Below are 55,545 nucleotides of genomic sequence, written 5' to 3'. Positions count from 1 at the left end.
ATTTAAAGAAAAAAGAGCAATCGAAGAATTAGAGAAAGATCTACAAAAGGAAATTAACTCTGTAAACCAGAGATTTAATATTTCTATCGAAAAAGTTAAAGAACCTTATAGACAGCCTAACATTCTTGCAGAATATATAGCTTTCCAATTAAAAAATAGAGTTTCATTCCGAAAGGCAATGAAAAAAGCCATTGAATTAACTAAAAAAGCAGATATAAGGGAGTAAAAGTAAAAATTGCGGGTCGTCTCGGAGGAAAAGAAATTGCACGTGCCGAATCCATTAAAAGGGGCAGACTTCCCCTCCAAACAATCCGCGCTAAAATTGATTATTGCTGCTATCCAATTCGAACTATCTATGGAGTATTAGGTGTAAAAATTTGGATATTCGTAGACGAAGAATAACTAATCTTGTCTTCGAATTCTGTCCATTGATAGAATAAAAATGACAAGAGACTTTTTTCCTGAAATCCTGCAAAAGAAGAAATTCTACCTCTTTCTATAAGATTTAATGAAAATTGATAAATCATTTAATATAATTGCTATGCTTAGTGTGTGACTCGTTATTTTTTTTCTTTTTTAAAGAAAAAAACTTAGTAATTATAGAAAATTAACTAATACTAATAACCAACCTATTGCTTCGTATTGTCGAGATCCTAACTAAGAAACAGTCACTATATGAATAAATACCTCTATCATAAATGAGTAGATGTGTCATATAGTTGTAGCAACTGCACTTTTTTATCTAAAAAAAAAATGGGATTCTAGGTTGTGAAGCAAAACTAAAGGGATGTGGATAAAGGGAGGATGATAGAAAGAAGGAAGAGGAAATAAATAAGATATAGAATTCCACTGTGTATGGTCTATGAATTACATCATAAAAGGCAATGTGAAAAAGCATCAATATAATAAAAACTAATAGAGAATGAAAAATTGTAACTTGAAAGAAGAACTACAAATTTTAAGCAATAATAAAGAGCCGCCCGGGTTAATAAAACTGAGAAAAATAACTCGGAAAGAAATTTTTTGGAAGCTCCGTTGCGGGATTCAGACCTAACCATTCAAGGAGAAGCAGTGGGAACGACAGAACCTATGATTCCATAGGATTTTATTGAAAAGAATCCTAACACTTCATTGGGTGGGATGGCGGAACAAACCAAAAAAATTGTCTTATTTGGTAAGTTTATAAATTAACAAATAAGACAGGAAAGAGTAAATATTCGCCCGCGAAATTCTTATTGAATTAGAATACTTTACCGCGATTCAATAAGAGTAAAAATAAGGATATTTTTAGAAGGACTACATTATTATCTATAAATATAGAATTTAGATAAATATCCACACACATCTGGATATATTCTAGATCTTCTTTTTTGACTATATATTATATTTTTCTGTTTTAACAAATTCAATATAAAAATAAAAAAAAAACCTAACTTTTTCTATATCTATTAATGTGTATCTATCCGTACCGTAATATTTTTAAATATTATGGAATTAGAGAAATTTATTTACATGCTTTCTCATTCCATTCGCGAGGAGCTGGATGAGAAGAAACTCTCATGTCCAGTTTTGGAGTAGAGATGGAACTAAGAAAGAGAACCATCGACTATAACCCCAAAAGAACCAGATTTCGCAAACAACATAGAGGAAGAATGAAAGGAAAATCCTTCCGAGGCAATCGTATTTGTTTTGGTAGATATGCTCTTCAAGCACTTGAACCCGCTTGGATCACGGCGAGACAGATAGAAGCAGGACGAAGAGCAATAACACGATATGCACGTCGTGGTGGAAAAATATGGGTACGTATATTTCCCGACAAACCGGTTACACTAAGACCCACGGAAACACGTATGGGCTCGGGAAAGGGGTCCCCCGAATATTGGGTAGCCGTTGTTAAACCAGGTCGTATACTTTATGAAATGGGGGGAGTATCTGAAACTGTAGCTAGAGCAGCTATCTCCATAGCGGCCAGTAAAAATGCCCATACGAAGTCAATTTATTCGATTAGAGATATAGAACCCTAAAAGGGGTATGGAAGAAAAAAAATGCCCGGTTTTTCTTTCTGGAAAGACAATATTTCTTTCATCCTTTTGCATTGAAATAACAAATTGAAATCAAAATAATATGATTCAACCTCAGACCCTTTTAAATGTAGCAGACAATAGTGGAGCTCGAAAATTGATGTGTATTCGAGTCATAGGAGCTGCTGGTAATCAGCGATATGCTCGTATTGGTGATGTTATTGTTGCTGTAATCAAAGACGCATTGCCCCAAATGCCTCTAGAAAGATCCGAAGTAATTCGAGCTGTAATTGTACGTACATGTAAAGAATTCAAATGCGAAGACGGTATAATAATCCGCTATGATGACAATGCTGCGGTTATAATTGATCAAAAAGGCAACCCAAAAGGAACTCGAGTTTTTGGCGCGATTGCCGAGGAATTGAGAGAATTGAATTTTACCAAAATAGTTTCATTAGCTCCTGAAGTATTATAAATACTAGTAGGCGAAATTTAGATCAAAGAATTAATATTAGTAGATTGTGTTTTACGTATATGTTTTAAATCCAAAATGAAAAGAAAAAAAAAAGAAAACATGTTGATTATAGAAAAATTAGGAGGAACCTAGAATTAGAGTCTTATGGGCAAGGACACTATTGCTGATTTACTAACTTCTATAAGAAACGCGGACATGAATAAAAAAGGAACAGTTCGAGTAGTATCTACAAATATTACCGAAAACATTGTTAAAATACTTCTACGAGAGGGTTTTCTTGAAAGTGTTCGGAAACATCAGGAACGTAACAGATATTTCTTGGTTTCAACTTTGCGACATCAAAAGAGAAAGACTCGAAAAGGAATATATAGAACAAGAACTTTTTTAAAGCGTATTAGCCGACCCGGCTTACGAATTTATACCAACTATCAAGGAATTCCTAAAGTTTTGGGTGGAATGGGAATTGCTATTCTTTCTACTTCTCGAGGGATAATGACAGATCGAGAAGCTCGACTAAACAGAATTGGGGGAGAAGTCTTATGTTATATATGGTAATCGCCCCGCCTATAGTGCTCGAATTCTACCTCGCCCTTCCTATTTTGAAAATAAAAATGGAAAAATAGGAGAAAAAAATATGACAGAAAAAAAAAATAGGAGAGAAAAAAAAAACCCGAGAGAAGCAAAAGTTACTTTTGAAGGTTTAGTTACGGAAGCCCTACCCAATGGAATGTTCCGCGTTCGGCTAGAGAATGACACCATCATCCTAGGCTATATTTCAGGAAAGATCCGGTCTAGTTCTATACGAATACTGATGGGGGATAGGGTCAAAATTGAAGTAAGTCGTTATGATTCAAGCAAGGGACGTATAATTTATAGACTTCCCCATAGGATTCGAAGCGTATCGAAGACTCGAAGGATAGCGAAGATTTGAAGGATAGCGAAGATTTGAAGAATACCAAAGATTCAAAGGATTAGGTTTTTCTTTTTTTTTTCTAGGGTAATAAATTCTAAGTTCTAAAATTCAAGCGAAGAGACTTATTTTTTTCCAAAATATTAGATTCATAGTTTAAAAAAGGATACGGAAATATGAAAATAAGAGCTTCCGTTCGTAAAATTTGTACAAAATGTCGACTGATTCGTAGGCGTGGACGAATTAGAGTGATTTGCTCTAATCCGAAGCATAAACAAAGACAGGGGTAATCTTTCGAAAAAGAACTTTACTGTCTAAAAAGTAAAAAAAAAGTACCCGCGGAAATGTTCCAATTCCAAATAAAATAATTTCAAATAATTAAAGTAAAGGGTGTATTTTACCCTGAAACGGATATCTTTGTATCTTTTTTTTTATTTCTAACTCATATTTATGAGATAATAAAATATGGCAAAAGCTATACCAAAAATTGGTTTCACGTAAGAAAGTGCGTATTGGTTTACGTAGGAATGCACGTTTTAGTTTACGGAAGAGTGCACGTAGAATAACAAAAGGGGTTATTCATGTTCAAGCTAGTTTCAACAATACCATTATAACTGTTACAGACCCACAAGGTCGGGTGGTTTTCTGGTCCTCGGCCGGTACTTGTGGATTCAAAAGCTCAAGAAAAGCATCACCCTATGCTGGTCAAAGAACAGCAGTAGATGCTATTCGTACAGTAGGTTTGCAACGAGCAGAAGTTATGGTAAAGGGCGCTGGTAGTGGAAGAGATGCCGCATTACGAGCCATTGCTAAAAGTGGTGTGCGATTAAGTTGTATACGCGATGTAACACCTATGCCGCATAATGGATGTCGACCCACCTAAAAAAAGACGTCTGTAAAAGAATTAACCCGCTTTCAACTTTCAAGAGAAATAAACGATTCAATGATAAAATAATAATACTAGTCTATTATGGTTCGAGAGGAGGTAGCAGGATCCACTCAAACACTACAGTGGAAGTGTGTTGAATCAAGAGTAGATAGTAAGCGTCTTTATTATGGTCGTTTCATTCTGTCCCCGCTTAGAAAAGGTCAAGCGGACACCGTTGGTATTGCCTTGCGAAGAGCTTTACTTGGCGAAATAGAAGGAACATGTATCACACGTGCAAAATTTGGGAGCGTGCCACACGAATATTCTACAATAGCAGGTATTGAAGAATCCGTACAAGAAATTTTACTAAATTTGAAAGAAATTGTATTGAGAAGTAATCTCTATGGAGTTAGAGACGCATCAATTTGCGTCAAAGGTCCTAGATACATAACTGCTCAAGATATCATCTTACCGCCTTCCGTAGAAACCGTTGATACGGCACAACCTATAGCTAACTTGACAGAGCCCATTGATTTCTGTATTGATTTACAGATCAAGAGAGATCGTGGATATCAGACAGAACTCAGAAAGAACTATCAAGATGGAAGTTATCCTATAGATGCTGTATCCATGCCTGTTCGAAATGTGAATTATAGTATTTTTTCTTGTGGGAATGGAAATGAAAAACACGAGATACTTTTTCTAGAAATATGGACTAATGGAAGTTTAACCCCTAAGGAAGCGCTTTATGAGGCTTCTCGTAATTTGATTGATTTATTTCTTCCTTTTCTACACGCCGAGGAAGAGGGCACTAGTTTCGAAGAAAATAAAAACAGGTTTACTCCACCCCTTTTTACTTTTCAAAAAAGATTAACTAATCTAAAGAAAAACAAAAAAGGAATTCCATTGAATTGTATTTTTATTGATCAATTAGAATTAACTTCTAGAACATATAATTGTCTAAAAAGGGCCAATATACATACACTATTGGACCTTTTGAGTAAGACTGAAGAAGATCTTATGAGAATTGACAGTTTTCGTATGGAAGATAGAAAACATATATGGGACACTCTAGAGAAGCATCTCCCAATTGATTTACTTAAGAATAAACTCTCGTTTTAAATCCATTGCAATTTTTTTTCTTCTTCTTTTTCGAGTTAGAATAGAATAAAAAGAAAAAAGAAAACAATTTTGCATCTTTGGTACAATCTATATTTTCGCGAAATGGATCATAATAAAATAATAAAATGGATTTTAGGTATCTAGGGAAGATTCTACTTGGAAGTAACTATTTCCTAGATACCTATGGTACTTCATGGTTGAATGAATCAAAAAAAATCTAAAAAAGACCTAAAGTTAACGATTTATCAATGGGTAGTGTTGCTCCAATACCTAACCAAAGAGCTACTACAGTACCGATTAAAAAAACGGTCGTAGCTACTGGGCGGCGAAATGGATTTTGGAATTTATTGACATTCTCTAGAAAAGGTACTGTCAATAAGCCTGTTGCACAGAAACCATTAAGAGAACGCCCAATAACTTATTGGGTACCGTACGGAGTATTTGAAACACGGGAAAGAAGTACCACTCGGGTAATATTTCCAAAGGAGTTGCAAACGGGTCTGCGCGTTCACCAATCATTGATGGCTCGAGAACCGCTAAACCTACATTACATGCAATAGTACCTAGAATTACTACTGGAAAAATATATAAAAGATCGTTGGGCCATGCGGGTTCCCCGTAATAATTATGTCCCATCCCTTTAGCTAATTTAGCTCTTAATACAGGATCATTTAAGTCTGGTTTCTTTGTTATTGGGATAGGTGAACTCTTTAGGATCCATCCCCCAAAGGAACCGGACATGAGAATTTATCATCATCCGCTCGAGCAAGAGTGAAAGAAATAAGACCGCGGAAGATCCTTAATAGAATTAAGGTATATAATGACTCAATGACTCTAGACAAAAAAAGCTTTATCAGATTCTCTTTTCCAAAGTTGCACCTACCACTACTCATTGAAAATAATCCTATTCTTATGGGTAAATGCTCAATATCCAAGTGGGCTTACAAATTTGATCATGATCAATTGCTTTGTGGATTGTCTCATGTCTCTTGATTAGTTGGTATTTATCCCCTCAATATCGCAAGTTTCTTACCTCCAAACAAAATATTTACTTGTTACTAATAAAAAATCAAAAAGTTTAGCCTACATTCTTCCTTAGATCCCTTCTTTTACTCCGATAGTATTGCGGATCACAATCGATGCAAAGAAAATGAATGCATTTCCATACTATAATAAAAAGGTAAGTGTAATAAATAGAGAATTGGATCATGTCACATGACTGATTCCATTTCCACTCTATGGGATCTTACGGAGCCTGTTCATGGATGACATGGTTGCGGTATGATCATAGAAGATATTCTCCTCAAGTGAACCAGCCTATCCTTCCTAGGTAGGGGACTTACATGTTGATTGGATGCGGAGACACCTTTGGTTGTGAATTCTAATGTGGCAGATCCAATTCTTTATCTGCATGGCCAAATCAATAATTCAAGTCACACACTCCCATAATCCGCCTTTTTTCTTTCGTAAAATTAACTTCAACTATTTGTATCGTATAAAAATACTTCGGAGTTGAAGAGAAGTATCCAAATGACATGTGTTATTTTACAATAACCCATGCTTGTAGCAATGAAATACCACAACCTACCCGATATGATATATGAGAATTAGAATTCTCTATGATATGCCTTCCCTATAAAGGACCCGAAATACCTTGCTTACGTATCATTGGAAAGTGCATTAACATAAATACGGCAGTAAGCAGAGGCAGTACAAAGGTATGTAAACTATAAAAACGAGTCAAAGTGGATTGGCCCACACTAGCACTTCCGCGTAATAACTCCACTAAAGGCGATCCTATTACCGGAATGGCGTCAGGTACACCTGTCACAATTTTGACTGCCCAATAGCCAATTTGATCCCAAGGCAAAGAATAACCAGTTACACCAAATGATGCAGTCAAAACAGCCAAAACCACACCTGTCACCCAAGTTAATTCACGGGGTTTTTTAAATCCCCCTGTGAGATACACACGAAATACATGCAGGATCATCATTAAAACCATCATACTTGCTGACCATCGATGAACTGATCGGATTAACCAACCAAAGTTGGCCTCGGTCATTATGTATTGAACCGAGGAAAAAGCCTCTGTAACGGTTGGTCGGTAGTAAAAAGTCATAGCAAAACCGGTAGCGACTTGTACTAGAAAACAAGTAAGTGTAATTCCCCCTAAACAATAAAATATGTTGACATGGGGAGGAACATATTTACTAGTTATATCATCCGCAATTGCCTGAATCTCAAGACGTTCCTCAAACCAATCATATACTTTATTGAGATAGGTAACTAACCCACGCCCCCCTCTAAGAGCCGTATATGAAAATTTCATCTCGTACGGCTCAAGCAGAAACACACAAATTTTCAACGAATATTAGAAAAAAGGTTCAAAACTTCATCAGCCACTGAATCGGGTCGATTTGCCTTGAAGATAGCAAATAAAAAAAATCCGGAATATCTTCTTTGTGATGATAATGCCAAAAAATCTCAAGTTGGCGCGTCTTTCTTTCTTCCTTTCCCTTATGTTGGTCATTAGAGGCTTCTTGACTTTTCTCTTCCCTATTTTGGATTTTTTTTTATGCGTAATATAGAAATTATCTTGTTGTGATCCTATGAATCAGTTCAATTAAAACCTTAGATTCATACTAGAGCCACGATGATTTAGTCTCAAGCTAAACAAAAGGCAAGGGTTCTTCGAATAAGAACCGCTTGATAATCATTTATTGAAATTGAATCAGTGTAATGACTCGACAAAATCGATAGAAAAAAAGTTGTCTTTTGGGCAAACAAAATTGTAAGGAAGAAAATTTCTTTTTTATTTTTATTTAAGAACTACTTGAATTTTTCAGTCTGGTTGCGAGGTCTTAATAGTGAGTATGAATCATAGTTCCATTTTTTTTGATCCACTCTATCTATTTCGTGTTCCAGATACTAGAATAAATAATATCTGACGAATTAGAATCATCTTGATAGAGATAACAGGCCCTTTCTATGTATTATCAATAGGATCAATTCTAACAAGTCACACACTCATATTCCAGAGATACCGAAACAAAAAAATTCCGCGGTCGAACTACCATAATATCTAGAAATGTAGAGCTTAAACTAGAAAGGCTTTTTTGGATGGAAAAACTCTGACTTCCTAGTTTTAGTTAGTAGAAACCTAATTGGTTAAAATTCCATCCAGTAAAATGGAAGAATTATAAATTTCTAAAATGATAGATAGGAATATAGCGAATAAAGCCATTGCGACCCCCATAAAAGGAGTAGTCCCCCAACCCGGGGCGACTTTCCCATATTCCGAATTCAAGGGTTTCAGTAAACTACCTGCACCAGTTCGTTTTGGCCTAGGTTTAGAACTATCTTCAACGGTTTGTGTAGCCATAAATTATATTTAATCATTGGTGTTGACTTTGTATACTATTCCGTTGTAGTTGTAAATACACGATCTTTTCGTAGATCCATTGTAATCTTGAAATTCTATAAAAATGGAAACAGCAACTTTAGTCGCCATCTCCATATCTGGTTTACTTGTAAGCTTTACTGGGTATGCCTTATATACCGCGTTTGGGCAACCCTCTCAACAATTAAGAGATCCATTCGAAGAACACGGAGACTAATTTAAGTAAGAAGTCCCCCTATCTGGGAGACTTCTTACTTAAATGAAATTATTTTATTCTTTTAGTTGGAGTTGGTGGAACCTTAGGTGGTTCTCGGAAGAAGATAGCGAAAAAAATTATCCCTAAAGTCGAAACTAAAAGGAACGTATAAACCAATGCTTCCATAGATTCGATCGTGGTTTATTTACAATTATAACTTCCACACCTATTCATTTGTCATTTGGGAGAATTTCCCATATAAAGAAAGAAAAAGAGTCAAAGAAAGGATGGGAGATGTCAAATCAAAAAAGAGAGGTGAAAGATACCATAACAATGTGTATCAGACTGCCTGTTTCTTTGTAGTTGGATCTCCCACTTTTTGGAATGTTCCAAATTCCACTTGAGCATCCAAATCTGGATCAATACCAGCAAAAACATCTCGGAACAATGTTCTAGCGCCATGCCAAATGTGTCCGAAAAAGAAGAGCAAAGCAAAGGTAGCATGACCAAAAGTGAACCAACCCCTTGGACTGCTGCGAAAAACACCATCGGATTTCAAAGTAGCCCGGTCTAATTCAAAAATTTCCCCTAATTGAGAACGCCTCGCATATTTTTTTACAGTAGCAGGATCAGAATAATTTACTCCATTAAGTTCGCCACCATAGAACTCCACCGTTACGCCTACTTGTTCAACACTATATTTGGATTCTGCTCTTCTAAAAGGAACGTCCGCTCTAACAATTCCCTCCTCATCTACCAAAACAACCGGAAATGTTTCAAAAAAAGTAGGCATACGGCGTACAAAAAGCTCACGTCCTTCTTTATCTCTAAAGACGGGATGTCCTAACCATCCAACAGCTATTCCATCCCCATTGTCCATTGAGCCCGCTCTGAATAATCCCCCTTTTGCCGGATTATTACCAATATAATCATAAAAGGCTAATTTTTCGGGAATTTTAGACCAAGCTTCTGATAAACTAAGATTTTCGGCTAAACCATTGCTAACTCTTCGATATATTTCTTGCTGAAAGTATCCCTGATCCCACTGATAACGAGTAGGCCCAAATAATTCGATTGGGGTCGTTGCTGACCCATACCACATAGTTCCAGCAACTACGAAAGCTGCAAAAAAAACAGCAGCGATACTACTGGAAAGTACAGTTTCAATATTGCCCATACGTAATCCTTTATATAGACGTTGAGGCGGACGGACACTAAGATGGAATAAGCCCGCTAATATACCCAATGTACCCGCAGCAATATGATGAGAAGCTATTCCCCCCGGAACAAAAGGATCAAAACCTTCTGCACCCCACGCTGGATTTACAGCTTGTACTTTTCCAGTTAGTCCATAAGGATCGGATACCCATATCCCAGGACCATACAAACCCGTTACATGAAATGCCCCAAAGCCAAAGCAAGCCACCCCTGCAAGAAATAAATGAATTCCAAAGATCTTGGGCAAATCCAAAGAGGGTTTTCCCGTCCGCTCATCAGAGAATATTTCTAGGTCCCAATATACCCAATGCCAGATCGCTGCCAAGAAACACAAGCCAGAAAACACAATATGCGTAGCTGCCACACCTTCATAACTCCAAATACCCGGATTTGTTACAGTTCCTCCTGAAATACTCCAACCACCCCACGAATCCGTTATTCCTAAACGAGTCATGAAGGGAATTACGAACATACCTTGTCTCCACATTGGATCCAGAACAGGATCAGAGGGATCAAAAACTGCTAATTCGTATAAAGCCATTGAGCCAGCCCAACCAGAAACTAGAGCTGTGTGCATTATATGCACCGCAAGCAATCGACCCGGATCATTCAATACGACAGTATGAACACGATACCAAGGCAAACCCATGGAAATACCCCTTTAGCAAAGAAAAATAGACACGATGTCGCTTTATTTTATCGCATTGAAAAAGATTATCCATTGTACCTAACCCTTCTAGGGGATTCTGTGTCAGAAAGCGCGAATATTTATTTCATTCCATTAAAAATAAGAAGCCAATTCTGTTCATAAGAAGAAAGAGAAGCAGATCTATTCTATACTCGATAAGTGCCAATATGCAATGGGTAACTTGGCCAATTTGGAAAAAAACGAAGAATAGATCGCTACCCCTCTTTGTTTAGCATTCGAATCACCCATTCCTTTTTCTTTATTCAATCTGTCTTACCTTTCTTATATGTATAACCTTTCCATCTATGTATTAATAGAATCTATAGTATTCATATAGAATAGAATAAGAATAAAATAGAATAGAATAAGAATAAAAATTAAGACAATAAACTGCAGATTCTTTCTTTCTGTTCCATTCTTACGTTTCCATATTAAAGTGTTTCTTACTTAAATTTAATAATATTAATCTAATATGCCCATTGGTGTTCCAAAAGTACCTTACCGGATTCCTGGAGATGAAGAAGCGACTTGGGTTGACTTATACAATGTTATGTATCGAGAAAGGACACTTTTTTTAGGTCAAGAGATTCGTTGCGAGATCACGAATCATATTACAGGTCTCATGGTATATCTGAGTATAGAAGATGGAATTAGTGATATTTTTTTGTTTATAAACTCCCCAGGCGGTTGGCTAATCTCAGGAATGGCTATTTTTGATACGATGCAAACGGTGACACCAGATATATATACAATATGCCTCGGAATAGCCGCGTCCATGGCGTCCTTCATTCTGCTTGGAGGAGAACCCGCCAAGCGTATAGCATTCCCTCACGCGAGGATTATGCTTCACCAACCTGCTAGTGCTTATTATCGGGCAAGGACACCAGAATTTTTACTAGAAGTAGAAGAGTTACACAAAGTTCGCGAAATGATCACAAGGGTTTATGCACTAAGAACAGGCAAGCCTTTTTGGGTTGTATCCGAAGACATGGAAAGGGATGTTTTTATGTCAGCAGACGAAGCCAAAGCTTATGGACTTGTCGATATTGTAGGGGATGAAATGATTGACAAGCACTGCGATACTGATCCAGTGTGGTTTCCGGAAATGTTTAAGGATTGGTAGTGTCCGGATTTCTTGTAAAGTTATTTCACAGCTAAATTCGTGTTTTCCTCGATTTAATAGAAAATAGAAAGACTTCATGATGAGCAATCATCAGGTTAAGATGGATCTAAACCAATCCATTTTTTTCTATATACATACAACATGCCAACGGTTAAACAACTTATTAGAAACGCAAGACAGCCAATACGAAATGCTAGAAAAACGGCTGCGCTTAAAGGATGCCCTCAGCGTCGAGGAACATGTGCTAGGGTGTATGTGCGACTCGTTCAGATCATGACTTCAAACAAATATAAAAAAAATTTGAAGTATCCCTGATTAGTACCAATGAATAGGATATAGCTTCTCTATCCTAGATTTCTATGGTATATGGAATTTCTGGTTTCCTTTGGTGCAAATCGAATTATCTAAATTTGGAAATAAGAAGCAATTCTCCCATTGGTAGCAAATGGTTATCCATTAAGCGGAGGAAATAGTAATAAAAAGAAAAAGGCTTATGCTCTTTTATCTTATAAAGAACGGACTAACAGGGTCAGCTACTTAGCCAACTTTCATAATTAAATACCGTCACTGTATGGATAACTCTTATTGTGAAAAGAGCTATTTACTCTATAATGGATAGGTAGAGCCAAAGAATGTGAACTATACAAGTTCGTAATACTTTTTGATGAAAGAAAGGGCTCCGGTGTATAGAGAGGGCCTCACCGTTTAAAAGGGAACCATAGAAACGATGGAACCCACTATTTTTTTTAGTATTATTTAGAATGAATTTGTTATTTCGTATAGAAATAACTGAACGGAGTGGAATAAAAAATCGTGGTTGGGAAGGTTACTATAGCAAAAGCCATTGGAATTAATATTTTATATATCGGAATAATTAGTTTTGTTATTAATGAGAAAAAGGGTGGCTAAAAGAAGAGAAATCATTAGTTATTCATTAAGGTTAATTTGATTCAATGACCAGAGTTCCGCGAGGATATATAGCCCGGAGACGACGAACAAAAATGCGTTCATTTGCCTCAAACTTTAGAGGGGCTCATTTAAGACTTAATCGAATGATTACCCAACAAGTAAAAAGAGCTTTTGTTTCCTCTCATCGAGATAGAGGTAGGCAAAAGAGGGATTTTCGTCGTTTGTGGATCACTCGGATAAACGCAGCAACGCGGGTATATAAAGTATTCGATAGTTATAGTAAATTAATACACAACCTGTACAAGAAGAAATTGATTCTTAATCGTAAAATGCTTGCACAAGTAGCTGTATCAAATCCAAATAATCTTTACACGATTTCCAATAAAATAAAGATCATCAATTAAAGGTATAAATAAAGTAATATACTGGAATAATAAAAGATGAATTCCCGGAGAGGGAACTCCGGGAAGATACAATAAATTAAGATTAAGTGGTAGGAATCGACGAGCTGGATTACTTTCTTTATAATATATATAGGTCTGGCCCTTGCGAATTCGAATAAAACATCAACAATCGGAACTTAAGTTCCGGTTGTTGTTTCTTAAATTTTGGTTGTAGTTTCTTAAGTTTCGATTGGAATTGTACTTTTGCGTTAATTGAGGAATATGTCTATTTTTTCTGGGTCTAGAACCTGTAATTATTGAAATTGACTGGGCTTGAAATTGTTTTTCGTTCTCATAGTTACGAAACGGTAAAAAAGATAAAATACGAGCCTGTTTTATAGCAAGAGTAATTAATCGTTGTTGTTTCAAGGTTAATCTATTTATTCGTCTCGATAATATTTTTCCTTGTTCACTAATAAATCTATTAATTAAACTCATGTTTCTATAATCAATTCGATCTCCCGGGCCAATCCGGGGACGCCTACGAAAAGGTTGTTTAGATTTACGAAAAGGTTGTTTGAATTTACGAAAAGTTTGCTTGGATTTACGAAAGGGTTGCTTGGATTTATTAAAAGTTTGCTTGGATTTACTAAAGGGTTGCTTAGATTTAAGAAAAGGTTGTTTAGATGTATACATGATTTATTCCTTATTTAATTTAAAATTGGAAAATGCACTTCTTTATTTTATTAATTTAGGATCCAGAAGAAGTAGTTTTTCTTTGATCCATATCTTATTTGATTCATATTTATAGTATATGAATACCCTCTATACATATGAAATAATATCGACCGGAAATCAGATGAGTTGATTTGTATTTTGTATTCTATACTATGTTTTATTTATATATAAAATATGAAGTTCTTACTCTTTCTGTTGTTTGGAAAGATCGAATACACGATGTTCCTATTTCTTTATTTCGTGATGAGTCGTATGCTTGCGACAATAACGACAAAATTTTTTGAATTCTAATTGTCCGGGTGTATTGTGGCGATTCTTTTGAGTACTATATCTAGAAATCCCCGTCGATTCCTCATTGGCACCTTTTCGAACACAACTGATGCATTCCAAAATAACTCTGATTCTAACATCTTTTCCCTTGGCCATGAACCTCCTTTTCCTTTTGGATTGACTTAATTTAATTCTTCTACTTATTCTTTTATTCTTCTATTTTGAATCCGAAGAAGAAGAATAAAATTCATTAGAATAATTTTTTTTTATTCTTAAATTAAGTAATAAAAAATAGAGAAATAATTAAAGAATACAATCCTTGTCGAATTAGCAAAGATTTTGGTTCGAAATCCTTTCATTTAATTAGTCAGCCCCGCCTTTTTCTATGCTCTGATTTCTGAGGCCTGATTTAGCTTGGGTACCCCTTTAAATTGAATTTCTATTTTTAAAAATAGGGTTTACCAAATTTTTAATGACTCTGAGGTTCAACCCAATCCATCTTTTCTTTCTTTTTCCTTCCGATACTAAAAAAAGATTGAAAAGGATAAGATAAAATTTTGTCATATCACGAAGAAATCTATCCCTCCCATAGCAATAACTAGAATTAAAAAAAAGGGAATGACAAAGCATCCGGGAATAAACGATTAATTTCTATCAATAAACCTGCTAAAGCACCAAACCATAGAGTACTTAGCACGGGTGCTACAGAGAGATATGTTTTTATATCCCGCATTGAAAATCCTCCTTCCTTGTTGGAATACATATATGATCATAAACTTATGCTATATATAAACTGAACCATAATCGACGAAATTTTCCGAAATTGTCCTATCCCTAAAAAATAAAAAGATGACCCCTTCTTCCTATATATTATCAAGGAAAAGTAATCTTTCTTTTATAGGCGAAATTCTATTGGATTTTAGCTGTATATAATTCCTTAATTATATGAGACCAAAAAGAAGAAATGACACGAGGGTTCTATATATAGATAGAGAAAGAATAAGAAAATTATGATGTGGAAAAGAAGACAGGAATTGTGTACAATGGCATTGCACAACAATTTAATTTGGAAAAGGGATGTAGCGCAGCTTGGTAGCGCGTTTGTTTTGGGTACAAAATGTCACAGGTTCAAATCCTGTCATCCCTACCTATTACTTCTTTCTTCTTTATAGGCAGTAGCAACGAGATCAATTAAAGTAAAGTGGGTATAACTGGAATTTGTGGAGACTATACGTACGTGAGATACATTAGGAATAGAAAAAGATTTTCTTTTTGAATGAATGAAAGCGCTCTTAGTTCAGTTCGGTAGAACGCGGGTCTCCAAAACCCGATGTCGTAGGTTCAAATCCTACAGAGCGTGATTCCATCTATCTTATGTCGAAGCAGAGTAAAATAATTTAACAAAATTGAATTGTAACTCCAATTTGACCTCCTCCAGACCAGAGAGGAGGTCAATAAAAAAAAAAAAATGACTCAATCAAAGATCCAACTGATCCCCACGCCTGTATTGCAAATACGCAGTCACGAATAATCCCGCTAAAGTAATAGGAATTAGGCCTAAGACGATTCCAAATAGAAAAACTTCAATCATTTCGATTTGTTCGGGGGGATAAAAAAAGAGGTACGATCTATCCCTAAATAGTACTCTAAATTATCCACGAATCTCAATGACCAAGAAAAGAATTCCTAATTAGTCTGGAAAAGAGTCGTAGAATATCAGGAATCCCAAAGAAAGATTTTGCTTTTCTGAATTATTATTATTCAGTCAATTCAAATAAGACGTATCTTGTTCAAGCCAATAAATAGAGCTGGGGTTATAGTTAAAGCAGCCAGTAGAAAACCGAAATAACTAGTTAAAGTAAGCATGAAAGAGTTAAATTCCATTTATTTTTTTTTACTACACTACATATGTTGGTAAAGCATTTACCTAAGTTATGGAAAATTCATAATTCATCAGTTATTTTAGATAATACTAAAAAACAAGATAGAGTGAGATACAGAAGTGTAAAAGAAAGTGGATTCATCAGATGATACATGAGTCCCTAATTTCGAATCAAGAGATTTGTTATGGAATTTTTCAATTGAGTAAAGTAATAATATTAAGAACTAGATCATATAACCCCATTGAATGAAAAAATGAAATTGGATTTTCAGGGAAATTTCGGAATAAGAGATAAATAAACAATTGAATTTGAAAAAAAAACTTCTTTCTATTTTGGATAATTTCTTTTTCAATAGGACCCTCTTTTTGGACTGAACGATCGAATATTCCCCTATTCCTTCTTATTTTAATTTTAACTGATTGTATTCTATATGGAATAAGAGGAGAAGAAAAGCATTCCACGACCTCCCGAGGGTCTGTTAAAAAAAAAAGAAAGCTCTTCCTTGAATTTACTTTATTTTTATTCCTTTTTCGAACTCCAACCAAAGTAGATTCGAAGACGAGTCACTTCAATTATCCTTTTAAGTTCTATTCTATCTTCTGTCTTTCCCTATTTCATCTCGTAAAGTTCCACGCTCGCAGTTTGGTCAAGAAAGTTAGACCTAATCCAACAAACAAGACAAGGATTAATTACGAATTATGAAAGGATAAATTTCACATATATATACTTGTCCTTGTATTGTGTCAGTATGAGAATATCCTTCCTAAATTATTTATCCAAACCTATTGATCATTAACTTAGATTTTCCCAAGATTTTGGCTGCTATTCCGAATTACTCTATTATTCCGAAGCCAAGGAAAATAAATAGAACCTACAAAAAAGGGGTTTTCTATTGACGCCTTGAATAACATATAGCTTACCTATAGACAAAAAAAAGTAATTATGTTTCGGAACCAGGCAAAACCAGATTGCTGTGCCATAGGAAGGATAGCTATACTAATTCGGTATACTCAAAATACACCTTTGGTACAAAATTGACAATCTCACAAGGATGAAATATCAGTAATTTTCTATTTACTGGTTGATCCCATCTTTTACGGAATCAATTCCTTTTTTGAATGTACAAAAATTTTGGGAGTTCAGCATGTCTGGAAGCACGGGAGAACGTTCTTTTGCTGATATTATTACCAGTATTCGATACTGGGTTATTCATAGCATTACTATACCTTCCCTATTCATTGCGGGTTGGTTATTTGTCAGTACGGGTTTAGCTTATGACGTGTTTGGAAGTCCTAGGCCAAACGAATATTTCACGGAAAGCCGACAAGGAATTCCGTTAATAACCGACCGTTTTGATTCTTTAGAACAACTCGATGAATTTAGTAGATCCTTTTAGGAGGCCCTCAATGACCATAGATCGAACCTATCCTATTTTTACAGTGCGATGGCTGGCTATTCACGGACTAGCTGTACCTACTGTTTTTTTCTTGGGATCAATATCAGCAATGCAGTTCATCCAACGATAAACCAAATTCCAACTATAGAACTATGACACAATCAAACCCGAATGAACAAAATGTTGAATTGAATCGTACCAGTCTATACTGGGGTTTATTACTCATTTTTGTACTTGCTGTTTTATTTTCCAATTACTTCTTCAATTGAGAGAAAGAAAGAGACTAATAAGAATTCTCTTATCCCATTTGGAAAGATACCATCCTTATAACTACCCATGACTGTTTTTGTCTCTAGCATGACCAATTGATAAAATGTGGAGGAAAGTAGGGGAAATGGCCGATACTACTGGAAGAATTCCTCTTTGGCTGATAGGTACTGTAGCTGGTATTCCTGTGATTGGTTTAGTAGGTGTTTTCTTTTATGGTTCATATTCTGGATTGGGTTCATCTCTATAGTAATCGGAGGGACCAGATTGTAAACATGAAAAAGTAGGAGCTTAGCGGGTCCTTACCCCCTTTATCTGATTAGAGCGGAAAGGACCCGCGGAATTTTTACTCTTATAACGCGAATTGAATCTATTCGATTCACTCTTATGAAGCAACAAGAAAAAGAGATCACTCGAGGATCCAATATCTTATTCCACAAAGGAAGTATCCTGAAAATCCTTGATTTAGTTTCGAGTAATAAACTAATAAAACCTTAATCAAAACTATTCAACTAGCCTAAAAATAAAAAAAAAACCTTCAATGGAAGAGTTTACTTTTTTTTGCAAAATTTCTGTAAGTTTGAAGTTAAACTTAATTAAACAAGCCAAGCAATTCTATTTGCTTACAATCACAAGAAATTTGTCCCCCGCCATATTTTCTTCCCCTCTGTTTGTCCACTACCTCGGCTAAACCTAAGCAAAAGAAAAAGAGGCCCAAGAGACAGACCCGAATAAAGAAGAAATAGTAAAGTAATCTTTGACGAATTAGGAAGAAAAAGGATTCTTATTTTGATACAAGAAGAATCGGCACAAGAAAAAGCCTTTTTCTTGTGCCGAATAGACGATTAAGAAGACCTGCAATCCCTCGAAAGAAATTTAAATTTTATTGTTCTCGCCTTTGCCTTGGATTCTCTTCTTTTGCATGAGATATAAATAAGGAATTCCAGACATCTCGTAAACAAAAAAAAGTCTAAACAAAAAAAGGATTTCCAAAAAAGATCATAGATAATTCTAGCAATTGCCAATAAATCGAGGCTTTTTACCAACTTGATGGTAAGAAATTCCGGGACCTAGAAATTCATTTCGTACAATTGAACCTTTTCAAACTGTTTCTTTTTGAGAACCAAAAAAACTTGTGCCAAAATAACGGATGCGAAGAAGAACAAAAGGCCTTGGACACGTAATGGATCCTGAAGCACGATTTCTGCGTCCCCCTGACCAAAACCTCCCACATTAGGATTGCTTGTTAATGGTTGATCAATCTTGATGGATTCCCCCTCTGAAACAAGAAGTTCTGGTCCGGGAGGTATAATATCAATCACTTGGCGTCCATCTGATGCATCAACTATGGATATTTCATACCCCCCTTTTTCTTTACGTAGTATTTTTCTTACTATACCTGTTGACGTAGCATTATAGACTGTATTGTTACTCTTGCTACCATCAGGATAGATCTGTCCTCTTCCTCGGTTTCCCCCTACATATATAGGATATTTTAAGAAATGAGCATCTTTCTTCGTAGCAGGATCAGGGGAAAGAATGGGAAAGACAATTTCACTATATTTCTTACCGGGAACAGGGCCTATCACAAGAATATTTTTTTTATCGGGACGATAACTCTGAAAAGCAAGATTTCCTATCTTTTCTTTTAACTCAGGGGAAATACGGTCGGGCGGCGCTAATTCAAATCCCTCGGGCAAAATAAGAACAGCACCTACATTCAACCCTCCCTTTTTTCCATTAGCAAGAACTTGTTTCAATTGCATATCATAAGGAATTCGAAGAACTGCTTCAAATACAGTATCGGGAAGCACAGCTTGGGGAACTTCAATATCGACGGGCTTGCTAGCTAAATGGCAATTGGCACATACAATTCGCCCAGTTGCTTCTCGTGGGTTTTCATAACCCTGCTGCGCAAAAATGGGATATGCATTTGAAATAGATGTCCGAGTTATTACGTATATCATGATCGATACAGAAATCGATCGAGTTATCTGTTCCTTTACCCAAGAAAAAGTATTTCTATTTTCCATGTCCAATCACAGATCCCAGAATTTCTACAATAAATTAGATAGGTAGCTAAGCTAATCTAGTTCCCTATACACGAATTTGTTGGCATTCTACTGCAACAGTTGTACTGCAATGATGAATACCTTAAAGCAGGTATAAATAGAAAGAATTTTGGTAAAATGGAAAAGGGCTTTCTTTCTAAAGAAAGATGCTAATTTGATTAATATTAATATCGGGAGATCAAATGAATTTATGCTTCACTAATTGAATGATAAATGACTACAAGCGAAGGAGATAGACGGTTTAAACAAAAAAAGACCCAAAATTTCAAACATGTATCTAGAATTACTGGAAAACTACAAACAAAAATAGTGAAAATAAGCTCATTAGGAGCCCATCCAAAATCGTTATAGACCCAACGAATTACTAGTTCCCAACCACGGGTGGAGTGAAATCCAACAAAAAAATCAGTAACTAAAAGAATAAAAAAAGCTTTTATTGAGTCATTTAAATTATAGAAGAATTCCTGAACCCAAGAATTCAAAATGACAAGTTCCTCTTTACCCAGAAAAAAAGAACCACTTAGAATAGCCAAACAGATTATATTTGTCGAGAAATGCAAAATGATATGGAGATGATCCTCATTATTTATTTTGACCCATTGTATTATTTCCTTGTGTATTCCTGTAGGAGGTTTTTGTACATGTGTCTTTAGTTTCCCTTTTATCATCTCGTCCAAGAGAGAAAGTTCTTCTAATTCTATGAATCTTTCTAGAATCCTTTTCTCTTGAATATCAGTTAAGAGAGTTTCGGATTGCCTGGTATTCCACCAATTCTTAATCCAAAGTTCCAGACATTTGTTAAATGAGGAAGAGACCCCCCAAGGCAAAAGTACGATAAATACAAGATATAGTAAAGAAGGCAATGCTTTCTTTTTTTTCATTTTTGATCTGTAAATGGAGTTGTTAATGAATATGCTTCATTCGCTGACTCTATTCCATTCCCTGACTCTATATGATGATATTTCTATTTCATGATATTTCTATTTCTTTGAAGCAAAAACTCTATAGGTTTGATACCCTGTATCTATTCTTCTTTTTTGTATATTAGTGGAATTTCAGTGCATTGGGTTCTTTCTTAGATCTAGATGGAATGAAATAGTGAAATAGAATAAAAAAAGCCCTTTCGGGTGAAAATGGAAGAGAAGAATAGTATGCAATATATCTAACTTCGACAAAAAAAATTTAAAATAATTTTATCTTATCCTCGTTTGTTCCTTCCTTTAGATAAATACTTAAAAATCCCCTTACAATAACAAATCCAATTTCGAAGGGACTTCCTCCCCATGTTGAGAAAACTTTTCTTCTTCCAATTTATCTTTTCTTCATTCAATTCAGTTCAAAAAAGATACCTCAAAATACTTCAATTGGTACGCGCAAGAAATAGGCCAATTCGGCAGCTTTTTGTTCAATTTCTCGTGGAGTAAAAAACTTATCATCAGTACGAGTCAAGGGAATGATCCCCTGGCCCCGGATTTCCATATAAAGAATACGACGAGGATAAAGACCCTCTTTAACCTGAATTCTAATTGATTGGATATCCCGCATAAGGAATCGAAGGAAGACGCGACGTTTTATTCCAGGGAATCCCCAACGAAAAATGCAAACTATTCCCTCTTTTCTATCGAATCGGTCATAACCACTACCTACATTCCACAAAATAGTACACCACAGGTAGGAGCTAATGAATAGGCCTGCGATTCCGTAGAAAGACATCACGACCCCCTGCGGAAAAAAAAGAATTTCTTGAGATGGAAGTATAGATATAATATTCTTACCAAGATAACTGGAAGTCCCAACCAATAAGAATCCTAGTGAACCTAGAAAAAGAATACAGGCCCAGAAAAAATTACTCCTTTTTCGAGAACCTTTTAGAAGTTCTACCCATATGTGTTCTGATCGCCAATTCATATTAGATATACTAAATCCAGCAGCGGTCGATTGAAATTGAGAGAATAAGCTAAATAATTTTGCCTTTACTTTTTTTGATTCTGAAATCGCCTTCAGCAACTAGTACTCCTGTGAAATAATAGGTTAGATACATTGACTTTCTATTCAAAAAATATTCGTTGATTCAATTAAAATAAATAAAAAAAAACTCGCTATACCAAGCTCTGCATATTCATGCATTTATGCTCGTAGCCTATATCTGCATCCATAGCCGTTTTTCATTTGTGTGTAGAAAGTGTGTGTAGAAAAAGTCACATACCCTACCATATTATATTACTTACACTAAAAAATACTAGACAATCTTTTTTTTTTGCACATAAAGAAATAAAGAAGTCATTGCAATTGCCGGAAATACTAAGCCTACTAAAGGCACGAAAATAGAAGGTAAGTTTAAATCCGTCATGGAATAGGTGTCTCAATTCAAATTTACTATTTCTATCTAGTCGAAAAATATCTTAAGATTCTTATGATATAATTAAGTATATCTATTATAAGGAATATTGACTATTGTATTTTTTTAGTTTGCAAAATATTCTGTAAAAAAAATGATAAGGATAATAAGAAAATTCCAAAAAAGGAGAACTAATTAAAAAGATTTTTTTTATTTTCCCATCCTCATGGCCTTTCTATCTTTCTAATCTAATTTGAAATTGGATTCAAAAGAAAGCGACTAGAATTTACTTCCTGCATACATACTTCTCTAGAAGCGCATACAATAATGCGTGGTAAAGGCAGAAAAATAGTATATTCAATCAAAATCAAAGGGCAAATTATCTTACCTACTATAGATCCCCTACTACCCTCTTAAGATCCCCTACTACCCTCTTAAGATCCCCCCTACTACCCTCTTAGACTTTTAAAGGCGATATACCACCCAAAGAAAGGGTATGAAAATGCCGGGTGGTGTTAGCTTTTCGACGAAGACCCGTCCTGTGCCGCGAAGTCCTGTTAGTAAGACCCCGCGCAATAATGGATTATAGAAGAATAGTATTCAAAATACTGCTCTGGACGCATATAGTAGCATTGCGATTCCTAATCTTTTTTATTTATGAATATGAACAGAAAAAATTCATTGTATCGTTGGGTCGGAGCGGAGGTTTGGTCCAGAAAAATTAGGAACAAAACGTCTACTCTACCACACTGAAGTCTATAGCGCTGTATTTCCACGAAAGTATAATTCTTACCATCAGGATACGCTCCTTTCAACGTCTCTCCGATGGGTCCAGGTTCTATGTCCAATCCCAAATCAAGGATTTCTCGCTCTTGATCGGAGTCATAAACTAAAACTACCTTTTTATCCTTTTTATTAAGGTTATAGAAAACTTCCTTATCTAGTTCTAGCATGTTGACTCACGATTACGCCTGTTAAAAGTTTCAAACGTCCTCTTTTTTGAAATTGAAAGAGAGTCTTATAAAAAGGTCTAACTTCCAAACTATGTCTTTTTTCATTCATTCTCCTTTAGTTTTTTTCTCTATCTAGAAGTGGAATAGAATAACCCGGTTGAAGGGTAATGATCATACGTCTGTAATGCATTGTACGGCCCAGAATAGGTCCTATTCTTCTACCTTTTCCAGGTAGTCGATGGCTATTCACAGCTACCACCTTAATCCAAAGAAGAGTTTGAACCAATGCTTTATTTCTGTCTTAGTGAATCCCGATTCGACATTAAAAGTATATTGATTCTTTCCCAATAAACGAAGACTTTTTTCTGTAAATACTGCGTATTTGATTCCATTATCATATGATACTACTATATTTTATTATTTTCTTTTTATTTCTTTATTGTATTATACCTTAATATATATATATATTCTAGATATATAGAATAGACGAATCTCGATTTGTCAAGTCTCATGATCATATCATGATCTATTTTTATTCGGCTCAATCTTTTTTATAAAAAAAAAGATTGAGCCGAGTTTAATTGCAATCAATTAGAAGAATAAAGAAGAATTACTGCATTTCATAACTTATTTTTTTCTCTTTTTATTTCGTTTATTTTTTTTTAGACCTTCTTATCGATAGTATCTACCGGCTCGAACTCGAATTTGATCGCCTTCCATACTTCACAAGCTGCGGCTAGTTCAGGACTCCATTTGCAAGCTGCTCGGATAATTTCATTACCTTCGCGAGCAAGATCACGCCCTTCGTTACGAGCTTGTACACAAGCTTCTAAAGCCACTCGATTAGCTGCTGCACCAGGTGCATTCCCCCAAGGATGTCCTAAAGTTCCTCCACCAAATTGTAATACAGAATCGTCCCCAAAGATTTCGGTCAGAGCTGGCATATGCCAAACATGAATACCACCTGAAGCTACCGGTATAACACCTGGCATGGATACCCAGTCCTGAGTGAAAAAGATACCGCGAGCACGATCTTTTTCAATAAAATCATCGCGCAATAAATCAACAAAACCTAAAGTCATTTCGCGTTCCCCTTCTAACTTACCTACTACTGTACCGGAGTGGATATGATCTCCCCCAGACATACGCAATGCTTTAGCTAATACACGGAAATGCATACCATGATTTTTCTGTCTATCAATAACTGCATGCATTGCACGGTGAATGTGAAGAAGTAAGCCATTGTCGCGGCAATAGTGAGCCAAAGTAGTATTTGCGGTGAATCCCCCGGTTAAGTAGTCATGCATTACAATAGGAACCCCTAATTCTCTCGCAAATACAGCTCTCTTAATCATTTCTTCACATGTACCCGCAGTCGCATTCAAGTAATGCCCCTTGATTTCACCGGTTTCGGCCTGTGATTTATAAATAGCTTCGGCACAAAAGACAAAACGGTCTCTCCAGCGCATAAATGGTTGTGAGTTTACGTTTTCATCATCTTTGGTAAAATCAAGTCCACCACGTAGACACTCATAACACGCTCTACCATAATTTTTTGCGGATAATCCCAATTTTGGTTTAATAGTACATCCCAATAAAGGACGGCCATACTTGTTCAACTTATCTCTTTCAACTTGGATACCATGAGGCGGGCCTTGGAAAGTTTTTGAATAAGTAGGGGGAATTCGTAGATCCTCCAAACGTAGAGCACGTAGGGCTTTGAACCCAAATACGTTACCCACAATGGAAGTAAACATGTTAGTAACGGAACCCTCCTCAAATAGGTCTAATGGATAAGCTACATAACAGATCCATTGGCTGTCTTCCCCAGCAACAGGCTCGATGTGATAGCATCGTCCTTTGTAACGATCAAGACTGGTAAGTCCATCAGTCCAAACAGTTGTCCATGTACCAGTAGAAGATTCGGCAGCTACTGCAGCCCCTGCTTCTTCGGGCGGAACCCCAGGCTGAGGACTTACTCGGAATGCTGCCAAGATATCAGTATCCTTAGTTTCATACTCTGGGGTGTAGTAAGTCAATTTATAATCTTTAACACCAGCTTGAAATCCAACACCTGCTTTAGTTTCTGTTTGTGGTGACATAAGTCCCTCCCTACAACTCTTGAATTAAGAATTCTCACAATAACAGGGTCTACTCGATGTTAATTAGGCGTAAATGAAACTTTAGCAAAAATCTCGTAAAACAAAAAGGATATTCAATTAATATAATATCAACTCATTAAAGAAAATTGAGGGCATGCTTAGGTTAATGAATATGTTTCATTCATATATAATGCGTACACCCTGTGTATGTTCTATCCTATAGGAATTCCACTATAGGAATTCGATAGGAATTGAGTTGTTGTTATGGTAAGTTAACACGGTTCGTTATTAAACCATGGATTTGATTTACCAAATCCATCATTATTGTATACTCTTTGATAGGTATAGCGCAACCCAAATTAATCCCTAATCCTTATTTTACAAGTTCTTAATAGGTCTCTTTTCTTATTTGGAATGCAAATACCTAACTAAATACTAATAAAATTCTTTGTTGACAGCAATCTATGCTTCACAGTAGTATATATTTTGTATATCGAAGTCCTAGATAGGAAAGTAGAGTAGGCACAGATCCTCCACAAAAGGCAAAATGTATATGAAAAAAAGATTGATTGAACTTTCCAACGGACTCATTCCATGAGTAAACGATTGAATGGGATTCGCTTGGGCAACGAAATCAAGTCCTGGTCCCCTTTTCTCTCTTATTGAATTAACTAATTCATTTCCTTTTTACTTTTGGATTTTTTTTGATTTGATTTGGCATTATTCAACAATAAAAAAAGAAAAATTTCGACAAATTCCTTTTTTTTAATTATGTGATAATTATGAGAACCAATCCTACTACTTCTCGTCCCGGGGTTTCCACAAGTGAAGAAAAAAGTACAGGTCGTATCGATCAAATTATTGGACCCGTGCTGGATGTCACTTTTCCCCCGGGCAAGTTACCTTATATTTATAACGCTTTAGTAGTCCAGAGTAGAGACACTGCCGATAAGCAAATTAATGTGACTTGTGAGGTACAACAATTATTAGGAAATAATCGAGTTAGAGCTGTAGCTATGAGTGCTACGGACGGGTTGATGAGAGGAATGGAAGTGATTGACACGGGAGCTCCTCTCAGTGTTCCGGTCGGTGGAGCTACTCTCGGACGAATTTTCAACGTTCTTGGGGAGCCTGTTGACAATTTGGGTCCTGTAGATAGTAGTGCAACGTTCCCTATTCATAGATCTGCGCCTGCCTTTATCGAGTTAGATACGAAATTATCCATCTTTGAAACAGGTATTAAGGTCGTCGATCTTTTAGCTCCTTATCGACGTGGAGGAAAAATAGGACTATTTGGGGGGGCTGGAGTAGGTAAAACAGTACTGATCATGGAATTAATCAATAACATTGCTAAAGCTCATGGGGGCGTATCCGTATTCGGTGGAGTAGGGGAACGGACTCGTGAAGGAAATGATCTTTATATGGAAATGAAGGAATCCGGAGTAATTAATGAAAAAAATATTGAAGAATCAAAGGTAGCTCTAGTCTATGGCCAAATGAATGAACCACCGGGAGCTCGTATGAGAGTTGGTTTAACTGCCCTAACTATGGCAGAATATTTCCGAGATGTTAATAAGCAAGACGTGCTTTTATTTATCGATAATATCTTTCGTTTTGTTCAAGCAGGATCAGAGGTATCCGCTTTATTAGGGAGAATGCCCTCCGCAGTGGGTTATCAACCTACTCTTAGTACAGAAATGGGTTCTTTGCAAGAAAGAATTGCTTCTACTAAAAAGGGATCTATAACTTCGATTCAAGCAGTTTATGTACCTGCGGACGATTTGACCGACCCTGCCCCTGCCACAACATTTGCACATTTGGATGCTACTACCGTACTTTCCAGAGGATTAGCTTCCAAGGGTATTTATCCAGCAGTAGATCCTTTAGATTCAACATCAACTATGTTACAGCCTCGGATCGTTGGCAACGAACATTATGAAACTGCGCAAAGAGTTAAGGAAACTTTACAACGTTACAAAGAACTTCAGGACATTATCGCAATTCTTGGCTTGGATGAATTATCGGAAGAGGATCGTTTAACTGTAGCAAGAGCAAGAAAAATTGAGCGTTTCTTATCACAACCGTTCTTTGTGGCAGAAGTTTTTACTGGTTCTCCAGGAAAGTATGTTGCTCTTGCGGAAACTATTAGGGGATTTCAACTAATCCTTTCCGGAGAATTAGACGGCCTACCTGAACAGGCTTTTTATTTGGTGGGTAACATCGATGAAGCTAGCACGAAAGCTATAACCTTAGAAGAGGAGAACAAATCGCAGAAATGAAATTAAATCTTTATGTACTGACTCCTAAGCGAATTATTTGGGATTGTGAAGTGAAAGAAATCATTTTATCCACGAATAGTGGCCAAATTGGCGTATTACCAAACCACGCCCCTATTAACACAGCAGTAGATATGGGTCCTTTGAGAATACGCCTCCTCAACGACCAATGGTTAACGGCGGTTCTGTGGAGCGGTTTTGCGAGAATAGTTAATAATGAGATCATCATTTTAGGAAATGATGCGGAACTGGGTAGTGATATTGATCCGGAAGAAGCTCAAAAGGCACTTGAAATAGCCGAAGCTAACTTGAGTAAAGCTGAGGGTACGAAAGATTTGGTTGAAGCGAAGCTCGCTCTCAGACGAGCTAGGATACGAATCGAGGCTGTCAATTGGATTCCCCCATCCAATTGAAGACAATCCAGTGGTTTATAGTTGATACAAAGAAAAAGGGAAGAGGGGTAGAAAAAGTTATTAGATAGCGAAGCGAAGTAAGTCCAATGCTATCTAGTAATTTTTCTACCTACTTACCTACTATTGGATTTGAACCAATGACTCCCGCCGTATGAAAGCAATACTCTAACCACTGAGTTAAGTAGGCAATTTATCACCACAAAGGAAGACCCATTACTTCGATCGATTATATATTGAATCCCTTTTCTAAGCAATACCGCTCTGTTATTGGTCTGTTATATACTAAATACTAAACTAAATACTAAACAGATACAGATCAAAGGGATATCCTCTGGCATTAGAAAATATTCATCTTGACAAGAAATTCTCTATATGTTAAGATATCTCTGATAAGGGCTATAGCTCAGTTCGGTAGAGCAACTCGTTTACACGTGCGCCAATGCTTTTCAAAGGAGCTTATTATGCAATGAACATAATCGATCTTATTGCAAAATCAATGTCTTACTTCATAGATTCGAGAGAATAGGAGAACAGTAGCCTGACAAACAGTCGGTTCAGTCCGATTCAGGTGCCAATTCAGGTGCCTAATCAAATAGAACCCTTATGGATTTGCTAGTTGATAAGGTAAATATCCAGCCCACTAAATGCTAGGCGTAATGAGGATAAGGGCCTCCAAAAAACTTCTTTTCGTTCTATGAACTTTAAGGTGTATGAAGTCTCATAGTTAACTCTTGCAGTGGAACGATAGAGACTCCATTTCACTTAGGTTGATTTAATTTAGACCAGAGGCAGACCTAAGTCAAGGTAATCCTCCTTTGAAACACTTTGGTATTGCTCCTAGATAGATCATAATACAAAAAATCAATCAGAGCACAGGGAGCCATCTCATTATCTTTCCGTAAAGAAAAACTATGGTGGACTAACTGATCTTTAAATCAGTTTATGAAAGAGCCCAATGCAAAAAAATGCATGTTGGGTCTTTGAAACAGTTCAAATCATTTCGATAATAATCCGTTTGATCTGTTTTACCGAGAAGGTCTACGGTTCGAATCCGTATAGCCCTAATATGCCCTTTTTTCTATTTTAGGATCTCTATCCTATGTTTTCTTTAGTTTAGTATAGTTTTCATTTTCGCATTAGTATTTGTTTATAGACTGGATAGGCGCCTGCGACATAGAATAGAGATAAAAGCATTACCAAAGGCTCATTCATCGAAAATCAAAATCATACAGACAGGAAAAGAAAAACGAAAAATAGAAAAAATAAAGTAAAGAGTAAATAAGAAAACAGAATATTCTGTCTCATAGTTCTGAAATAGAGTTCTTTATTTTTATTTTTATAGTATTACTTCTCATTATACTGCATAGATTAGTCCTACTATCTTAATTAGGTTCTAATTATTCTAATTAGTAGTATTCTCATTTTTATTTAATAGTCTCTTATTATTATTAAATAGTAAATAAAGGATAGAGCTATTCTTTTTTTATAGAGATTCTAGAGAAAGCGAGACAAAGTGAAACGATAAAGTTTTCTTTATATAAGAATTAGATCTACATACACCATATCTAAATAGAATGGAAATCCAAAAGAAAGGGAGTTGGGATTCCATTGGATGAATCTTTAAAGAAGATGCAGCACAGAGGAAACAAAGGCTAAACTAAGCGCTTTTGTTTGAACAAAAAAGATTCTTGTTTCACCGAGGAAAAGAGAGAAGTTCTGGATAAATTGACAATGCTGAATTGAATTGACTAATTTAAGTTCCGCCTATTCCACATTAATGGGAGTACATTATGTTTCTGCTTCACGAATATGATATTTTTTGGACATTTCTAATAATAGCAAGCCTTATTCCTATTTTGGCATTTTCGATTTCAGGGCTTTTAGCCCCGGTTAGTGAAGGACCAGAGAAGCTTTCTAGTTATGAATCGGGTATAGAACCCATGGGAGGGGCTTGGGTACAATTCCGAATACGCTATTATATGTTTGCGCTCGTTTTTGTTGTTTTTGATGTGGAAACCGTCTTTCTATACCCTTGGGCAATGAGTTTCGACGTATTGGGTGTATCCGTTTTTATCGAAGCTTTGATTTTCGTGCTTATCTTAGTTGTCGGTTTAGTTTATGCATGGCGAAAAGGAGCCTTGGAATGGTCTTAACTGAATATTTAGACAAAAAAAAAGAAGGAAAAGATTCTATTGAGACAGTTATGAATTTGATTGAGTTTCCCTTACTTGACCAAACAAGTTCCAATTCTGTTATTTCAACTACACTAAATGATCTTTCGAATTGGTCAAGACTCTCCAGTTTATGGCCCCTTCTATACGGTACCAGTTGTTGTTTCATTGAATTTGCTTCATTAATAGGTTCACGATTCGATTTTGATCGTTATGGATTGGTACCAAGATCAAGTCCTAGGCAAGCAGACCTAATTTTAACAGCCGGTACGGTAACAATGAAAATGGCTCCGTCTTTAGTGAGATTATACGAGCAAATGCCTGAACCAAAATACGTCATTGCTATGGGAGCCTGTACTATTACAGGGGGAATGTTCAGTACGGATTCCTATAGTACTGTTCGGGGAGTTGATAAGTTAATTCCTGTGGATGTCTACTTGCCGGGCTGCCCTCCTAAACCGGAGGCAGTTATAGATGCCCTAACAAAACTTCGTAAGAAGATATCGCGAGAAATAGTTGAGGATCGAACTCTATCTCAAAATAAAAAAAGATGTTTTACTACCAGTCACAAGCTTTATGTTAGGCGCAGTACTCATACAGGAACTTATGAGCAAGAATTGCTCTATCAATCACCATCGACATTAGATATATCTTCTGAAACTTTTTTAAAATCCAAAAGTCCAGTACCTTCCTACAAATTAGTGAATTAGGAGGGGGGGGCTCTTTTGTGTAGAAAAAGAAAAAGCAGAGCAATCTTTCAAACTTGCATCCGAAATGGGAAATATTTATACAAAGAGGGAGAGATGAAGACAATGCAGCAGGGTTGGTTATCTAATTGGCTAGTCAAACATGAGGTGGTTCATAGATCTTTGGGCTTTGATCACCGAGGAATAGAGACTTTACAAATAAAAGCAGGGGATTGGGATTCCATTGCTGTCATTTTATATGTATATGGTTATAATTATTTACGCTCCCAATGTGCTTATGATGTAGCACCCGGTGGATCTTTAGCTAGCGTGTATCATCTTACAAGAATACAATACGGTATAGATAATCCAGAAGAAGTCTGCATAAAAGTCTTTGCCCAAAAGGATAATCCTAGAATTCCGTCTGTCTTCTGGATTTGGAGAAGTGCCGATTTTCAAGAACGCGAATCTTATGATATGGTGGGAATCTCTTATGATAATCATCCGCGCCTTAAACGTATCCTAATGCCTGAAAGTTGGATAGGCTGGCCCTTACGTAAGGACTATATAACCCCCAATTTTTATGAAATACAAGATGCTCATTGAATGATAAGAAATTCGTGCTCACTTATACAACACAACTCCAGATTTTATTCAAGTCAAGGAATATTTTTAGGTTCTTTTCCTAGATGAAACGGAATACCTATTTATAATTAATTCCTATTATACAAAAGCATTCCAGATAGACTGAGCCAAAAAAGGGTTTCATTTGGATTCCCCTATTTTGAAAATCACATATTAATTTCCTTCATATGAACAGAAAAATAGGATGACTCAAAGAAGTTCTCTACCAGGAACTTTGTATCGCGCACATGACTTAGCACAACTAGGAAAATAAGATAAGATAAAGATAAGCAAGACTAAAAAAATATTCGTCGGAATAGTGGAATACAAAATAAAGAAACGCAAAAAAATAAAGGGGAACCTAATCTCACCCCCTTCCTTATCATAAAGAAAGGGTATATTTTAAAACTTCTCTAAAAAGAAGTGCCTCTATATTTATATTATAGATTTATCCACTTAGATGAATAAATCATACTCTATCTATATTATATATTATTAATAAATATGTATCACAATCCATCTCGAGGTATTTGGATCAATACCTATTCGGTGGATCTTTTTTTTTCTCTGCCAGGAACCAGATTTGAACTGGTGACACGAGGATTTTCAGTCCTCTGCTCTACCAACTGAGCTATCCTGACCTTTTCTTGTGCATCATCCTAGTAGAGTATTTGTATCTATGTCAATTAAAAGGACTAAAAAATCAATTAAAGTATTTCAAATTCAAAATTTGAAAGGGGGGGGGTAGCCCTATGCATTGTGCATGGTTTACTTAAATAATACTTAAAAATAGAGTGAATAACCAAGATTTCTTGCCGATACTCTAATAAAAAAGAAATCTATTCAATGAATAGGATAAGATCCATTGAGTTCTCTTCGCATTCCTTTCCTTTGTGAAAGAGTAGAATGAGAAAGCTAATGAATCTTAAACCCATTGATAAAAAGAAAAAAAAAGAGGATTTGGGGATAGAGGGACTTGAACCCTCACAACTTAAAAAGTCGACGGATTTTCCTTTTACTAGAAATTTCATTGTTGTCAGTATTGACATGTAGAATGGGACTCTCTCTTTGTCCTCGTCCGATTAATCCACTTTCTTTTTAAAAGTTCTCAAAACTTTGAATTTGAATTGAAGAATTTGATTATTCAATATTCGAATGGAGTGGATTCACAATAATTCAAAATAAAATTATGATATGAGTTTTTTATTTCATAATCATTTCGAATTTTATTTTGAAATTTTAAAAAAGATAAAGAACCTATATTATAATATGAGTTCTGTGATTAATCGTTTGCTATGTCAGTATCTATACGTGTTTATTAAATGTATAAAGTATAAAACCCCTCTTTCTCTAATTTAGAATTAGAAGGAATTCCACTAACAACACAACGTAATTAACTCGATTCGTTAGAACAGCTTCCATTGAGTCTCTGCACCTATCCTTTTCCTTTGTATTCTAGTTCGAGAATCCCTTCTCAAAACACGGATTTGGCTCAGGATTGCCCTTTTTTAATTCCAGGGTTTCTCTGAATTTGGAAGTTACCACTTAGCAGGTTTCCATACCAAGGCTCAATACAATCAAGTCCGTAGCGTCTACCGATTTCGCCATATCCCCACTTCCCTCTTCTTTGAGACCAGGATTCCTTGTGTAATTTCATCCATCTCTTAGTTTTTTTTTTGAATCATTGAGTTCATCACTCAACGTAGTCTAGCAGTTCAGTTCGACTCTATTTGAGAGACCCCGCTTGCTTATTGCAATTCTGAATTACATTGATTCTATCCTTGATGTATTTGCAATTCAATCCGAATCAATATATCCAAAACTTTTTATCTCCCCCACCTCCCGTCTTACTTTTTTATAGTATTCGAAATTATACTATAACGCTGGATATTTATTCTTTTTTTCTAATCAGAATTATCAATTTTATTTACTCTGACTTTATGTTCCCCTTAGTGAAATATTAATCCTCAAATTATTAACAAATAATAAAGTCTATAATGATCGAATGAAAATACCCATAAAGTCTATAATTTTCTTTTTAAATATCCTATAGTTAAGCATATCAAGCTAACTTTATCTTTAAGAAGTTTTAGTATTTTTTTATTTAGTATTTTTTTATAAGTAGAACTTCAAATTTAGAACTAGTTAATAGCTAAGAGTAATAACTAATATCTGAGATTTTACGGATTTCCTATACTATACCTATTTCTATTTGTTACACTATTTCCGTTATGTAAGCCCACTTAGCTCAGAGGTTAGAGCATCGCATTTGTAATGCGAGGGTCATCGGTTCAAATCCGATAGTCGGCTTTTTTTTTCTCTATCGATGTTCTACGAACAAGAATCTCTTTTTTTCCGAATTAAATGGAGAATCCAGGATCTTTTATGTTTTTTACCTTACTATTTTGCTAGATACAAAACAATAAAATAAATAATATATATACAAAAAATACAAAAAATACAGATTTTGATGAAATTCCATTTTTTGTGGTACTTTAGTTGATTTTACTCTGTTTATCCTGTAGTTTAATTCAGTTTTAATTTCGATGTATTCTGTAATGTAAATACAATGAAATTAATTGTGTAAAATGAAATTTCAATAAAAAAAAGGAGTCTTCATGTCCCGTTATCGAGGACCTCGTTTAAAAAAAATACGCCGTTTGGGAGCTTTACCAGGACTCACTAGAAAAACACCTAAATCCGGAAGTAATCTTAAAAAAAAATTCAATTCTGGGAAAAAGGAGCAATATCGTATTCGTCTTCAAGAAAAACAGAAATTGCGTTTTCATTATGGTCTGACAGAACGACAATTACTTAGATATGTACATATCGCTGGAAAAGCAAAAAGGTCAACAGGCCAGGTTTTACTACAATTACTTGAAATGCGTTTGGATAATATCCTTTTTCGATTGGGTATGGCTTCAACCATTCCTGGGGCCCGCCAATTAGTCAACCATAGACATATTTTAGTTAATGGCCGTATAGTCAATATACCAAGTTTTCGTTGCAAACCCCGAGATATTATTACTACGAAAGATAACCAAAGATCAAAAGGTCTGGTTCAAAATTATATTGCTTCATCGGACCCGGGGAAATTGCCAAGCCATTTGACGATTGACACATTGGAATATAAAGGACTAGTAAATAAAATCCTAGATAGGAAGTGGGTCGGTCTCAAAATAAATGAGTTGTTAGTTGTAGAATATTACTCTCGTCAGACTTGAACTTAATGAAAAAAGGAAAGGTTCATAGAATTTTCTTCCCCTTCCCCTTTCCCCGAACTAAATAGCCCTAAGACCATTACCATTAATTCGTATTTTCCCATCAACTAGCTAAAATTGATTAACCCTAGGATTAGGATCCTTTTTGCTTTTTTCCTCTATGTTTACATACCACAGTAATTTGCTATAGAGAATTTTTAATTTCTATTAAATAAAAATAAGATAATATAAGATATTATTACTGGAATAAATTGCTATTTGATTTGATACATTGTGATCCTTAACGTTGATGAATTAAGAAAAACGGAAAGAGAGGGATTCGAACCCTCGGTAAACAAAAGTCTACATAGCAGTTCCAATGCTACGCCTTGAACCGCTCGGCCATCTTTCCTACATAACTTATTATGGAAAATAAACTGAGTGAATAGCGAGTTTTCTTATTCCTGCAGTACAGGTACAACCGCAACCGCTCGGGGGTTCCCTAGTTCTATTGGAAAAATTCCTTTTGATCTAGGTGGAAGGATACAGGATTTTTTACTAGAAATTGCGCTCGCTATAAAATAAAAGTTTTAATTTAGGTTTTCCCGCAACTAAAGAAAAAGAGAATGCAAGAATTCTTCTTATTGCATAATAAAATAAAGAAACCTTAGAATTCCGTTTGCATAAGATACGCTACACCATTGAAATCAAAAATAGAGTATGAGACAATTAATAACTTTGAAAACACGAAATAGTTGATGACATAAGTTGTTGTTCAGAAATAGGAAAGTGGAATGAAATCCAGTCTTAGTCAAATATTGCATATCTCTTCGTGTCCAAGCAGAAGGAAAAGGATACAATTTGAGCTGAGCGGAAAATCCATATCTCTCTTATCCATTTAAAACATATGGATTTAGAGCATATGGATCAATCTATTTATAATTATAAGAATCGAATGTGTTTGTTTTTATGTTATTTTGTGAAGGAATGAAAACAATTCTATATAGAATGGCTTGGGAATTATGCCTAGATCCCGTGTAAATGGAAATTTCATTGATAAGACCTTCTCAATTATAGCCAATATTTTATTGCGAATAATTCCGACAACCTCAGGAGAAAAAAAGGCATTTACTTATTATAGAGATGGTGCGATTTGACTCTTTTTTTTTTTGCTTTTTTTTAGACCTACCTATACCTCAGTCTTAGGAAAAAGAAAAGGGGTTGGCATAGAGAGAACCAAATTTGTAAAGCAAGCAAACCCACGCTTCGGGAAGGTGAGGCGAACTAACAATTCCTTCCGTCGTGTATCCTCGATTGATGCGGCTTCAGATACTTCAATTGTAGATTTGAGTATTGAGCGAAAGGTTACACCTACAGGATATGGTATGGTATGGATTACAGGCCACTCTATTAGTATCCGTAGGCAGCATAGGGGAGAAAAGCACTACACCTAGAAATAGGAATCAACAAGAGAAAAACTTTGGTAGAAATTACCCCTTTCCTGATCGGTATCAGGGCTGGGAAGAATGGTTGGGATAACAAACAACCATCAGGTTTGTACTTTGGATACCCCTATAACCATCAAAGATCGTTGAAGTAGCTAATTCCTCTAAATAGGAGGCGTTGAGAACAAAGAAATTATTGGAGCTATCGTTTTCCTCTAGCATTAATAGAATTCATTGGTGTTAAGAAAAACCTCTTGTGGGAAGGTTGGCTAGAGATTTCTTGGAAAAATACCAGCCCCTTTCGGTTCATAATGAGACGGGACTAATTCTATTTTGATTCTATAGATTAAGATTATTTCGCTTAGTACTATTATGTACAGAAGGGAGGAGCCGTATGAGATGAAAACCTCATGTACGGTTTTGGAACGGAGATTTTTTGAATAGAATGAACGACCGTAACGGATGTTGGCTCAATCCGAAGGAAATTATGCGGAAGCTTTGCAAAATTATTATGAAGCTACGCGACTAGAAATCGATCCCTATGATCGAAGTTATATACTCTATAACATAGGCCTTATACACACAAGCAATGGAGAGCATACAAAGGCTTTGGAATATTATTTCCGGGCACTAGAACGAAACCCCTTCTTACCGCAAGCTTTTAATAATATGGCCGTGATCTGTCATTACGTGCGACTATCTCCACTATAGAAAGACAAAAAAAGAGAGGATCAAATTTTCTAGTAAATACTGGAAAAAAGGGCTTTCTACATAGGGATCGTAAAAACAACGATTTTTCCCTATCAGCTGTAGGAAGGAAGGACACTTCACGAGAATCAAAAAACGAAGAAAGTATGGCCTATACTACTACTCTATGGATAAAGTTTCTCAAATTGATAGAGAAAGCACCGTAAAGATCAATTAGTGAGCGACTGGGTCGATACAACTAAAAAAAACTGCTTACTTATCCCATGATATGGGGCAAAATTTAGGAATCCGCTTATGTAATAGAGCCGATCCACTAAGGGATTAAGCAGCGGTGTAGTATCAGATCCCAAAGATAGTAAGTTCTTTTTTCTTTCTTATGGAAAAAAGTCTTTTTCAAGGATTCTATAGAGATTTCATATATGAAACCGGGATAGTTACCTTTCAGAAAATTTGAACGAAGGCTCTATATCTATCTATGCTTCATTCTTCTGAAGGTGGGAAAAAAGATCAAACTAATTATTGAGAAAAATTAGGGTTTGAAACTTAGGTAATTAATTTCTTCTGCTTAACACAAGAACAAATTGGATCGATTTTTGATAAATCGAATTCAGTTAAGATAGGGGAAATTAAGATAGCAATTTCTGAGCCGTATGAGGTAGGAAACTCTCAAGTACGGTTCTAAGGGAAGGAACTGCCTATTCCGACCGAGGAGAACAGGCCATTCTAGAGGGTGATTCGGAAATTGCGGAAGCTTGGTTTGATCAAGCTGCTGAATATTGGAAACAAGCTATAGCGCTTACTCCGGGAAATTATATTGAAGCACAAAACTGGTTGAAGATTACGAAGCGCTTTGAATTTGAATAAGACCATGCTCCTTTTTTTTCCTAAAATGGATGGTTTGGTTGTTGATCCATTAATCAAATAAATTAGGTCGTAAGATCGAATCAAGAATTTCATTATATCCATTTCTTATACCTTCTATTTTATAAGATATTTCATAAGAATAAACCATAGGGATAGGGTCTAGAATAGAAGTAATAAAGTGAATAAAAAAAAGGGGGCCAATCTAAATATTGCTAATATATTAGAACCATCTTATTAATAATTCTAATGAGTTATCTTGGAATTTAGAATCAAATAAAAAATAAAAAACCCTATATTATGCTCAAGGAAAGTAGATATAGATAGGAGCTTATGCCCTAAAAAAAAATACACTAGTTTCTTAAATTTAAAATAAAAAAGATTTTTTCTTACGCCGAGAAATATTTGTTTTTTCAAGATAAACAATGTCCGTTAGGCACCTAACCTTTATGTCATAATAGATCCGAACACTTGCCTCGGATTGACTTTAATATATAATTGCTCCAGTGAATAACTAAAAAAAAAGAAGGGTGGTAGTATAGTAAAGAAAAGAACTAATCACAATATCTATCTTTCAAAATCTATCTTTCAAAATCTATCTTTCAAAGATTCACTAAAAAAAAAGACAGTTGGCGGGTCTCTTTGTATGTCTTGTCCGGAAAGAGGAGGAGTTAATGATTATTCGTTCGCCGGAACCAGAAGTAAAAATTGTTGTGGATAGGGATCCTGTAAAAACATCTTTTGAGGAATGGGCGAGACCCGGCCATTTCTCAAGAACACTAGCTAAGGGCCCTGATACTACCACTTGGATCTGGAACCTACATGCTGATGCTCACGATTTCGATAGTCATACTGGTGATTTGGAGGAGATTTCTAGAAAAGTTTTTAGTGCTCATTTCGGGCAACTTTCCATTATCTTTCTTTGGTTGAGTGGCATGTACTTTCATGGTGCCCGTTTTTCCAATTATGAAGCATGGCTAAGTGATCCTACTCACATTGGACCCAGTGCTCAGGTAGTTTGGCCTATAGTAGGGCAAGAAATATTGAATGGTGATGTAGGTGGGGGTTTCCGAGGAATCCAAATAACCTCTGGTTTTTTTCAGCTTTGGCGAGCATCTGGAATAACTAGTGAATTACAACTCTATTGTACTGCAATTGGTGCATTGGTTTTTGCAGCGTTAATGCTTTTTGCTGGTTGGTTCCATTATCACAAAGCCGCTCCCAAATTGGCCTGGTTCCAAGATGTAGAATCCATGTTGAATCACCACTTAGCGGGATTATTAGGACTTGGGTCTCTTTCTTGGGCGGGACACCAAATTCATGTATCTTTACCAATTAACCAATTTCTTGACGCTGGGGTGGATCCTAAAGAGATACCACTTCCTCATGAATTTATCTTGAATCGGGACCTTTTGGCTCAACTTTATCCTAGTTTTGCCGAAGGAGCAACCCCTTTTTTCACTTTAAATTGGTCCAAATACGCAGAATTTCTGACTTTTCGTGGAGGACTAGATCCAGTAACCGGTGGTCTCTGGCTGACCGATATTGCACACCATCATTTAGCTATTGCTATTCTTTTCCTAATCGCAGGTCATATGTATAGGACCAACTGGGGTATTGGCCATGGACTTAAAGATATTTTGGAGGCTCACAAGGGCCCATTTACAGGACAAGGCCATAAGGGTCTTTATGAAATCTTAACAACGTCATGGCATGCTCAATTATCTCTTAACCTAGCTATGCTAGGCTCTACAACCATTGTTGTAGCTCATCATATGTATTCTATGCCTCCCTATCCATACCTAGCTACTGACTATGGTACACAACTTTCCTTGTTCACACACCACATGTGGATTGGCGGATTTCTAATAGTCGGTGCTGCTGCACATGCAGCAATTTTTATGGTAAGAGACTATGATCCAACTACTCGATACAACGATCTATTAGATCGCGTCCTTAGACACCGCGATGCAATCATATCCCACCTTAACTGGGTATGTATATTTCTAGGTTTTCACAGTTTTGGCTTGTACATTCATAATGATACCATGAGTGCTTTAGGCCGTCCACAAGATATGTTTTCGGATACCGCCATACAATTACAACCTATCTTTGCTCAATGGGTACAAAATATCCATGCTACTGCGCCTGGCGTAACAGCTCCTGGTGCAACAACAAGTACTAGCTTAACGTGGGGAGGCGGCGAGTTAGTAGCAGTAGGTGGCAAAGTGGCTTTGTTACCGATTCCATTAGGAACCGCAGATTTTTTAGTCCATCACATTCATGCATTTACCATACATGTGACTGTATTAATACTTTTGAAAGGTGTTTTATTTGCTCGGAGTTCCCGTTTGATACCCGATAAAGCAAATCTAGGTTTTCGCTTTCCTTGCGATGGGCCTGGCCGAGGGGGAACATGTCAAGTATCTGCTTGGGATCATGTTTTCTTAGGTTTATTCTGGATGTACAATGCAATTTCGGTAGTCATTTTCCATTTCAGTTGGAAAATGCAGTCGGATGTTTGGGGTACCATAAGTGATCAAGGGGTGGTAACTCATATTACAGGGGGAAACTTTGCACAGAGTTCCATTACGATTAATGGGTGGCTTCGAGATTTCTTGTGGGCACAGGCATCGCAAGTCATTCAGTCTTATGGTTCTTCATTATCTGCATATGGTCTTTTTTTCTTAGGTGCTCATTTTGTCTGGGCCTTCAGTTTAATGTTTTTATTCAGCGGCCGTGGTTATTGGCAAGAACTCATTGAATCTATCGTTTGGGCTCATAACAAATTAAAAGTTGCTCCTGCTACTCAGCCTAGAGCCTTGAGCATTATACAAGGACGTGCTGTAGGAGTAACCCATTACCTTCTGGGTGGAATTGCCACGACATGGGCATTCTTCTTAGCGAGAATTATTGCAGTAGGATAGTGGCTAGGAGGATTTGAAAGGCATTATGGAATTAAGATTTCCCAGGTTTAGCCAAGGCTTAGCTCAGGACCCCACTACTCGTCGTATTTGGTTTGGTATTGCTACCGCACATGATTTCGAAAGTCATGATGATATTACTGAAGAACGTCTTTATCAGAACATTTTTGCTTCTCACTTTGGGCAATTAGCAATAATCTTTCTATGGACGTCCGGAAATCTGTTTCATGTAGCTTGGCAAGGAAATTTTGAATCATGGATACAGGATCCTTTACACGTAAGACCTATTGCTCATGCGATTTGGGATCCTCATTTTGGTCAACCCGCTGTGGAAGCCTTTACTCGAGGAGGTGCTGCTGGTCCAGTGAATATTGCTTATTCTGGGGTTTATCAGTGGTGGTATACAATAGGATTACGCACCAATGAAGATCTTTATACTGGAGCTCTTTTTCTATTATTTCTTTCTACGCTGTCCTTAATAGCGAGTTGGTTACATCTACAACCCAAATGGAAACCAAGCCTTTCGTGGTTCAAAAACGCGGAATCTCGTCTCAATCATCATTTGTCAGGACTTTTCGGGGTAAGTTCTTTGGCTTGGACAGGACATTTAGTTCATGTTGCTATTCCCGCATCCAGGGGGGAGTACGTTCGATGGAATAATTTCTTAGATGTATTACCCTATCCCCAGGGGTTGGGACCCCTTTTGACGGGTCAGTGGAATCTTTATGCCCAAAACCCTGATTCGAGTAATCATTTATTTGGTACCGCTCAAGGAGCGGGAACTGCCATTCTAACTCTTCTTGGGGGATTCCATCCACAAACACAAAGTTTGTGGCTGACTGATATGGCTCACCATCATTTAGCTATTGCATTTATTTTTCTCATTGCCGGTCACATGTATCGAACTAACTTCGGAATTGGGCACAGTATTAAAGATCTTTTAGAAGCGCATACTCCTCCGGGGGGTCGATTAGGGCGTGGGCATAAGGGCCTTTATGACACAATCAACAATTCGATTCATTTTCAGTTAGGTCTTGCTCTAGCTTCTTTAGGGGTTATTACTTCCTTAGTAGCTCAACATATGTACTCTTTACCTCCTTATGCATTCATAGCACAAGACTTTACTACTCAAGCTGCTTTATATACTCATCACCAATATATTGCGGGGTTCATCATGACAGGGGCTTTTGCTCATGGAGCTATTTTTTTCATTAGGGATTACAATCCGGAACAGAATGAGGATAATGTATTGGCAAGAATGTTAGACCATAAAGAAGCTATCATATCTCATTTAAGTTGGGCTAGCCTCTTTCTAGGATTCCATACCTTGGGCCTTTATGTTCATAACGACGTCATGCTTGCTTTTGGTACTCCAGAAAAGCAAATCTTGATCGAACCTATATTTGCCCAATGGATACAATCTGCTCATGGCAAGACGACATATGGGTTCGATATACTCTTATCTTCAACGAATGGCCCCGCTTTCAATGCGGGTCGAAGCCTATGGTTGCCCGGATGGTTGAATGCTGTTAATGAGAATAGTAATTCGCTTTTCTTAACAATAGGACCTGGGGATTTCTTGGTTCATCATGCTATTGCTCTAGGTTTGCATACAACTACATTGATTTTAGTAAAGGGCGCTTTAGACGCACGCGGTTCCAAATTAATGCCGGATAAAAAGGATTTTGGGTATAGTTTTCCTTGTGACGGCCCAGGGCGCGGCGGTACTTGTGATATTTCTGCTTGGGACGCATTTTATTTGGCAGTTTTCTGGATGTTAAATACCATTGGGTGGGTTACTTTTTATTGGCATTGGAAACATATCACATTATGGCAGGGCAACGTTTCACAATTTAATGAATCCTCCACTTATTTGATGGGATGGTTAAGAGATTACCTATGGTTAAACTCTTCACAACTTATCAATGGATATAATCCTTTTGGGATGAATAGTTTATCGGTATGGGCTTGGATGTTCTTATTTGGACATCTTGTTTGGGCTACTGGATTTATGTTCTTAATTTCTTGGCGGGGGTATTGGCAGGAATTAATTGAGACTTTAGCATGGGCTCATGAACGCACACCTTTAGCTAATTTAATTCGCTGGAGAGATAAGCCTGTGGCTCTTTCCATTGTGCAAGCAAGATTGGTTGGATTAGCTCACTTTTCCGTGGGTTATATATTCACTTATGCAGCTTTCTTGATTGCCTCAACATCAGGCAAGTTTGGTTAATTTAGTTTGTTTTTTTGTACTGTATCAGCACCTAGTTCATTACTCTTGATAGAGAGGGAGGATCCGCCTTCTTAAATTTCTTTTTCTATTTATTTTTCCATCTAGGATTAGAACCGTATACTTGATAATAATAGCAACGGCACATTATGGCAAAAAAGAGTTTGATTCAGAGGGAGAAGAAGCGGCAGAAATTAGAACAGAAATATCATTTGATTCGTCAATCTTTAAAAAAAAAGATAAGAAGCAAAGTTTCTCCCTTGAGTTTGAGTGAAAAAACGAAAATGCGAGAAAAATTGCAATCCCTACCGCGTAATAGTGCACCTACACGCCTTCATCGACGTTGTTTTTTGACCGGAAGACCTAGAGCTAACTATCGACATTTTGGGCTATCCGGACACGTACTTCGAGAAATGGTTTATGAATGTTTATTACCGGGTGCAACAAGATCCAGTTGGTAAGGATAAAATACCCTTTCGTATTTGTATGGATTTCTGGAATTGATAATCATAGAGGAGCCCTCTTTACCATTCTGTATAAATGGACTATTCTATTTGTATAGATATGGTAGAGGGACGTATCGAACCCTCTTTTATCCACTAGTTACCCCTCTTTAGTTTAAGAGTATAGAGCAGTTTGGTAGCTCATAAGTCTCATAACCTTGGGGTTGCGGGTTCGATTCCCACTACCGGCCCCATACTCCTTCTTTAATGATATATGCATGATATATACATCATCCATTTGTATCTGGATTTTTTGATTTCCTAAAAGAGTTTTGGTCTAACAGTTTTTTCTCGGAAGAAGACAACAAATAAAAGAAAGAATAAAAGAAAGAATAAAATACGAAAGAAAAGCGTCCATTGTCTAATGGATAGGACAGAGGTCTTCTAAACCTTTGGTATAGGTTCAAATCCTATTGGACGCAATCTTATTTCTATCTATTCTTTAAATAACTATACTAAACTAAAAACAAAGAAAACTTTTTTGCATGATTCAAATAACAAGAGTAGACATGCAAAATAACAAGAGTAGATATGCCAAATTTATTTGTTACTGAAGGGAAAACCGTTCCAGCTGTTCCTGAATAGCTTCCTTCAAAAGGATTTCCGCTTGCTCGGTGAATGTCTTGCTAGAAGATATAATTTCTTGGAATTGAGGTTTAGTATCTTTTAGGTGTTTACGTAACTCATCCAGAAATTTATTTACCTGTTCGATTTCTAACGAATCAAGATATCCTCTTGTTCCGGTATAAATAGTAGCTATCTGCTCTTCCACTGGGAGAGGATTTGCCTGGGATTGTTTAAGCAATTCCCTTAATCGTCGACCCCTTGCCAATTGATTCTGACTTGTTTTATCGAGAGCAGAGGCGAATTGTGCAAAGGCTTGTAACTCTGCGAATTGAGCTAGTTCCAATTTTGATTTGCCAGCTACTTGTTTCATGGCTTTAATTTGAGCCGCGGATCCTACTCTGGAAACAGAAATACCCACATTAATAGCGGGTCGAATTCCGGCATTGAATAGATCCGCCGATAAGAATATTTGTCCATCTGTAATGGAGATTACATTAGTAGGAATATAGGCGGAAACGTCTCCAGATTGAGTCTCAACTATTGGTAAAGCGGTCATACTTCCTTCGCCTAAAAGAGAATTTAATTTAGCGGCTCTTTCTAAAAGGCGTGAATGCAAATAAAAAACATCCCCTGGATAAGCCTCACGGCCGGGAGGTCTTCTTAATAGAAGGGACATTTGGCGATAAGCTTGTGCCTGTTTGGAGAGATCATCATAAATTATTAAAGTATGCCGTTCGCGGTACATAAAATACTCAGCCAGGGCTGCTCCCGTATAAGGAGCGAGGTATTGTAATGTAGCAGGTGAATCCGCCATTTCAGCTACTACAATAGTGTATTCCATGGCCCCCTCCTCATGGAAAGTAGTTACTACTTGAGCTACGGAGGATGCTCTTTGACCGATAGCTACATAAACACATATTACACCTTGCCCTTTTTGATTGAGAATTGTATCTGTAGCTACTGCTGTTTTGCCAGTCTGTCTGTCCCCAATAATTAACTCTCGCTGACCGCGCCCTATAGGAATCATCGAATCGATAGCAATAAGCCCTGTTTGAAGAGGTTCGTATACGGAACGCCTGGAAATTATACTTGGAGCAGGAGATTCAATTAAGCGAGATTCGGAAGCTATAATTTCGCCTTTCCCATCAATAGGTTTAGCCAGAGCATTTACAACACGACCCAAGTAAGCCTCACTCACGGGTATCTGAGCAATTCTTCCTGTTGCTTTTACAAAACTGCCCTCTTGTATCATCAACCCATCGCCCATTAATACAATCCCAACATTTTTGGATTCCAAATTCAGAGCAATACCCCTAGTACCTTCTGCAAATTGGACTAATTCACCCGACATTATTTCACCAAGACCTATAATACGAGCAATCCCATCCCCCACTTGAACTACGCGACCTATATTCTCAATCCCTACTTTCCTATTATATTGTTCAATACGTTCGCGGAGAATTTTATGAATTTCGTCGACTCGAAGGGTTGCCATTAGTGTTTCTTGACTCTTTTTTCGAAAGCAAGGGGAAAAATAATGCCTAAATTCTAAACGAAAGTAGAAGTTCAAGGCCTAATTAATTTAATTATCTCTTCCATTCCAGGGACCCGAGAATGCCAATATTAGCACGAATCGTACGGAAATGTAACTCGGTATTCAAACAACTATTCAGAGTTCCTAGAGCTCCTTGTACGGCCTGTTGGAAAACCCGCTGTCGGACCTGATTCATTGCCCTTTGTTTTTCAAAATAAAGGGTTTCGTTTTTAGACTTTTCTAATTGTTCCAAACTAATAGAAGTAGCATTAATCAAATTTGCTTTTTCTCGTTCTATCTCAGAGTATCCATTCATTCGATACTCATCCGCTTCTAGTTCGACTTTCTGTAATCGAATCCGAGCTTTTTCGAGTTGCTCAATGGTCCCTCTACGCAATTCTTCTGAATTTCGAATAGTACTCAAGATCCTCTGTTTTCGATTATCTAATAAATCTTTTAATGAAAGTAGATTATTTTGTAAGTTTACAACTTTTATGATCTCTTCCCGAACCAAACATGAATCTTTCGATTCATTTGGCTCTCACGCTCCTTTTTTTCTTTTTTTGCTATAGCAATTTCCATATCTTTTTTTAAGTATAAGTAATGAGCCTATCCTCTATCTTATTTTTTATGTTTATATTTCAATATACCGAAACCTATATAAGACTAGATAAATATTAAGAGGACTCTTCCGCCTAGATAAAAATATATCATGGTCAGCAAAGTTGTTTCTTTATTTATATTTGCCCTTTAGTTAATAATTTCAATTTCATTAAGAAAAACTAACTAAATAAATGGAAAATGAAAATTAATAGAATTCTTTTTTTTTTTTCTTCAAATCCAAAAAATTTCTCTTTTTTATACATAGGTCGTCGATTCGGCATTGGTTAAAAAAGGGCAGGGTGCCCCTTCTTTTTTTTTCTAGTAAATAGTTCAAACCATTTTATCGATATGAGTGTTCTATATCAGATAAATTTTACATTAGCTATTTCCCGTTTAAATTCGGTACTAATACTAATATAGTTGTAGAAAGAGTACCTCTTTTTGCCTGGACTTCAAGCAGTTTAGCTTTAACCGTGTTAATGGTCTCACATTCTTGGTTTATAGAGAATCAAAATTGATTTACCAATGAGTCGCGAAATGCTATGGTTCTTCCATATGATTTCTGAATTTATTCAGAAGTAATTCGTCGAGATCGTGCACCCTTTTCTTATTTATCCGAAAAATACTAAAAAATATTCTAAAGTGCAGCCGGATAGATCCAATCTATTCTTGAAATAGACAACTCGCACACACTCCCTTTCCAAAAAAAATCAAAACACCAACCACTACAGTTAGATTTATTAGATTTGTTGCTAAAATATCGGTATTAAGCCCGAAACTGCCAGCGGATGGCCAGTGAGCTAAAAAAACGAAAGAATGGGTTACATTTTTCATATGCTCTCCTCTTATAGATAGGACGAACAAAGAACAAAGTTTTTCGATCACTTACTTCGCTCGCCCTTTTTTGATCGGTTTTTTTAATGCAAATAGATTCAATCTAGTAATTTCTTTTAGATTAAGTCTTAGGTCTTGTTTGACCGGTGAAAGGCTTCCTTTGTTGAAATGTTCCGTTCCCAAAATTCCTAAAATAAAAGGAAAAAACTTTCCACTTTCCTAAACTAAGGACGGGAAATAAGAAGGCGAGCATATCTTCTAAATTAATCATACTCAACTCAGCCCTTCCTAGAATGCGGTATTATCTGTCCCGATAAATAGATAATTCCAGGAGTAATAAATAGGAGTAAATTAAATAAAGTATTGATATAATTGGAATTGCGGAAGCAAATACCAATTTACTAAAAAAAGAAAAAAGTATCTAATCGAAATCGAAAGAACTTTTTTTTTTAGGATTAAACAAAAGGGTTCGCAAATAAAAGCGCTAGTGCCACAACTAGTCCATAAATTGTTAAAGCTTCCATAAAAGCTAGACTAAGCAATAAAGTACCTCGTATTTTACCTTCTGCTTCTGGCTGTCTCGCAATACCTTCTACAGCTTGTCCTGCAGCAGTACCTTGACCAACTCCAGGTCCAATAGAAGCAAGCCCTACGGCCAATCCAGCAGCAATAACAGAAGCAGCAGCAATTAGTGGATTCATGGTGAGTAGTTCCTCGTGTCAAAAAAAAAGAAATGGTTAAGGATACAATCAACCAAAAAATTCTTACTTCTAAGCTCTATTGGGGAGAAGTAAAGTAACTAAAAAGTACAAATTGAAATCAAATTGAAATGTGAATTGTCCGAACTACATAGAAGGGAATTCTATATCCATATATCGGATTAGATAATGAATCTAACCTAGGAATATATAATATAATATCAATATCCTATATACATTTGTTTCTTCTATTTTGTTTGCATATTTTCTCATTTTCTATTGAATCGGATTCTAAAATCATTGCTTAAAGTGGAAACCCGCATAAAAGAGGACTCCACTTATAGATATTAAGGATATTTATTATAGTATAGATCTAGCCTGACTCCACCCTCCTTAATGCATATATACTTTGAAAATTCCATAATATAGTCTATTCTATTCTCTCTCCTACAACTCTAGGCTATATATTCATACGCATTTCTAACTATTGCAACCAAGCAGATTATCTGGAACCATGCATGAATTGAGCTAAGCTGAAAAAAAAAATACTATATTCCAAAACTAGTCAATTCAATGATGACCCTCCATGGATTCACCTATATAGGCTGCGGCTAATGTTGCAAAAATAAGAGCTTGAATACCGCTTGTAAATAATCCAAGAAACATGACCGGTATAGGGATTACTAAGGGGACTAAAGAAACAAGAACAACAACGACTAATTCATCCGCCAATATATTCCCGAAAAGTCGAAAGCTAAGCGATAATGGTTTTGTGAAATCTTCTAGGATGTTAATTGGTAAAAGGATTGGGGTTGGTTTAATATATTTCTCGAAATAGCTCAATCCTTTTTTGCTAAGACCAGCATAAAAATATGCCGCTGACGTGAGTAAAGCTAAAGCAACAGTAGTATTTATATCATTCGTGGGCGCTGCTAATTCCCCATGGGGTAACTCTATAATTTTCCAAGGTAAAAGAGCACCCGACCAATTTGAAACAAAAATAAAAAGGAACATAGTTCCAATAAAGGGAACCCAGGGACCATATTCTTCTCCAATCTGAGTTTTGCTCAAGTCTCGAATAAACTCAAGGACATATTCAAAAAAATTCTGCCCGTCGGTCGGGATGGTTTGTGGATTCCGAACAGCTATGACAACTGAACCTAGCAAGATAGTAATTACGACCCAAGAAGTGATGAGTACCTGGGCATGAATTTGAAAACCTCCTATTTGCCAATAGAAGTGTTGGCCTACTTCTACACCCGATATATCGTATAACCCCTTGAGTGTTTTAATGGAACAAGGTATAATATTCATATTGTCCTCTGATAAAAATTGAACTTCAAAAAAGGAATTCTTTTGATTCAACCATCTCTTTCTCAACTCAGCAACTTGAACTATTAATTTGATATTTAGGATACCAAGAAAGCACATCAGATCATAATATATATCAATACCCTCTAATATATATCAATATTCCCCTTCTTTTTTCTATGCAAAACAAATTCTATGCAAAAAAAGATATAGTAAGTCATTCCATAAATCTACGCAGTTGTCCAAGAATTCACTATATATTCTTAATCAACGATTTCTTATATAGAGAGAACGGCCCTCACAAATTGAAAATACTAATTTGTTAAGAATCAATCGAATTGAAGTCATAGTGTCATCGTTGGCTGGAATCGATATATTCGCGAGATCCGGGTCACAATTTGTATCGACTAAAGAAATAGTAGGAATTCCCAAAATGGCACATTCCCGAAGAGCTATATACTCTTTTTGCTGATCAAGGACGATCACAATGTCTGGCAATCTCGTCATATATTTGATCCCGCCGAGATACCTTTGTAAGGTAGATAATTTTCTCTTCAAGATTGCCACATCTCTTTTTGGGAGATGGTGGAATTTTCCCATTTTTTCTTCCGCTCTTAAGTCTCTAAATTGAGAAAGTCTAGTTTTCGTAATCGACCAATTCGTTAACATACCACTGAACCACTTTTTATTAACATAATGACAACGAGCCCTTATTGCAGCTGATGCTACTAAATCTGTTGCTCTTTTTTTGGTACCAACAATTAAGAAACTTTTTCCCTGACTTGCTGCATCAAAAACTAAATCACAAGCTTCTGATAAAAAACGGGCCGTTCTAGCGAGATTTATAATATGAGTACCTTTACGCTTTGCCGAAATGTAAGGGGCCATTTTAGGATTCCATTTCTTAATACCATGACCAAAATGAACTCCTGCTTCTATCATCTCTTTCAAATTAATGTTCCAATATCTTCTTGTCATTTTTTCCACACTTCCTTTTTTTTTCATCCTAACATTCCATTACGGAATTTATTTCTTTTTGAAGATTAAGAAAGATCCGAAATAGCTTGAAATAAATAAAATAATAATTGTTCTGAGAGAACCTTGTACTAAGAGTTGGCCATTGATACATTGATACATGGTATAAACAAAACCTTAATTTAATGAATTAACTGACTTGTTTTACTTATTAAAATAAAAATCTTAAAAATCTAAAATTTAACCTGTTAGTGTTCTAAGTTCAAAAGTCTAGTAAAGTAAAAAATATGTTTTATGTATCCTTAGGGTTAAATGTTAAATGGGGGTTTTTATGTCTCATAAAAATTGTTTGTTACGTCAGAATCTGAAGAAACTAATTCTGTATGGAGAAACAAAAAATCTCTCATTTCCGACGCGAATAGATTTTTTTTTTTTATTTCGAAATAAAGGTTCTTGTCTTGTGGGGAACGATGCACAAATTTTTGGAATCCGGTACCAACAGGTATAATCCCCCCCAGAACTACGTTTTCTTTCAAGCCTTTCAACCAATCAATGCGACCTCGTAGGGCAGCTTTTGCTAAAACTCGAGCAGTTTCTTGAAAACTTGCTTCAGATATGAAACTTTGGGTATTCAGGGAAGCCCTTGTTATTCCCAATAAGATTGCCCGATAATAGATCGATTCATCCAAAGCTCGCCCTGCTCGTTCCGCTCGCAATAGTCCGATTAATTCCCCAGGCGAAAAAACATTAGACATTCCATCTTCGGAAACCCGCACTTTTGATGTTACTTGGCGTATAATAATCTCTATATGTCTATTATGGATCTGTACCCCTTGGGATCGATAAACCTTTTGGATTTTATTAACCAAAGAAATACGACTTTGGGCTATGGTTAGCTCAGCTCCAATCAAGAATCCCCAAGGGACCCCAAGAATTCTTGGTATACGCTCATTCCAATCCTCAATTCTCCTTTCGAGATTGGGGGATAATGAATCAATTGAACGCGCTTCAAAGATTTGTTCCACTTTTGGAAGACCTTGCGTTATGTCACTAGATCTCGATTTTTCATATATAAACGTAACTAACCTATCTCCCTTGTAAAGGATTTCTCCATAATGACCATTAACAGTTGCTCCTGTAGTGGCCAAATAAGGTTTAGCTGCTCTTATAACAAAGGAATCCATATTTACACTGAAAATTTGACCAGATTTTTTTATGTGCGATTTAAATAGACATACATTTTCACAAATAAATTGTCCAAGGTGAATTATTGCCAATGTCTCTTCCCAAGAATCATGATGGACAAAGTGACAATTCAAAAGGAATGGATCCAACATTATGTTACTATCGAAATTGGAAATCCTTTTATTTTCATCTATTAAAGAGTATTTAAGTTCTTGAAGTACTTGGAAGGTTTGTTTCAAATTGTCAACGAACAAATATTTTTTTAGCAGGATTTTATTATGCGTTAGTAAATAGTAAGATGAAGAAAAATGCGATATACTAGCTACAATAGCCCCTAAGGGCCCAAAAATTTCTAGAATAGGAATTCTAGGATTCCATTCTTTTATCGCATTGGGATGTTTTGAATTCTTGAATAAACCAATTCGAGAACAGTTGGATGCCGACAAAATCATCAAAGATTGGTATTCTTTATTTCGATTCAACAAAGTGCCAATAGCTTCTTGATGTTGGCTAAGTGATTCAATCTTCGCCTTGGAATAAAAAGAATTGCTATTGGCGCGATCTAACCTATTATGGGGAGTCGGTCCTCCACTTGTCCTATCATACCTTTTTCGTGTATACGAAATAGTGGACTTGACTAACTCAATTCTTAGGAAATCGCGAATAAGATCATTTGCTCTTACCTCAACAAGGGAAGCACCAGCCTTTTCTTTTTCTTCTTGTTCCCAATTCACTACTAAGCAAGTTCTAACAAATTGACTATTTGTGTGATAAATTCTTTGAGTTAACTTGCTATTTTCATGATAAATAAAATTGACAAGTCGAATTTGGAGATTATTTTCTTCTTGCAAGAGATCCTGCGGGAAAAGTGTTGCTAAATTTCTTCCTTCGTCCATTTCATATGCCACTGTAGGGCGAACGGAAACAAAATACTTTTCCTTGCTCTTGAGAATTTTTTTCCGTTGAACATAGACCCAATTTTTCTTTTTTTTTGATTCCTTAGAATCTTTTTTTTGTCTTTCTGGCGGTATCAAACACCCACCTAATATCTTATCTGCCTCTTCAGGAAAATGAATATCTCCGGAAAATATTTTGAGTTCCGTATGGCTTTTTTTTCTCTTCACTCGGACCAGTCCGCCTAGTCCACTTCTTGTATTTTTTGTGAGTTGTGTATCCACTCCAATAATACTATTGTCAAGTATCTTTAGGGATGAAGATCTCGGCAAGATATGAAGTTCTTGAAGAATGAAAAAAAACCGATCTACTTCTTTTTGGTATTTTAGACTAAATTCTTTTGTTCCTCGATGCTCAATCAAACCCTCTTTTTTTAAGATGGAATCTTCCTCTGGGCTCTCGTATTCGTCCTCTGAGTCTTCTTCTGAGTCTTCCTCTAAAGTACCATATTTTTCCTCGCCGCTTTCCCCGGGGCTGCCATATTCGTCTTCTGAGTCTTCTTCTAAAGTTCCATATTCGTCCTCTTGGGTCCTATATTTGCTCTCTGGGTTCCCATATTCCTCTTCTGAGTCTTTCTCTAAAGTCCTATATTCGTTCTCTGGGTTCCCATATTTGTTTTCTGGGCTCCCATATTCGTTTTCTAGGGTTTCATATTCGTATTCGTCTTCTAGGATTCCATATTTAGATTCTTCTAGGGTTTCATATTCGTCCTCTCGGGTCCTGTATTCGTGTTCTAGGGTCTCATATTCCTCTTCTGAGTCTTCCGCTCGAGTCCTATATTCTTCTTCTAGGGTCCTATATCTAAATTTAACAATTCCTGAACCCTTTTTATCTTTTCTGTATCGGGGATCGTCAAAATAAGCAAAAATAGTATTTCTACGTAAAACACCCATAAAGGGGATTTCAATCGAAATCCCAAAACAGGATATTAGTTCTTTCTCTTGTTCTTGATGATATTGTAATGGAATGACGAACCTATTTCTTCGCTTTTTCGCCAACAAATCTGAATTATCTTGAAAAATAGAAGGATAGATCAAATTCCAATGGCCATTGGACATGATTCGATCCGACGTTGAATAATCAAGAATTTCCCTATCTTTTTTACCATAAGTATTCATTTGATCTTGATCCTTGTGGAGTGAAAAAGACGCTATACTGGATCTGCACATACTTACGGATAATATCCATAAATGGCTTGTTTTTGGTAATCGACGAAGATTACCATATTGATATTCGGGCGCATGGTAAACATCAGTACTCCAGTGCATTTCGCCGTCTGATTCAGAATAAATATGCTTTTGTACCCTTTCTTTAAAATGTAAAGTGGACGTTCCGGCACGAATCTCCGCAATTACTTGTTCAGATTTTACATATTGATCATTTTGCACTAGAATCAAGCTTTTTGAGGGAATATTCACACTATATAGAATATCTTGACTCTGAATAGTTACATGCAAGTCTATATAACATAGAAAAGCAGGCTGTCCATGACGGGTACGTGTGGGGTGAACCAAATTCTCATTGAATTGGATTTTTCCATTCGAAGGGGATCGTACAAGGTCGGCAGTACCCCCTGTGAATACTCCGCCAGTATGAAAAGTTCTTAATGTTAGTTGAGTCCCTGGCTCCCCAATTGATTGACCCGCAATAATACCTACGGCTTCTCCCAATTCCACCAGATCACTATGAGTAGGACTCCGGCCATAGCATAATTGACAGATCCAAGAAGTGCTTCGGCAAGTAAAGGGGGTTCTAATATATATTGGTTGTGCTCGAAATGGTTGTGCTCGAAAGGCAGTTATGAATCGATTGACTAATCCAATTCCAATATCTTGATTTCGCGCGGCAATGCATCGTGAACCGATATATATATCGTCTGCTAATACACGACCAATTAGTGTTTGGACAAAAAGTTTTTCCGTCATCCCATTTTGAGGACTTACAGAAATACCTCGGATAGTACCACAATCTCTTCTACGCACAATAATATGTTGAACTACTTCAACAAGTCTACGTGTAAGATATCCAGCATCTGCTGTTCGTACAGCAGTATCTACAACCCCTTTGCGGGCTCCATAGCAGGAAATTATATATTCTGTCAAAGAAAGTCCCTCGCGTAAATTGCTTTGAATAGGTAAATCAATCATTTGTCCTTGAGGGTCCGACATTAATCCTCTCATACCTACTAATTGGTGTACTTGAGATGCATTTCCTCTGGCTCCTGAAAAAGACATTAGATAGACTGGATTAGAAGGATCCGTTATCCGAAAATTTGAATTCATTTCTTGTTTCAAATATTCACTTGTCGCATACCATATCTCAACAGATTGGCGTAATTTTTCTACCGCGTGTACAGCCCCATAATAATAGTGTTTCTCCAAAAGAAAACTCTGTTGTTCCGCGTCTTGGACTAACCATCCCTTAGAGGGTATTGTTAAAAGATCCTCGATTCCTAACGAAATCGATGTAGTAGTGGCTTGATAGAAGCCCAGAGTCTTTAGTTGATCCAGTATATGGGATGTATATCCCATTCCAAATGATCTATTAATCTGCTAATAAGTCGTTTCATACCAGTTCCGTCTATCTCTTTATTATGAAAGACCAGATTGGCCCGTTCCGCCATACATAAGTACCCCCTTTTCGGCTGAGTAGGATTCGACAATTGCTGAGTAGGATTCGACAATGGGCCTGAGTCAGTGATTCGAAAATTTAATTAACTTAATTGCCTCAATCTCAATCTGGATTCGCGTGGCAAATAATGATGATACTAGGGAAATCGGAATGCCCCCCGAAAGCAAAGGGGAGGGGCATCGCCGAATCTAACTTTCTTGTTTAGGTAGTGTATGAATAGGCCTGACTAAATCCTTGTACGGCTTCCTCTATTTCTCTATAAAAAGAAATATGACCAAGAGTGGTTCGAATGTATATCGAACGAATTTCTTTTTTTCTATTTCCCATTATTAGATAGTGAGCATAAATCTCATGATAAGTCCCCAAAGATTCATATTGAATTTCAATCGGAACTTCTCTTGACCCAATGACGCGTTGATCCAGGTTCCATCGTAGCCACAAGGGACTATCTAAACTGATTAGTTTTTGTCTATAAGCTCCCAGTGCATCATAAGAACTAGAAAAATGGGGTTCTTTATCTTTCCTATACTTAGAATTATTATTATTGTAATTGACTTTTAAATTTGGATAGTTTCTGAAACTATTATATCTATTTGCACAAATACCTCGACGCTTTCCAATTGTTAATACATAAAGCCCGATAAGCATGTCTTGGGTTGGTACGCAAATAGGATCCCCAATAGCAGGAGATAAGAGATTCATATGAGAAAACATAAGTAAACGGGCTTCCGCCTGAGCTTCCAAGGATAAAGGTAGATGAACAGCCATTTGATCTCCATCAAAGTCTGCATTGAAACCCTTACACACTAATGGGTGTAAAGAAATAGTACGCCCCTCTACTAAAGTGGGTTGAAAGGCCTGTATGCCTAATCTATGC

General features: G+C 36.4%; 8 protein-coding genes and 6 non-coding genes across 14 annotated transcripts; 8 read left to right on the top strand and 6 right to left on the bottom strand.

The window, feature by feature from the left end:
• Positions 1–7,910: 7,910 nt before the first annotated feature.
• On the bottom strand, positions 7,911–14,071 carry LOC123423165 (30S ribosomal protein S18, chloroplastic). The gene has a single exon (XM_045107800.1). It carries the CDS (start codon positions 14,010–14,012, stop codon positions 13,500–13,502), a length of 513 nt encoding a protein of 170 aa, XP_044963735.1. The 5' UTR covers positions 14,013–14,071; the 3' UTR covers positions 7,911–13,499.
• Positions 14,072–15,397: 1,326 nt separating this feature from the next.
• On the top strand, positions 15,398–15,471 carry TRNAP-UGG. Its single transcript has one exon. It is a non-coding gene; the product is annotated as a tRNA-Pro (tRNA).
• A 139-nt stretch (positions 15,472–15,610) lies between these two features.
• Positions 15,611–15,684, top strand: TRNAW-CCA. Its single transcript has one exon. It is a non-coding gene; the product is annotated as a tRNA-Trp (tRNA).
• Positions 15,685–23,791: 8,107 nt separating this feature from the next.
• Positions 23,792–25,647, bottom strand: LOC123423162 (ribulose bisphosphate carboxylase large chain). The gene has a single exon (XM_045107797.1). It carries the CDS (start codon positions 25,333–25,335, stop codon positions 23,896–23,898), a length of 1,440 nt encoding a protein of 479 aa, XP_044963732.1. The 5' UTR covers positions 25,336–25,647; the 3' UTR covers positions 23,792–23,895.
• An 89-nt stretch (positions 25,648–25,736) lies between these two features.
• Positions 25,737–27,706, top strand: LOC123423161 (ATP synthase subunit beta, chloroplastic). The gene has a single exon (XM_045107796.1). The coding sequence runs from the start codon at positions 26,118–26,120 to the stop codon at positions 27,612–27,614; it is 1,497 nt and encodes a 498-aa protein (XP_044963731.1). The 5' UTR covers positions 25,737–26,117; the 3' UTR covers positions 27,615–27,706.
• Positions 27,707–28,407: 701 nt separating this feature from the next.
• LOC123423164 (photosystem I assembly protein Ycf3) lies at positions 28,408–38,092 on the top strand. The gene is made up of 3 exons (XM_045107799.1): positions 28,408–35,851; positions 36,611–36,838; positions 37,562–38,092. The coding sequence occupies exons 1-3, from the start codon at positions 35,728–35,730 to the stop codon at positions 37,720–37,722; spliced, it is 513 nt and encodes a 170-aa protein (XP_044963734.1). The 5' UTR covers positions 28,408–35,727; the 3' UTR covers positions 37,723–38,092.
• Positions 32,074–32,146, bottom strand: TRNAF-GAA. Its single transcript has one exon. It is a non-coding gene; the product is annotated as a tRNA-Phe (tRNA).
• TRNAT-UGU lies at positions 33,743–33,815 on the top strand. Its single transcript has one exon. It is a non-coding gene; the product is annotated as a tRNA-Thr (tRNA).
• On the bottom strand, positions 35,031–35,117 carry TRNAS-GGA. Its single transcript has one exon. It is a non-coding gene; the product is annotated as a tRNA-Ser (tRNA).
• A 104-nt stretch (positions 38,093–38,196) lies between the features above and the next one.
• LOC123423157 (photosystem I P700 chlorophyll a apoprotein A1) lies at positions 38,197–40,646 on the top strand. Its single transcript, XM_045107793.1, has one exon. The coding sequence runs from the start codon at positions 38,394–38,396 to the stop codon at positions 40,644–40,646; it is 2,253 nt and encodes a 750-aa protein (XP_044963728.1). The 5' UTR covers positions 38,197–38,393.
• LOC123423159 (photosystem I P700 chlorophyll a apoprotein A2) lies at positions 40,576–43,721 on the top strand. The gene has a single exon (XM_045107794.1). It carries the CDS (start codon positions 40,672–40,674, stop codon positions 42,874–42,876), a length of 2,205 nt encoding a protein of 734 aa, XP_044963729.1. The 5' UTR covers positions 40,576–40,671; the 3' UTR covers positions 42,877–43,721.
• Positions 43,722–43,726: 5 nt separating this feature from the next.
• Positions 43,727–43,798, top strand: TRNAR-UCU. Its single transcript has one exon. It is a non-coding gene; the product is annotated as a tRNA-Arg (tRNA).
• A 19-nt stretch (positions 43,799–43,817) lies between these two features.
• LOC123423160 (ATP synthase subunit alpha, chloroplastic) lies at positions 43,818–45,541 on the bottom strand. The gene has a single exon (XM_045107795.1). It carries the CDS (start codon positions 45,436–45,438, stop codon positions 43,924–43,926), a length of 1,515 nt encoding a protein of 504 aa, XP_044963730.1. The 5' UTR covers positions 45,439–45,541; the 3' UTR covers positions 43,818–43,923.
• A 2,327-nt stretch (positions 45,542–47,868) lies between these two features.
• LOC123423163 (ATP synthase subunit a, chloroplastic) lies at positions 47,869–49,438 on the bottom strand. Its single transcript, XM_045107798.1, has one exon. It carries the CDS (start codon positions 49,041–49,043, stop codon positions 48,183–48,185), a length of 861 nt encoding a protein of 286 aa, XP_044963733.1. The 5' UTR covers positions 49,044–49,438; the 3' UTR covers positions 47,869–48,182.
• Positions 49,439–55,545: the final 6,107 nt, after the last annotated feature.

This window comes from Hordeum vulgare, unplaced genomic scaffold (genome assembly GCF_904849725.1).
Source record: "Hordeum vulgare subsp. vulgare unplaced genomic scaffold, MorexV3_pseudomolecules_assembly, whole genome shotgun sequence".
Lineage (NCBI taxonomy): Eukaryota > Viridiplantae > Streptophyta > Magnoliopsida > Poales > Poaceae > Hordeum > Hordeum vulgare.
The sequence above is the reverse complement of the archived record's forward strand: the minus strand, read 5'-3'. Positions and strand labels throughout refer to the sequence as shown.

Bases quoted from the DNA above. Each gene is read 5' to 3' on its own strand.
- LOC123423159 (XM_045107794.1), top strand. From the start codon at position 40,672: ATGGAATTAAGATTTCCCAGGTTTAGCCAAGGCTTAGCTCAGGACCCC.
- LOC123423165 (XM_045107800.1), bottom strand. From the start codon at position 14,012: ATGTATACATCTAAACAACCTTTTCTTAAATCTAAGCAACCCTTTAGT.
- LOC123423162 (XM_045107797.1), bottom strand. From the start codon at position 25,335: ATGTCACCACAAACAGAAACTAAAGCAGGTGTTGGATTTCAAGCTGGT.
- LOC123423164 (XM_045107799.1), top strand. From the start codon at position 35,728: ATGCCTAGATCCCGTGTAAATGGAAATTTCATTGATAAGACCTTCTCA. The intron at 35,852-36,610 runs GTGCGATTTGAC...AACGACCGTAAC, and splicing joins ATTTACTTATTATAGAGATG to GGATGTTGGCTCAATCCGAA. The intron at 36,839-37,561 runs ACGTGCGACTAT...CTGCCTATTCCG, and splicing joins TATGGCCGTGATCTGTCATT to ACCGAGGAGAACAGGCCATT.
- LOC123423157 (XM_045107793.1), top strand. From the start codon at position 38,394: ATGATTATTCGTTCGCCGGAACCAGAAGTAAAAATTGTTGTGGATAGG.
- LOC123423163 (XM_045107798.1), bottom strand. From the start codon at position 49,043: ATGTGCTTTCTTGGTATCCTAAATATCAAATTAATAGTTCAAGTTGCT.
- LOC123423160 (XM_045107795.1), bottom strand. From the start codon at position 45,438: ATGGCAACCCTTCGAGTCGACGAAATTCATAAAATTCTCCGCGAACGT.
- LOC123423161 (XM_045107796.1), top strand. From the start codon at position 26,118: ATGAGAACCAATCCTACTACTTCTCGTCCCGGGGTTTCCACAAGTGAA.